This window comes from Capricornis sumatraensis, chromosome 19, assembly GCF_032405125.1.
Source record: "Capricornis sumatraensis isolate serow.1 chromosome 19, serow.2, whole genome shotgun sequence".
In the NCBI taxonomy this organism is placed as follows: domain Eukaryota; kingdom Metazoa; phylum Chordata; class Mammalia; order Artiodactyla; family Bovidae; genus Capricornis; species Capricornis sumatraensis.
Genome location: NC_091087.1, coordinates 34756849 through 34813660, shown reverse-complemented (window position 1 = coordinate 34813660; position 56812 = coordinate 34756849). Strand labels below are relative to the sequence as shown.

The 56812-nt window shown below is 43.9% G+C and overlaps 3 protein-coding genes across 3 annotated transcripts; 1 reads left to right on the top strand and 2 right to left on the bottom strand.

Moving 5' to 3' along the window:
• Positions 1-978: 978 nt before the first annotated feature.
• FAN1 (FANCD2 and FANCI associated nuclease 1) lies at positions 979-22821 on the bottom strand. Its single transcript, XM_068991163.1, has 14 exons — positions 22710-22821; positions 20689-22240; positions 18301-18441; positions 17702-17903; positions 14580-14813; positions 12638-12769; positions 9964-10072; positions 8899-9018; positions 6944-7108; positions 6351-6498; positions 5336-5439; positions 4388-4582; positions 3633-3761; positions 979-1197 (listed from the first exon to the last, which is right to left on the bottom strand). The coding sequence occupies exons 2-14, from the start codon at positions 21941-21943 to the stop codon at positions 1060-1062; spliced, it is 3072 nt and encodes a 1023-aa protein (XP_068847264.1). The 5' UTR covers positions 21944-22240; positions 22710-22821; the 3' UTR covers positions 979-1059.
• A 3346-nt stretch (positions 22822-26167) lies between these two features.
• MPHOSPH10 (M-phase phosphoprotein 10) lies at positions 26168-38048 on the bottom strand. The gene is made up of 11 exons (XM_068991346.1): positions 37941-38048; positions 34952-35651; positions 34238-34392; positions 33602-33773; positions 31226-31367; positions 30374-30441; positions 29410-29547; positions 28564-28674; positions 27957-28064; positions 26697-26927; positions 26168-26317 (listed from the first exon to the last, which is right to left on the bottom strand). The coding sequence occupies exons 1-11, from the start codon at positions 38027-38029 to the stop codon at positions 26168-26170; spliced, it is 2064 nt and encodes a 687-aa protein (XP_068847447.1). The 5' UTR covers positions 38030-38048.
• A 635-nt stretch (positions 38049-38683) lies between these two features.
• MCEE (methylmalonyl-CoA epimerase) lies at positions 38684-45727 on the top strand. Its single transcript, XM_068991415.1, has 3 exons — positions 38684-38758; positions 42727-43061; positions 45323-45727. The coding sequence occupies exons 1-3, from the start codon at positions 38707-38709 to the stop codon at positions 45473-45475; spliced, it is 540 nt and encodes a 179-aa protein (XP_068847516.1). The 5' UTR covers positions 38684-38706; the 3' UTR covers positions 45476-45727.
• Positions 45728-56812: the final 11085 nt, after the last annotated feature.

Below are 56812 nucleotides of genomic sequence, written 5' to 3'. Positions count from 1 at the left end.
GAGCTGCCCAGGCCTCCCAATCCTGATCAGTCCCCTCCTGTGTCCAAACCCTCCCCACCCTGCCCAGGGCTCTGCACACCTTGGAGACACTGCAGGTTGGTTCCACATAACCACAGTAAAGTGAGTGTCATCACAGTCTGCAAGTCATGTGAATTTTCTGGTTTCTGAGTACATGTAGAAGTGATGCTTCTGGTACACTATAGTCTATTAAATGTGCATTATATCTAAAAGAAGTGTACACACCTTTTAAGTATTTTAAAATACTTTCCTGCTGAAATATACTAACCATCATCTGAACCTTCTGCAAGTCAAACCATAACAAATATAACAACAGAGAAGTCTGAAATCTGTGAGAATCACTGGAATGTGACCAAGACCCAAAGTGAGCACTGCTGGAAGGATGGTGCTGACAGACCTGCCCGACCCAGGGCTTGGATCTACACAGTAGTGCTAAAGCGAGTTCTGCCAGTGTGTTCTTGCACTAAAGCGAGTTCTGCCAGTGTGGGAGACTGCCTCAGTCATCGGGGACATCCCCAAGGGTCAAGACGGAAAGGGACAGCTAAATGCCTTTGGTAGAGAGTGTCCCTCCCCATGGTGATACAGGCCCAACTGGAGCAAGTGTTGACAGAAATAACAAGGCACTTGATGACAATGTGTTTCTTAATTCCTAAAGAAATCAGAGAAATCAGAAAACAAATTCAAGAACCTGTTTCTATTTTTTAGAAAGAAACATTGTGTATGCTACTTTCATAAAAGACTGAAAGCTGTGAATCATCTCGTTCTGCAGTATTCCAGTTTTCTGTAAATATAACTTAATAACATAATGCATCCAGCTCCTGAAATAGCCACCAAGGTTCTGATCTTTTTGGAAGTTCTTTACTAATGTGTGGGATCAGTAAGTGTCCTGAAGCCAATCACTGAGGTTCGTGATACAGACACTGTAAGATGATGAGTTCTTAAGGTGCCAGGTTTATTGTGACAACAACAAGACCAAAATTAAATAGGACGTAGTGACATTCTATGCTCTGATGGTCTTAGATGCTTCCGAGCCCTCAGCTCTCAGTCGGGACCCTTGCTCCTGGCCCCGACTGCAGCCACATGGCAAACCTCCACGTCCGCCCCCAGCTGGCGCAGCTCGTCCAGCCAGATCATCTGCTTCTGCGACAGCCGGTCGTGGGGTCCCTTCACTTCCACCAGCTGGGAGACAGAAGGGCTATTCAGGTGGGCTGTGGCAGTTCCCAATAACGACCATTTATTTAGAAGTCTTGTCCAGCTGCACTGCTGTACTTAGATGTCTATAACAACTAAACATGTACATATGAATTCAGTGAGAAAGTCCCCTATTCTGTAGAAATCAGACTGTCCTCCACAGAGAATTAGGAAATGGATTCATACGTAATATGGCAGCTGAAATAGTTTTCCACCACACATAGCACTGTTACTCTCCTGCTCAACACCCCTCAATCACTTTTTTGTTGTGTCTGCAATTCAACCCAAGCTCCTTGCCAGGACCCACAAAACTGTGTGGCCTGGTGTCTTCCCTGCGCAAGCAGGGCCCTTGCCCATGCTTGCCAGTCCCACTGCCTAGGACATGTCTCCCTGCTTTTCACATGTCTGATACCTTCCTCCTCAAAGCTCAGCTCAGATTCATTTCTAGGAGGGTCCTTCTCCTGCCTGTGTACTTGTTTACGGTATGTATCGTAAGATAAAACTGCTCATCACACATCAGCTCCATGGAACCAGAACTGTGTCAGTGTTGTCTACTACAGAGCACCAAAATTCAAAACACAGCAATGGAGACTACCAACATGAACTACAAAAGTTTTTTTTTTTAATTAATAAAGCATTTACACAGCCTAACAGGAGTTAGAGAGATCTTAACAGAGATCCCAAAAGGCAGAACAGAGAGAAAAAAATATTTGGATAATGGCTAAAAAAATTTTCAAAGTTGATGGAAATTATAAACCCAAAGATCCAAGAAGCTTGGTGAACTCCAAAAGAAGTTGGTGAACCAAAAGAAGCTTGGTGAACCCCTAAAGAACACGACTCTAAGAAACAAATTACGTATAAGTTTGAGAAAAAAAAAAAAAAAGGCAGGGCGGGGGGGAATCTGCCAGAATTGTCAAAAGCCAGAGGGGAGACACTACAGACTTTGACCAGAAACAATACAAGCTAGATGACAGTGGACAAATATTTTAAGGCATTGAAAAAAAGTTCTTTGCTTAGGAAAAGCTATCTTTCAAAAAAGAAGATTGAAAGTCTTAAAATATATAAAACCTAAATAATTCATTATTAGCACACTGCCATTGCAAGAAATGTGAAAGGAAGTTCTGTCAGGAAGAGAATGATAGTACATGGAAATCTGAATCTATATATAGGACTAACCATTAGAATTTGTATCTATATGAATAACTATAAAGGCTCATTAGTCCACTGTAGAAAGCAAAATAATGTGTTACAGGGTTTATAACATGTTGAGGCATAATGTATGAACACAGCACAAGGGCTGAGAGAGGAGATATACTGTTGTAGGGTTCTTTATATTCTATGTGGACTGGTACAACATCACTTGAAAGTAGATAAGTTTAAGTACACACTGTAAACACCACTCCAACCACTTAAAACACATGAAGAGTGAGAGCTAACAAGCCAACAGAGGATAAAATGCGACCTCAGACAAAATGAAGAACTGAGAAAGAAAAGAAATAGAAGGTGTAAAGCCAAACATGAATAAAATCACATTAAATGTAATATTCCAAATACTAGAGCACACGTTGTCAGATTAGATTAAAAGTAAGACCTATATATATGCTGCCTACAGAATGTAAGAAACTCAAATATAAAAACAAAAGCAAGTTTAGAGACATGAAAATCCTAAGTTTATATGTTGAATAATAAAGCTTCACAATATATATAAAGCAGACATTGATAAAACTGAAAGGAAAAATACCCAAATCCACAACTGTAGTCAGAGGTGTCACATGACACCAGAAGCATGACCCAGAGAGAAGAGATGAGCTGGACTTTATCAAAACTTAATACTTCAACGGTTCAATACAATATTTAGACAATGAAAAGTCAAGTCACACACTCAATGAAATGTATCTGATAAAGAACCTGTACCATAATTTTTCATCTCAAAATTCAGTAGTTTAAGAAAACCACCAGCCTGTGACAGGCAGGATGAGATCAGGTGAGGAAAGGGTGGTGGCCAGCCTACAGCACGTGAGCAGGCGCTCACTCTCAGAGCTTAGAAAAATCACCCCCGGCCATCCCAGGCTCTTGGTGCTCACACCTGCTGAGTCCCTGCCCTTGACCTGCTTCCAATAGTGGACACAGCACAAGCAATGGTTTGTCGCTGCCAAGCTATAAAAAGAGACTGACTTCCGTCCTGCTTACAGCCTGGCCCTTCTCCCTCACTTGCTCGGATGAAATAGGCTGCCACGTGGGGAGAGGCCCAGGTGTCAGCACCGTGGATGCCTCTACCAGCAGCCACCGAACAATCCTAGCCCTCAGTCCAGCAACTCCTGAGGGATTCAATCTTGTCAATCACCAAGCAAGAAATGCCTGGATTGTGGCCTTCAGTTGATCATAAAATTACAAACATGACTTTCCGCTCTAGCTCAACTGACCTTGACATGATGACTCTGGGAGCTCCACACAACCAGGTCAGGGAGGCCCCCTCGGCAGTGCCGGAAGTCCACGGCCAGGCGCCGGCACACGCCACTGAGGATGGAACCCCCCAGGCAGGACACAAGATCCTGGACAGGAGACAGAGATGGTCAACCCTCCCCTGGGATGGAGACCCTGGAGCACCCAGTAATGGTGAGACGGGGGAGATCCCAAGTGTCACTCAGCAAAGATGGGGTCCTAGGACACCAAGCACCCTTCTGCCCCTGGTGCTGGCACCCTGGCCTCTGGGGATGCGTTCTCCTTGGTCAGTTACTAAGCTTTCACCCGTTCGGGAACATCCAGGGAGCAGCTAAGAAGAGAGGATTTGGGGTGAGCACTTAGGATGCGACAGTGGACCATGGAGGCCACTGGTCACAGGACAGGGAGAGTGTCTTCCCTCCAGGGGCCACAGGCCAGGCCAAGGAGGCTGCCAACCAAATGGGCAGAAGGCATAACTGGGGCTTGTTCACACTTGGGACTGTCCCTTCAGGAACAGAGGCCTGTGGGCAGGGGTACGACAAGCACATGCACATGCACATGTGTATGTGTGTGCTTGCATATATACATGAACAGGTACACACAGGCACATGGGTGCGTGCATACACACATGCACACATATATGTGAATGTGTGCACACGTGTCTTCTGTTACAATTGCCAAAAGGAAACCCACATTGGAGGCACTTCCTGAGCAAACCCCGCCTGCAGACTCTCACCTGGGCTTGCTGCAGAGAAGAGAAGCGATCCCAGCTGACCAGGGAGGACACCCTGCCTTCCTGGGCCTGCCACGCGGCCGCCACCCAGGCCCGCAGGCTCTCCTCGGGGGCGCTGTGGATCTGCTGCAGCCGGGCTTCCATGGCTGGTGCCCTGCTCTCGAAGAAACTGTCTGTGCAGAGGTCCAGCGGGGCCGCCTGTGTGCAGGGAGAACCAGCTCACACTAAGCCTGGGAGGCTGGGGTCATCAGAGGAGCCAATGCCCATCAAATCTGGAAACTGGCCACTCTGATGAAGTGGACTCAGGCTTTTTCTCAAAAGATATATAAAAATCACCCAGGTAATCTGATATAAAAGCAATTTATGACACTGGTTTTTTAGAGAACTAATTTGCAAAGACAAGCACAATTTGCTAAAAGAGTTCTTAGGTTAAACTGGTGGAGCTCTTGGACTTTCCAGGTGGTGCCGTAGTAAAGAATCCACCTGCCAATGTAGGAAACAGGTTCGATCCCTGGGTCAGGAAGATCCCCTGAAGGAAAGAATGGCAACAGACGCCAGTATTCTTGCCTGGAAAATTCCATGGCAGGCTACCGTCCATGGGGACACAGAGAGTTGGACAGGACTGAGCGACTGAACATGCACCACACAGTGGAGCTGTTAGCAGACATGTATGACTAAGCACAGGAATGTACATGGGCCCCACCAGGGTGAAGCCGTTTTAGACACTGACACTAAAGGTTTCAAGAGGAATGATTCCAGTAAAGTAGCTTACATTTTAAATTCTATGAATCAGATTTAAAAATTAAAAGCCATTCTTACAGTGAAATTAGCACTAGGATCCAGAAGAGTATAACTGGGGGCAGGTTTCTGGGGCAGCAACCTCAGGGTCCTAGGGTGGAAGTGACTCACGTGTGTGTGCAATCTCTGCAGCCTGAACGCGGCCAGGGTTACCTGATAGGCATTTCTGAAGGCGTCCGGCACCCCGTCCATGAAGATGATGTCCCACAGCAGAAGGCCAAACAGGGTACTGAAGGTGGACCCCTCCCCATGGATCCCTGAGACAAGGCACACACGAGAAAAATCCATCTCTTCTGTTCTCCAAAGACACCACCATATCCTACTGCCAGCTCAAATGGAAGAAACTAGCAAAAATATTTTAGATTCAAAGGCAAAGGCTGTTTTCGTGCCATCCCCTGCTCATTTTCTTAACATTAGATTGCTTATATACAGAAGCCTTGCTTAAGGATGAAAGTCTTAGTAATTATGACAAAATTCAAATGCATATTTCAGAGTGGAAAAACCTAAGGGACATGTTTAAAAACAAATAGGAGGTCTGACGGAGGAGGGTGAACGCCCAGGAGCCTTTGCCTTCTGACCCCATTCGCTTCCTTCCACAGCACTCCTCTGCCTCGACCTGGACACCACATAGTGCCGGGGTTTTTAAGACTTGGGGTTTTACAGAAAACTTCCACATCAGAGACCACCCAGTGCAGACCCCCTATCCCCACCCCACATCCAGACCACAAGATGGGGTGGTGACCTCAGAGAGGCCCAGCCCAGTTCCAGGCCGTGTAAACAGTGAAGCAGGGTCCCCAGGGCTGGGGCCTCTCTGAGTGGGCCCCTCCTGGCCCTTTGGCACACCTGATGCCCCGACCCGAGACCCCGGCGCTCCTCCACACACTGCAGTACCTCTGAGCAGCTGGCTATGGGCAGCATCTTGTGGTCCTCTCCAATCCTGTCCACCTGCCTGACCCAAGATCTCCAAGAGCAATACAGCCACCCTTGCTCCTCATGTCCCTACCAGAACACGCCACTCTCACGGTGGCAGGTGTGAACACTGGCCACGAGGAAGCACATGGCCCTGATGAACTGGAGTGATAAAATTCTCTCCTGTGCCCTCTAGGGCCTCCCACAGGGACAGGATAGAGTGACAACACCCCCTAGTGTGGCCACATGGCCAAGTTACCCTGGTCAAAGCCACAGTGTCTATAATGGGCCAGCGCCAGCTCCTCCACAGAGCACAGGACAGTGGTGGGGGTGGCCCCCCCAGCCTCCAGCACGAAGACAGACTTCCCTGATCCACGCTGCGGGCACAGCCGGCCTGTGACGGTCACCTGGGTGGGTGGGTGGGAAGAGGAACAGCCCATTAGCCCTACTCCTGCTCTAGCCCTGAAGCCCCAGACAAACTCTCCTCTGCCCTCGAAAGGCCACCTGTCCTTAGCGTAGCACTGGGCTGGTCTGTGAGAATGTGGGCAGGTCATCGCCTGGTCCCCAGGAGCGCTATTCCGAGCTGCTCTCCAGGGTCCTGACTGGGCTGCGGGCAGGAGGCCTGGCAGGGTTGTGAGCTGCTGACTCAGGGGTAGAGTCACAGCCCCTGCTGACCAGGTCTCTTTGACACCTCGATGCCAGGCTGAGGTCGGAGCAGAGGTGGGTCACTGCCCACAGCAAACCAGAGGGCTTTCTGAGTCTATGAGAAATGTGTGCGGGAAACTGCTCTTAGGCTGCGTTCAGGAAAAACCCTTGAAATGCACCCACAGTGCCCCCAGAATATTCACGCACATGTCTGACGTCCTCCACGGTGAACTCTGGGAGCTGGCGGAGGACGTGCATGTACTTCTGGCCGCTGGGAGAGGCCCGCAGGCGCGCGGCTCTTTGGTACAGTGCCAAGCGGTGGCCTGTCCGGACGTGAGGATCCGCCAGCCCTGCAGCGATGCACTGGACAGCCTGTGGAGAGCATGGCACTGTCAGTGTCAGTAAGGCCCAGACAGCGGCACCCCCATTTCATGGGATGGGAAACCCCATCATTAATTAATCATTCCTTTGGCTAATCAGCGGTGGGCAAAGCTGCCCTCCAGGGACAAGGACATTATTCCTGTACATCTCACGCAGACACATTCAACGCATAGATGAAGCACAGACCCTGAGGCAAAGGTGTGGGGCAGAAGCAGTCATGTTCCCAACACCACGTCCTGGTCACACGTGTGGACACACTGCCTCAGGAGACAGAGGAGACTGGGGATAGGGACCTGGGGTAGGGTGCTCGGGGCCCCAAGGGGTGCTCAGGCCAACTGCAAAATTATATGTGGATTTTTGACCATGTCGGGGTGAGGGGATGGTCAGAACCCCTAACCTCTGAGTTAGTCTAGGGTCAGCTATATAATTAATGCCACTGAACTAGAGATGGTTAAAATGGCAAAGTTTTTTTTTGTTGTTATATATAATTACTACAATAAATAAAAAGTAACAACAACAACAAAAGAGCCCAGAAGTCAGTGAAGATCAGACCATCAGAGTGTAGCGGCCCAGAGGAATCCAGCAGAGAGATGAGGCCCTGCTGGCCACTCTGCAGCCCTAACGGAGCCAGGCTGGCTGTAGGGAGGGGTAGCCCTGGGCTCGGCCTGGCCAGACTGGCTGCTGGGCAACTGTGGACATGAGCCTCTGCTAGGCTGGCCGTTGCCTGCTCTAGAAACTGACATACAGAGGGAAGGAATGTTGACAAAGTCACAGATTATGAGCGGCCAGGAAGACCTCTAGGAAAAGGCTAAAAAAAACCAGGACGCTCCATTAACGTCAAAAATAACCTCTGAGCATTAAAGAACACTCCTCTCAGCAGACCCAAATGATGGGTAAGTCTATAAACTCCTCTGAAGTTTTATTTCAGGGAGAGAGAGAGGCAGTGTGCACACGCCCTCTGTCCACACTGGGTGGGGGCCAGCGGGGGCCTCTCCTGATGCTGGGCAGGGAGCACCATGCTCACCTCCAGGAGAAGGACAGTTTTCCCTGGCTCGAAACACTTGAGGTGACAAGGTGCCTTTTAGTTTCTGGCAGTAAATGGAGTGTGTCATTGTCCAGGCCCAGAGTCAACTTTTCCAACCCTCCATCACCGGATTCATGTGACCTGCCACTGGAAGAATAAAAGCTCCCAGGGCACCAGTGCCCTCTGCTGGACGCAGACATGGGGTTGGCAGGGATGGGGACCACAGGCAGCCACACAGAGGGCCACTGTCGCTGCCTTGCGAGGCCCTGCCCTGCTGGCCACAGTGGCTGGCAGCTGACAGTGTTCTCAGACTCAAAGTCCCTGACAGAGAGGGCAGTGCCCAGATGGAATGGTGGCCACCCTGTGGAGCCAGGCGCCACGTCTTCACCCATCTTCCTACCAGGAGGCCCTGGGCAGTGAGTGAATAAAATCACCGTTTCCCAACCAGAGAGCGCACCTGTGTGAAGGTGGGGGACACCTAACCCTCCAGCTCCCGACATGATCCACCTGCTGACCCACAGTCACCCTGTGCTCATACCCCTCCTATTTGTGTGGTTGGCAGAACACAGAGAAAGAGGGATGTTTAAGAAATCAATGCTTTAAATCAACTATAGTCCAATATAAAATATAAACTTAAAAAGACAGAAAGAAATCAACATCCTAATGACAGTTAGACTCTTAAGGTATTAACAGTTTGCTTTACTGTTTAAATGTACGTGAAGCTGAAGAAAGATTGGTGGCCCTAGAAGCTACGTACTGGCTCCAGGCGCTTCAGGTGCTGGTGTAAGTTAAGGGCCAGCCGGTCCCACCACCGGCCCCTGCTGTCGGGACAGTACACGTCCTGGGACAAGAGGTTTTCAAGCTCCTTCACAGCTTCCTGCAGCAGCAACAAGAAAGAACATGCATTAGACTCTTGCACACTAAGGCTGCTGTTACACTGAGTTGTCAGGAAAACTGACGAAGGGTATCAACATCCTTGCTACTCAAAAATAAGTCCCAGGACCCGGGAATGCCAGGAGGGGGCCCTGGGACATCCCCCAAGAGTGGCCTGAGCTCCAGAGGCACCTCCACTTCTCAGCAGGGCCCCTGCCACCTCATGTGGATGCAGCTGTGACACCGCATGGCACTCTCTGTGCACCAGGTCAGCAGCACTGGCTACACGGGGCCAGGCTCTGGGCAGGAGCAGCAGCTGGGCTGCAGGTCCACATGCTTCTGGGAACCCAGCTGGCCACACGGCCAAGGGTGCGAGGAACTGGGGAGGGGGCTGGACAGGTATAAGGCAGTGTCTCCACTCAAAGGCCCCACCTCAACAGGCGGACTTTGTGGTCCACGTTCATGGCTCATGTCTCATGCTCATCTTTTGTGGTCCCTGAATCTTTTTGAAGAATCTAATGATTCTCCTGAGAAAAATGCACAAATCCCAGAGATGCACTTGCAGGCCCACAGACTCTGTTGAAGCCAGTGCCACGGAGCTGCCCAGGGTCCATGGACCCAGGTGAGGAAGCCCTGCTCTAGCATAGCCTCTTTGTAAGATGCCGAGTTTCAATCCAGAACTGTCTGCACAGCAGAAGCTGAGCCTGGCAACCTCACAGCTCTGAGTATGAGCAGGAGCATGACCAGAGCCCTCACTCCTGATTGTAGGTTACTTCCAGACTGTCCGTGACTGCTGTCCTGGGAACTTGAGCAGAGGCGAGGCTTCCACCTCAGGGATGTGGGGAGACGCTCCCCATTACACGGGGTCTCTGAGAGAAGCTCAGGTCTGGCTACAGACCAGGTTGGTAGGAGAAGTCAAGAACCAGGGGCAGAGGGCTGGTGCACTCACCTCGTATAGGTGAAGTCTCTGCAGTATTTCAACGTTTCGGGACAAAATCCTCGTGTAAACCCACCCAACGGTAAAACACCGGAGGAAGAGTGGTAAATTCTCGTGGTACCTAAAATGAAGACATCCACCAGCAGTTTACTGGTTCGGTGTGTTTACTATAAGACAATCCTAAGAGGTGGTTTAGAAAAGGCAGAGGAACCAGAGATCAAATTGCCAACATCCGTTGGACCATAGAAAAAGCAAGAGAATTCCAGAAAAACATCTACTTTTGCTTCATTGACTACACTAAAGCCTTTGACTGTGTAGATCACAACAAACTGTGGAAAATTCTTAAGAGATGGGAATACCAGACTACCTTACCTGCCTCTTGAGAAATCTGTATGCAGGTCAAGAAGTAACATTTAGAACCAGATGTGGAACAACAGACTGGTTCCAAATTGTGAAAGGTGTACGTCAAGCCTGTACATTGTCACCCTGCTTATTTAACTTATATGCAGAGTACATCACACAAAATGCAGGGCTGGATGAAGCACAAGTTGGAATCAAGATTGCCAGGAGAAATATCAATAACCTCAGATACACAGATGACATTACCCTTATGGCAGAAAGTGAAAAAGAACTAAAGAACCTCTTGATGAAACTGAAAGAGGAGAGTGAAAAAGTTGGCTTAAAGCTCAACATTCAAAGAACGAAGATCATGGCATCTGGTTCCATCACTTCATGGCAAATAGATGGGGAAACAATGAAAAACATCGAGAGACTATTTTCTTGGATTCCGAAACCACTGCAGATGGTGACTGCAGCCATGAAATTAAAGGACACCTGCTCTTTGGAAGAAAAGCTATGACCAACCTAGGCAGCATATTAAAAAGCGGAGACAATACTTTCCCAACAAAGGTCTGTCTAGTCAAAGCTATGGTTTTCCTACCAGTCATGTGTGGGTGTGAGAGTTGGATCATAAAGAAAGCTGAGCGCTGAAGATTCAATGCTTTTGAACTGTGGTGTTGGAGAAGACTCTTGAGAGTCCCTTGGACTGCAAGGAGATCCAACCAGTCAATCTTAAAGGAAATAAGTCCTGAATATTCATTGGAAGGACTGATGCTGAAGCTGAAGCTCCAATACTTTGGCCACCTGATAGGAAGAACTGACTCAGTGGAAAAGACCCTGATGCTGGGCAAGATTGAAGGCAGAAGGAGAAAGGGACAACAGAGAATGAGATGGTTGGATGGCATCGCCGACTCAATGGACATGAGTTTGAGCAAGCTCCTGGAGTTGGTGATGGACAGGGAAGCCCGGAATGCTGCAGTCCATGGGGTTGCAAAGAGTCAGACATGGCTGAGTGACTGAACTGAACTGAAGAGGTGACAAAGCAGACTGAATTTCTTTCTCCTAAGAAGATACATTCTGAACACTGCCTCTCATGTGCAGTTTTTTATACCACAAATCTATGTTCTCATGGCCACCTGCTTAAAGTCACCAGAAGGCAATGTGAAATGAGAGCCAGAGGTCAGCAGATGCCAGCCCCCAGGCCGGACTCAGGACCTCCACCTGATTTTAATACGAGTCCAGTGTGTTTTCCATGTTTATAAATGGCTAAAAGAAGTCAAAAGGAGAAAAACTGTGTGGCATGTGAAAATTACAAGAAACACACATTTTGGTGTCAGAGAACACGCCTGCACTGGGACAGTCCCACCCATTCGCTGGCAGAGCCTGACTGCTGCCCCAGTGGGCCTCCACCCAAGAGGCCACTGATCTCTGTCCTATAGGAACCCAACTTCCCGGCCATGAAGTCTTATCTTTTTTTTTTAACCAAGAAAATTATCCATTAACTTGTTTTAACCATTTGTTTTCCTGTTTAGTCTGAGAAATGTTTACAAATTTGCCCAATTACTTAAGACAATCCCCCAGGGTCCATGCACATCATGGGCTAACACTCATTGTAAACACTGGTTGTCTCCTTCCTACAAAGGCCTGTAAGTAAATGCCTCACTCTGTCTACTCCCAAACAAAACACGGAGAAAATATTCAGTTGTTTTTCTTAACAGTAAAGGCTATTTTTCTGGCTATGGTTTTTAAGTTTGTATTATTTCTGTGTAGACTTTTGTCCTAAATGTTTTTCTGAAAGAGATATCCAATACTACTAATTTTTTTCATCACTTTGTACTAAGGAAGGAAAAAGTTTCTTAACCCTATGGAACACGCTGAACATTTATTAAACCAAAAATAATGAAGGATCATGTGCTGTGTACTTGAACTCTTGAAGTAAATGTTCAATTTAATTTTCTTTTTTTTTTTAAGGTATGATTCATTTTCTTGTTCAAAACAACAGCTCCTAGAATTTCCACCAGAAGACAGCTTCTGTCCTGCGGCCAGGCTTCCCCCATGGTTGTAATTCAGCTGACCAAACCCCAGAGGGGCCAGTCCCCCTGCAGGTGGCAAGCCACTGTCTGCCACAGACGGACCAGGGGTATAAAAATCACTCCAAACTTTCAGATACTCCCTGCTACTCACCCGGTACTTTTGACTCCATGCAAAGCGAGGAGGAATTTCAGCTACACACGATGACCTCACCACAGAACCAAAGGAGCATGTTCCTCATGAAAAAGATGATCTTAAGCAGTTAAAACAACTAGGTCAGTCGGTAACCCTCACAGGCACCAGAGAACCACCTCACCTCAAGGACGGGTGGTCTTTCAGTCCATCCCAGTCCTGCTTTGCACACCGAGCAAGCTCCCTAGCCTGCTCCCAGGCCCCACTGGCCATCGCCGTGGAGATGTCATTCAGCGTGTGCGCGGCCACCGCGTACCTGGAGGGGGGGACAGGCGGGAAGCCACAACATTCAGGTTTCAGTGGGGGATGAGCACTGACGTACAGAACCTCACATCCTCACATCCCACCCAACACATTCAGATCTGCTTTTGAAAACACAAGGGTTACGTTTTATCTCAGTAATCATTTGACTATTACTCCATGAATGGCCTAGAAGTAAGTATTCATACAGGTCTCCCAGCCAGAAAGATGAAGATACACACACCTTACCATCATATCACACGTCACATTACATGATGCAACACTGACCAACTCTTCCTCCCTGACCTCCGGTGCCCAGTCACTCATTCATCCATTCAACAATCTTGGAGCAACTATGACAACATGTAACCAATCTCAGGATTATATGGAAGTGTAGGTTTGGTCATTTAATCACTAAGTCAGAGATGGCCAGAGGGATACTGCCCAAGGGAGGGGAGGGGGGTTCATGTTTGGGAACACATGTAAGAATTAAAGATTTTAAAATTTAAAAAATAATTAAAAAATTAAAAAAAAAATAAATTAATTAATTAAACACTTAAAAAAAAAAAAAAAGGGATACTGCCCAAGGTAAGAGAATTATTTGGGATTTTCAAAAACAACTTCAGGGACAGTATCTGGGAGATGGCGATGCTAAAATGTTCTGAACCCATGTAACTGAAGAGAGACAGCTTCTCAGCATGTCTTTAGATACCAAAACAAAGACATGCGCCCATAGTTCTGTAACACTGAGTGCTGTAAGTGTTCTGTAACACTGTGCTCTGGACTCACCCTTGAGAGAAGAGCACACACTGGCACTGTGTGCAGAAACTGTCAAATAAGCGAAAAACAGAGTCCCCTAAGTGTAAAAATTTTCTCATACACGCTTCCATCTAGCTCTCTTTTAATACTCAACTGGACAGCTCTAAGGCAATGAAAAATGGAATTGGAGAAAACATTCTAATTAGAAGATCTGACTGAAAACGTTATTCCTACTGAATACAAATAAGATATTGACCTTCCTAATAACTAAGGCTGCTGCTACTGCTGCTAAGTCGCTTCAGTTGTGTCTGACTCTGTGCGACCCCATAGACGACAGCCCACCGGTCTCTGCCATCCCTGGGATTCTCTAGGCTAGAGTACTGGAGTGGGTTGCCATTGGCAAAATGGGCTAAAATCAGTTTATACTGACTCTGTTTTGATCCAATCATTTCAATAGCTTATTTTTTAAAGCACATACTAGACAACACTTAAACATCTTTTCTAAAATCAAATATCAGGAGCCATTTCAGCTAACTTTGAAACATAAACCTGCAACATCTATGCAATTTTTTAAAAATCAAAATCCACTTTTGCTAAACACTGGCTAAATCCATGCATCAATATAGATTCATGAAAACTTCTATTGGCTGCATGATTCTGGTATATGGTCCACAAATTAGTTACTAGCTTTATTTAAAGCATCATTACCAGGAAGATATTCAGCCTTGTTCATGCCAACAACATACTCACAAGGCAGGTTTGCTCAAATGTCTATATTTTAAAAATGCTCCCCCTGCCAAAGCTATTTGGGAATATAAACCAGGGGAAAACTGTGTAGCTCTAACTCAAAACTAGTGGGTTTTGGCAACCTTCATCAAACTGCATTTCTACATTCTCCTCACAGTCCTGGAAAAGTATACAAGTGAGCAAAAAACTAAACAGGAAGCAAAAACTTAAAAAATGGTTTTGAGCAGATGTTTCTCTTGTGGATGGCAAAAAACAATAATAGATCCTTCTGCATAAATTTAAAAATACACAGATGTTATAGTGAGCAATCACTCTCTTACCTAATGAGATCATCCCTGTCCTGGAAGATCGGGGTCTTTCGATTGATGGTGTACCTGGGGAACTCCAAGCGGCCCAGGTTGACCAGCAGCACAGTGGAGAGCTGACCCTGGCCCCCACAGGCGGCCTCCTCATCTTCCACCATGTCGCTCAATGAGAAGAGCAGCAGGGCCCGGGAAAATACTGCCCGAGGGCCTCGAGAGACCCTCAGGGAACGTCCCGCCACGTCTTTAGCTCTGAAAAATACACACTATGGATGAGACTTGCTGGTCTGTAAGCCTTTGGACATCAGATTTCATAGATTATTTCAAGCTAAACAGCATTCATTATTCCAAGCCTGAAGCAAACCTCTGGCCTCTAGCTGTGTGATGTTAAAGCATTTGTTAACCTCTCTGGAGCTCAGAGCCCCACTTTGGAACACTGTGAAGATTCGATGAAATTAAACCTGCAGACGATTTCACATAGTGTTTGCCTCAGTAAAAGAGCAGGATAAGGTTTATGCTGGTCCCGAACACGTGAAATAACAGAGAAACTCAAAGTGTTATCTGTTTGACATTAGCAACTCTCAATTCTTGACTCCAGTGACAATTTAGATTAACTAACAGATATTTATTTATTTAAAATAACTTTATTTATTTATTTATTTATGGCGGTGCTGGGTCTTTGTTGCTGTGTGCAGGCTTTTCTCTAGTTGCAGCAAGTGGGTGCTATTCTCTAGATGTGGTGCACAGGCTTCTCATTACAGTGGCTTCTCTTGTTGGGGGGCACAGGCTCTAGGGTGAGTGGACTCAGTAGTTGCAGCTCCTGGGCTCTAGAGCACAGGCTCCACAGTTGTGGCACACGGGCTTAGTTGCCGGCAGCATGTGGGATCCTCCCAGAGCAGGGATTGAAACCACATCTCCTACATTGGCAGATGGATTCTTTACCACTGAGCCACCAGGGAAGCCCCACAGGTATTTATTTAGAATGTCATTATCAAAGGCTCTTGGTCAGGCAGCAGGTCACAACCAGGGCTTTCTGGCTCTAACAACCTGGGCACCATGCACGACAGGGTTTCTCTATTGATATCTGGGCCGTGATTTCTTTTCTGGGGGCTGGGGTAGGGGCAAGGTGCCCATTCTGTGCATTAGATGATGCTCAGCTGTGTCCCTAGCCTCCACTCACTAAATGTCAGTGGCACCCACTACCCACCTCAGTCACAACAAGAATGCCTCCAGATGATGCCAGGCATGCCTGGAGGTCAAGGTCCCCCAGGGAGAGCTGGAGTCCAGTGGAGGACCTCACCCTTCCTACCAGCCCAGAAGCTATGAAACCAAAAGCAGAGCTGGCTCCCTGGGGAGTCCAGAGATCAATGCCCCCAGTACAGTCTCGAAGACACAGGGGTAGGGTTCCCACCTCACCACCATCTACATGAGGACCACTTTTCACTTTCATGCATTGGAGAAGAAAATGGCAACCCACTCCAGTGTCCTTGCCTGGAGAATCCCAGGGACGGCAGAGCCTGGTGGGCTGCCGTCTTATGGGGTCGCACAGAGTTGGACACGACTGAAGCAACTGAGCAGCAGCAGCAGCAGCTCACCACAACTGGAGAGAAGTCTGCACAGCAACAAAGACCCAGCACAGCCAAAAATAAATAAATAAATAAAATTATATATATATATATAAATAGTCTTAAGATTCTCAGTTTTCTATAATTCTCATGTCAGTGATAAAAAAATGTTCATCTTAATTCTTCCATTTCTGTTCCTACATGCTCAGTGCTTACACTAAGAAACAGCTAATTTAGTGTTCACTAACTTTTAAAATATTACACACATGAATACCATGAAATAGTTAAGAAATAAAATTAACGACTTAGAAGACATTTAACCACAGCGATGAGGATCTTATACCCCTAAATCAATTAACTATAAATACATAATCTAGTTAAATACTTTTGGAAAATCTACAGTATAAACTTTTTGAAGTGTTGACAGTGACATTTTTCTTAATAATGTATGCCTTATTTATTCCTGTGTTTTACTAAGATTAATATTTGTAGTATCTTCTCAATGAGGATGGGCTCTTGGCACATTAACAGCTCAAAGTTACACACACACACACACACACACACACACACACACACACAAACACACACATTATATAAAATAACAATGATGTTGCTTTAAACCGTTTGCCAAAAGCATTATCTCATCTCATTTTCAATAACTCTGGAAAGTAGATTCCCAGACTAAGGCTGATATAGTTATACTTTAGACATAACATAGGCAGAAGAAATAAATTCTGAGATTTTTATGATCTTTCCCAACCTGAAACTGTTCAGGAACTTTTATAAGGACAAAAGAAACTATCCACAGCTTTTGGTAAATTTTTATGTTTCAGCTCAAGAGAAATTGCATATTATTGGTGACAGATTATGTTTCAATAAAAAGTCTACTGAAATAAAAATTTGGCTGGATAGTTCATGTTTAACTCTTGTTAAGGAGAGTAGTTAAAACTGCATTTTTCTTGAGTAATAAAATACTAGAATATGCCAAGGGCCCAGTGCCCCTATCCTCTTGCCTCTTGGTTTTTCTTGTCCTAGAAATCAGTGTGGTATGACAAGAATTATGAAAGCTAACCCAAGAAAGAATCCAGACCTGATCATTAAGGTTCTCTGCCTTTTCAGTCTGGCAGCAATTGCAAAAACAATCACAATCTGGAAACACGTACCATTCGTTTTAAGACCTTAGTATGTGCTGTGTGTGTGTGTGTGTGTGTGTGTGTGTGTTAGTCCTTCAGTCATGTCCAGCTCTTTGTGACCCCCACGGACTGTAGCCTGCCAGGCTTCTCTATCCATGGAATTCTCCAGGTATGAATACTGGAGTGATTTGCCATTTCCTTCTCCAGAGGATCTTCCTGACCCAGGGATGGAACCCAGGTCTCTTGCATTGTAGGCAGATTCTTTACCACTGAGCCACCACGGAAGCCCAACCAACAACTCAAATGTTCTTACTGTAACAAGTTCCTTCTCTGTTCACCTGAAACTACCATAACATTGTTAACTGACCACACCCCAATGCAAAATGTTTTTGGTGTTGATAAATACATAAATAAAATGATTGAAAAAAAAGATCCACAAAACCTTTTCAGGATCACCGCGCCAATGCCAGGCTGGTTCCGGCCCCAAGTACAGACTGAAGGCTGCTTGGCCAATCTGAGGAACGCATCCACCAGCTGCTGCTTCTGCCCATGGGCACTCGCCAGGTGGAAGGTCTTTGCCAGGGCTTTCAGTTCCGGAGCAGAAAGGAGATCCAGCACCTCAGGGAGCTCCTGCAACTCAGATTCTGAAATATTAAAAAATAAAAAAAAAGTACTTTAAATAAGTTTATTATTTTCCAGTTTGATTGATACTTTAAGAAGAAAGTTTATTTGTTGTCCTAAGATTAAGAACTCAATTTAGGGATTTTCCTGGTGGTTCAGTGGTTAACTCTGAGCTCCCAGTGCAGGTGGCCTGGGTTTGATTCATCAGGGAACAAAGACCTTACATGCCACAATAAAGACCCAACACAGCCAAATAAATTTAAAAAAAACAAAAACAAAAACAAAACAATTTAAAAGATGCACACACAATCACTATTTCTCAGGCACCAATCAGGAGATGACACGAAACCAGCACCACCCTCATTTTGCAGAAACTCCCTTCAACCTGTTTCCACTTTGGTTCTCCTGGATGAACCGTACCTGTCTGCAAGAAGCCTGCCTGTGTCAGCTCTCCAACCACGGGGGTTAAGTCAGCAGAGATCTCTTCATAGTCCAGCTTGTTCACCTTAATCCAGCTGAATTTACGTTGAAAAAGTCTTACATACAACTTTTGACCATTGGCTGTGACAAAATTAAGATATCAGTGAAAAACATTCTATTTCTTCTCGAAAACCACATACGCTATCACTTCCTTTGTAAACCAAAGGGAGTAAAACATGCTGTGTTACAAATACACACAGGCTGACTCAACTGATCTTCCAAGAACATCATTTTCTTCCTTTGGAAGACAGAACTTATTTCAAATACAAAGTCCCATAGGAATGTCTCCTTGGCCTGTGTGCAGGACAGGAGGAGCAAGAGGACACAAAGCCTTTGTGACAGGCTTTGGAACTAAGCTTCCCTCTTCTCTTCTGTGATGAAAAGTGGGAGTGGGGGCCAGTAACACCATCCTCCCAAAGCCTGTGAAAAGATTAAATGACATGAGTGTATAAACCGTTCCAAAATTGGTAATGATTATTAGCCATTTAAAAACCTAAAGGACTTCCTTGGTGGTCCAGTTGTTATGAATCTGCCCATCCACTGCAGGGTCCCTAGTCAGGGAACTAAGATCCCACATGCTTGTGTGGTGCAGCCAAAATTAAATAAATAAACAGAGAAATAACACCATCTATTTAAATATATATGTGTGTATATATATATATATACATCTTTAAAAAATAATAAAAAATAAAAGTGTAAGATCCAGGTTCCCCACTTTCTAACCAACATTTCTAGTCCCTCAATAGAGACACATCCCGCCCCCTCACCGAGAGTTCCAGTTATTCTGTTCTCTGCTTTTGGTTTCATATGCAATATTCTATTTTAGGCTGAAAATCATCTGAAAAGGATTTTTCAAAAAAAGTCTGGCTTTGGTAGAATGGCCATCTCTAACTCAGTGATCTCCACCAAGCTATTTAATTAACCTGGTCTCAAGTTTTCCTATTACCCAAATTATCTTTCAATTTCCAATTCTAGAGTGGTCTCGGGACTTCCCTGGCCATCCAGTGGTTAGGACTCTGCTCTCCCAATGCAGGAGGCACTGATTCCATCTTTAGTCAGGGATCTAAGATCTTGTATGCTGCATGGTATGGCCAAAAATTTAGAAAAATAAAATGATATGACCTTATTTATTAAATTTTCTACAGTTATTTCCCTTTTCTCTTGAAAGAGGCAAGATCGATTCACAGTAGCTATTTTCACAACAGACACTAAAGATGATTCTCTGTGGAGGGCAGCCCGCAAGAATCTGCAGAGCTTACACTAGGAGACTGTTCCTACTTCTCAATCACACCACAGCTTAGGGTTACTAACTCCTTTAATAAACGCTCATACACCAACCAAAGATCTGGGACCACCCTGGATACAAGAGTCAATGGGGTGTCACTCACACAGGCAGGGCCACAGTTACACTGTGTGAACGTAAAACTGAATTCCTTCTCTTACCCATTATTGGTAATGTTCAGGATTTCTTTTTTGTAACTGGACCAGGAGTCAGACCTGCTACTATTACTAGTGGTCAGCATGGCTCCCAAGGAAGCTTTTCGTGCTTGAGAGGGACTTGTGCACATAGCCATCAGGGTCCTTTGGGTGAGCAGCTGATGGCAGGTGGAGATGGGGTTGGGGCGGGGGCGGGGGCAGTGCGCAGCTCTTGCTCTAAACCTGTGCTATTTGCTTTGGGCCACACAGCTGGCTGCCAAGAAATTTAGGTATGCTTTTAAATGTACCAATTCACAAACTTAAAAAAGAAAAAAATTAATGTACCCATTTAGCTTGAAAGCTTCCATTTCCTGCACACCTTTACTTTAAAAGGCAGAGCTCAGGCAACTAAAATGTTATTGGAGAAAAAAAAATATGCCTCAGTACCCCTTGGTTTGTTTATTTGCTTGTATTTTATTTTCATTTTTGAGGAAATGGCCCGTAAAAACAACAAATCCACCAAATACAACAGCAAGATTGATTACATGCCTGAAATGCAAGGTACACTTTTCTAAGTCACAGTTTTTTTCCCCTAATCTGGGAAAGGCTGTTTTACAACCATCAAATAAACATAAAAAGGACAAACAACTGCTTTCATTACAAGCAAAGTACAGTTTATAAGGATGACAGTGCAGAAGCAGGCATCACTTGGCCCCAAATTTTATCTCTTTTTAAAGGCACATCATTGTTCAGCTGAACACCATCACTGGCTCTGATTCCCCTGAGTACTCCCAGGGGGCTCCCCAAACCACTGACTCCTCGGGGTCATCAGGTTTCTGCCCATCACATCCCAGACCAACTCAGGGCAGCAAATGGCAAATAAAGCCTCGAAAGCAAACAGGCTCAAAATACCTGATAACTGATGAAACTTAGTTACAATGCCCTTCTCGTGTTCATCAAAGAGCATCCTGTCTTCTTCATTCTCGAACACAGCTTTCAGCACCACCAGGAAACTCCGAAGGTAGTAAGGATGGTCCAACAGTTCTGGACTTGTGGCCCAGGACACATCACAGCTTGACCTCTTCTCCAAAGGCGTCTGATGAGTGATTTCATCCTCTAAGCCACTGTCAGGTTCTGGAGGAAGTGTTTGGCTGTTGGTCTGTATAGAAGCACCAAGTGTAGAACTTGAAGGTTTTGCCTCCCCATGTGAGCCCTGATTTGTCGCTTTTGAAACAATAGTCATCTTCACTTCTTCACAATGACTTGTCTCACATTTTTCAGTAACTTCACCATCTACTCCTTTGACACTCTCCTGCTTTGTAACATGGTCCCCAGAAGCAGACTTTCTATGCCCGAGAATTAAATCTGATGAAAACAACATAGGTGCATCACCTATGAAGGCAGGGGTTAGGGTTGATTGCTCACATTCCTGGGCAGCTGTCTGGCCTTCAGCTTCTTCCACCTTAGTGCCTTCCACTGTATGTGCTGGGGTGCTCAGCTCCTCCTGAGAATCACCAGTAAACACATTCTCCTTTTGAGAGCTGTTCTCCAAAAGTGGATCCTGGCCCTCCACCTCCAAATGCTGATCAACCAGGCTCTTAACCCTTGTGTATGAGGACCTCTGTAGACTCTGGTAAGTGAACCCCTCATTCTGATTCAAGGATCTTTTAGCCTTTATGTATCTTCTGGACAATTTAGAGGACAGGCTTCCCAGAGAAATGACTTTTACATTATGATGTCTCAGCTCGTCTTGATTTCTGCACACCGAGTCACCTTTACTTTTAAAGTAGGGGCTGGTCTGCTTTTTTTTGCCCATTTTTGTTGAATCACTTTGGCCAGGGGTTAAATTTATCGTTGATGGTGATGACCTCTCTGGCGTTATATCTTCTAAGGCAATACTGGTCAAATCTATGGTGGGCACGTTTGAACTTAAGCCAACGTGCCTGGGGCCACCTGGAGTCATGTCATCATGGTCAGCACACATTTCATCAAGATGCCGGTTCAGGTTATATCTTGGCACCATCTTACTACAAATTGGGCAGGCAAGTTTAGCAGGGGGTGCATTGTTAAAAAACGAAATAATAGAGTTAGATTCATTTTTTTTAGTTTTGCTACTTGATAAACTTGTACGAGGCCTTTTTTTTGAGGATTTGCCTACAGACATCATGAGTATTATTAGGAAAGCTGGGTGGGGACTTCCCTGGTGTCCAGTGGTTGAGATTCTGTACTTCCACTGCAAGGGGCCCAAGTTTGATCCCTGGTCTGGGAACTGCGAGCCCCTGCATGCCCCAATGGGCAGCCAAGAAGAGAAAAAAAAAAAAGCAAAATTGGGTGTTGTTTTAAGTAGTAAAACACAGGGTAAGACCTGGGAAAGATACCAGTGGTTTACTTTTACTTCCCTGGTTCGAAATCATAAAAAATGGGATCCTATTGGACTTCATGTTATTCATTTAGTTTCTTCTTCCTATGAAACAAAACGTGGATTAATTACATCTTTATGAATTCAACAACAGAGGCGGGAAACGATCAACGATAGTATCTCACGGGATGGGGCCCTGAATAGACCCTGGCCTTGGAAAGAAAAGCCCAAGGCCATCCTCCGGCTGTCCACGCGACACCAGGGTGTCCCTCAGCCGCGGGGATAAGTTCTAAGACTCTTCTGTAAGATCTGAATCAGCCACCCTAAAAAGGGACATCTGACTACGCGAGGTCTTCGTTTAAAACCGCTGCACGAGGAACTTCTCCCGGGCAGAGAACGCCCATCCCGCCCGCACAGGCCTTTACTGAGAAGCGCCTCCGGGAGTCGCGGACATCTGTCCACCCCCGGCCCCGCCTCCCGGCGATCCCGCAGCTCTGGCCGCCGAACCTCCTGAGGCTAAAGCTCTGCCAGGCCAGCCCTCCCCTGGGATCGTGTGCACACCTGGGATACGCACCTGGGAGGTGCACCTGGGGCTGCGCCGCCACCCAGGCCGCCCTTCTCCCTCCCTTCCTTCTGTCCCCCCCAACTCGCTCTTCTGGCCCTGCAGGCGCCAGCAGCCAGCTCTCCTCTCAGAGCCCACAACCCCGGCCCGACAGCTCCGCGCCTCCTACGGGCTACGCGCGCCAGGCATTCCCAGACGATTCCCGAGGGCTCGGCCGTCACAGACTAGGCCAGAGGAGGTTCGAGCAATCAATCGGTCTTCCCTCTCACCTTAAAGGCATCCAGCGGTTCTGAGGGGCTGAGCCAGAGGAGGTCTGCCCAGATTCCCCACCTCCTGCCTTTCACAACCTGGTGGAGGCGGCGGGCGGGAAGGTGGGCAAGTTGCTGTTCTCGGAGCATTCGTTGACCAAGGAAGCCGCCTCCTGGGAGGAGACGGGCGAAGACTCCACTTGGCCAGCAAGCGTGTGCTGAGGTTCCTGGAAGAGATGCTGTTTGCTGCCGGATGCAAGAGATGCCAAAACCTCAGGGGCACAGGAGTCCAGGGCCATACCACCTTGAACTGAACGCACCCCATCTCATCAAGAGCAAAAGAATAGTAGATCAACAAGGACCTACTTTGTAGCACAGGGAACTATATTCAATATCTTGAGATACCCTACGCACACACATATATCTATCTATAAATCACTTTGCTGTTCACCTGAAATATTGTAAATCAACTATACTTCAATTAAAAAAGGTAAAAGAATAAATGTATTGATAGGTAATAGGGAATGGTGAGTTTGCATATTTTTTACATTAAAATGTAGTTTGTAAATGTAGTTTTTGTGCTAATAGTTTAATATAATGAGATTACATAATTTAACATAATGGCTATATGTAACAACAACACAATTACTGAAAGTTTATCAGCCAGCCCTTGAGTGCAGATATCCTTATAGCAGAAAGTGAAGAACTAAAGAGCCTCTTGATGAAAGTGAAAGAGGAGAGTGAAAAAGTTGGCTTAAAGCTCAACATTCAGAAAGCTAAGATCATGGCATCCGGTCCCATCAATTCATGGCAAATAGATGGGGAAACAGTAGCTGACTTTATTTTTGGGGGCTCCAAAATCACTACAGATGGTGATTGCAGCCATGAAATTAAAAGATGCTTACTCCTTAGAAGGAAAGTTATGACCAACCTAGATAGCATATGCAAAAGCAGAGACAGTACTTTGCCAACAAAGGTCTGTCTAGTCAAGGTTATGGTTTTTTCAGTAGTCATGTATGGATGTGAGAGTTGGACTATAAAGAAAACTAAGCGCTGAAGAATTGATGTTTTTGAACTGTGGTGTTGGAGAAGACTCTTGAGAGTCCCTTGGACTGCAAGGAGATCCAACCAGTCCATCCTAAAGGAGATCAGTCTTGGGTGTTCATTGGAAGGACTGATGTTGAAGCTGAAGCTCCAGTATTTTAGCCATCTGATGCAAAGAGCTGACTGATTTGAAAAGACCCTGATGCTGGCAAAGATCGAGGGCAGGAAGAGAAGGGGATGACAGAGGATAAGATGGTTGGATGAGGTCACTGATTCAACTGACATGGGTTTGGGTAGACTGGCAGTTGGTGATGGACAGGGAGGCCTGGCGTGCTGCGATTCATGGATTCAATGAGTTGGACACGACTGAGCAACTGAACTGAACTGAACTGAGTGCTGATTTCAGCTGGTTCTAACACCCCAAGGGACCCAAATGGAAACTTTCTGAGAATGGGGCGCCTGTCTGTGGTCCCTTACCATTGCCTACAGCAGCAGCCAGCACTGTGTGATTACTCCATAAATGTGTGCAGAATTAATGCATGAATAAATAAAGAGAAAAGGGACGTGAACAGGGAATTCACCGACAAATTGAATGGCATTGAGTGCCAACCTCATGCCTGGTAAAGCCCTTGATGCTGTGAACAGAACAAATGCAGAAATGAGGGGGAAAAAATCCTGCTTTTGTGGTGAATACATTCTGATGAAGGAAGATAGAGAAAAAACAAAAATATACATAAATTATAGAGAGTTTAAAAGGCAAGTACAGATTAAATGAAATTCCTGTTTTATGGCAAGATGAGAAAAATTTAAACATGTCTTTCCCAGTTTGGGCTTCTGCATTAGTGTTGTGTGTTCTGTATCAGCATTAATCAGACCTCCTTTTTTCACAAGTCCTTAGGAGATAAGCTTCCTTCTCAATCATGATGGTCCATGACCCACTTCCCTCTCATGCATAAATCTAGATGTGTAAACTGTCAATAATACAGCATTTAATGTACAGATCTGTGTCTCAAAACCATATGTAATTGTGCCTTGACCTCTAACAGGCGACAGTTTTCAGAGGGGAAGAAGGCTGCCAGGAATTCCCTCTTTGGGGCAGCTTTTCCTACCAGGAAGGAGACCAAGAGTAAACCTCCCATAAATTCCCTCTCTGGGGGCATTTTATGGCTACGAAGATGGAAAGACCCCTGGCACCTGAATTTGCAAACATTATCACAAACTTATCTCCCATTTGTTCTTCTAGACCCCTACCTGCTTTTCTTTTCCCTGACGAGTTAGGTGTATAAATCTCTAACCATTTACCCAGCTGCTTCTTTTGTAATACTACAATACATGAATACTTTCTCCTGTTAATCTGTCTTCTATTGTCAGTTTAATTCACAGCCCTCAGGGACTAAACCTAAAAATCTAGACGGCTCTTTCAAGAGGTTTAGTTGTGAAGAGCAGAGAGGTGAGGCAGAACTGAGGGGGTAAGTGGGGTTAAGAGTGTTGTTACTAAACAAATGCTGGAAAGGGTATGGAGAAAAAGGAACCCTCCTACACTGCTCATTGCTGCTTCAGTGTCAGCTTTGTTCTCATTCTCTACTCCCAAAAGGGTAATGTGAGGCCCTAACAGATGAAAGACTGTCTTCCTTGGATGGGAGGTCAAGACAGGGAGCGCCATAGTGGTCATGGAAGGCTCTGAGGGCCACCAGTCTGCCCTCCCGACACACTCACTTCTCTCCTAGCCATATCACCCGCCTCCTCCCACCTGAATGGGGATGGGACTCCCCAGCCTTCATAAGCCTCTGCTCACGCAACACGAGATCACTTCCCAAGGAGAAGGATGTAAGATACATCCATGGAAACCCCACTGTCCTGTGGAAGGATGGCAGGGCTGTGGGAGAAGAAAACTAAGGCCCTCTGAAGACAAGCGAGGACCTCTGCTGTGGGTAGCTGGCTGTGACAGGGAATGGGGGACGGGTCCAAGCCTGCAGACTGGCCCCTTCCCTGGCCAGGCCTACTGTGCGGGGTCGCTGGGAAGAGAGGTCCCCTCACACACCCAGAGGAAGGCTTGCTATTCTCAAACATCTGTAGTCTGTGTGAAGAAAAGTTCTCAAACATTTTATTACAAAACTGAACCATGACAGAATATAAGCTTACACATGTAAATAGTATTTACATTATATGCAAAATATATTACAGCTTTAATTTATGAACCGATATATCCTGGTTTTTCTTCTTTTTCTTGTCTGTTTTCTTTGCATTGCTGATTTGCATTTTCACTTGATCTTGTAGTTTAGAAAAGAATGCCTGAGATGATTTTAAGGCTTTGTCTTTACCTTCATCCTGCAATTAGAAATAACACAAAGTCATGCTGTAAGGTATTATGCTTAAAGATGAACAAAACCAAATGACTACAACAGGGCATCACAGTGTAAATGTGGAAAAGAACTAGACAGAATTATGACAGCTTGCACCAATTAGAGCAGAAGTATTATACACATTTTATACGACTACAGTGGTCTCACAATGTCAGGTGACCATGAGCCCCTGCACTTGAAACCCAAGGTTTAGGCTGTAACACAGCCAGTGCCCACGGCCTCTCCCCTCCCCTCCCTTCCCTTTCCCTTTGTGGGTGAGCTTGGTCACTAGACACCCAGGTCACCTAAAGTGTGCCATGGGCCCTGTATTCAAGCCCCCTGACAGCTCTCCTCCCCATCCTCACCTTTAGCAGAGAGGCTTTGCCCGTCTTGGTCAGCTGTTTCAGCTTCTCAGAGGCTGCTGCTTTGGTGTATCTCCCTGCCTGGTCTGGGTTATTCTTTTCAAGAAGTCTTCTCCGCTTTTCTTTCTCCTTTATTTTCAAATGCTTTTGATATTTCTTTTTCCTCCTTTCTCGTTTCTTGTCTGTAGCTGTTTTCTCAGCAGCTGTTTTTATATCTCCAGCTTTATTTTTCTCCTATTAAAAAACCACCAACACCACACTCATTAATCTAACCTAATGACTTCGGAAACTGTAAGAGAAGCAACTGCACGGACTGTGGCCCAAGTGTGAGAAGCAGCCCGAGCGCACGCGGGCTCTGAGGGGCTCTGGCCACTCAGCAATGGAAGACCTGGGAAGCGGTATAAGACCCGGGATACACTGTAAGACCTGTGACGTGTGCTCTGACGGTAACAGTTTGGTCTGCATACTCCTTCACAAAGGTGGCCTGGAGAGCACGGGTGTGAGGCTTCCCCTCTTGGAGAAGCAGGCAGACCCCATCCTAGGCTCCAGGGACCTGCCTACGGCTGCCCAGCTCTGAGCCGCTGAGGGCAGGAAATCTAGCTGGTGAAGGTCCACTTTCTCTCTTTTCTCCTTCACTCCAGCCCAGCCTAGGGTAGGAGGCAGAGGCTCTGAAGGTGGGGTATGGGTGGAGCAAAGCAAGTGAGCACAAAAACGGAGGGCTCTGCTGCCAGGCTGCCGGGGGGATGAGGCCCTGGCAGAAACCACCACCCCTGTGCCAGGCGAGGGTTCCCAAGTACACAAGGCAGGGGTGTCCTGTGTGTGGTATGCCCAGCTCTTCCTAGACCCACACTCTGTTCTAGACCATGGTTCCAGGACTGATAAGCCTCATGTGGACACAGCAAAAGGGGAAAATGCTAATATCAAAGCACTGCTAAATAACATGCAATTTGTTTCAAGTCTAACATCTTAGCAAACATCTAACAACCTCAAACTTCTAATATTCAACCTGAATTATAACAAGATACTGATGCTAGATATTTATAATCAGCATTTACAATATTTCTCAAACCTACATCTCATAATAATATCTGATTATAGCAAACTTGTATTTGAATATTCTATAATATTATTAATTTGATTATAGGTGGGAACTGCTCAGATATGTTAGAATAAACACTATAAGCTCAAAGAAAATGATGTTAAATAGAGATCTGACTATAAACGACCAATTTATAAACAGACACTTTGACACTGTCTTCTCACCTTGACCTCCTCTGGGGCCAGGAGGGCTGCGTCACTGACACTCACGGGGGCAACCTCCTCCATGGTGACAGCGGGCAGATTTGATACCACTTTAATCTCTGGAACAGGCTAGGAAAGAGACAACACATTTGATAGGAAGTCAGAAGTGGTCCTCATGTAAAACACTTAAATTGTGAACCTAAAGAAGTATAACATACTTCATGGAGATTATTTAAGATGTGAGATGCGAAGTCTGTTGGCTGAGCTAGTGCACATGAAGGATCTAACCCGAAAGGTAGCAGGCAGTGATGCATGCCAGGAAGAGACACCATCCACACCCCCAAGTCCATCACACAGTGAAAACACAACCAGAGACCAGACAGAGAGAAGGGTGGGAAAGGAGGAGAGCCTGTGGCTAAGACTGAGGGTCTGGCAGGGACCGCCAAGGAGATCGAAGTCAGGCTGGACCAGCTGGGGGGTCCAGATCCGTCCTGGGACCAGACACGAGCCTTCCCCATGGGAGGCCCAACGTGTGGTTCATGGTAAACCTTGCAGGAGTGCATTCTGAACCCAAACAAACAGTGAGTCTCTCATCTGTCATCTACTCCCCGAGATGTCACACACTTACTGGCTTGGGGATAAAGTGGAAGTTTGAGAGCGCATCCAACTTTAAGAAGAGGGAGTCCATCATCTTCTGGATTTCTACATGCTCTGGATTTTCTTCCTCTGCTGTTTTTTGCTGAGAAAATCAGTTCAACATCATCAGACTAAAGCGGCGACACAGGACTAAACACTCAAGGCCCATGAGGGCATCACCAGTTTCTCGTCCTCAGGCTTCAGCTAAAAGACACTTCCCAAGGTAAGGTCACTGTCACAACCAAACTGCTAACATTTAGAACTTACAATTTAGTGCCCTTAATAGTTAGGCATTGTTGGCGGGAATGTAAAATGGTGCAGTCACAGCAGGAACACGTCTGCCTGTGCCTCCAGAAGTTAAACAGAGTATCACCACAGGACCTGGCAGCTCCACTTTTACGTATATGCCCAAGAGAATTAAAGGAGGTACTCACTCATACACTTATTTAAATACATATACATGTATGTCCACGGACACACTATTCACAAAAGGCAGAAACAGCCCAAATATTCATCAACTGTTGAAACTGGATCCATAAATTGTGGCACACATACAACAGAGTATTATTCAGCTGTAATAATTGCTGGAAAGTTAATAATTAGTTGTGAGAGTACCAGGGGACCAAGAGTGACTGCAAACCACCCCTAGCCAGTGATACTCCGTGGGAGCACTACAGCCCCTCTGCTCCTATAGCCACGCTGCCTCACACTACACAATGTGACCCCAGCTCAGGACTTCTGTCTCTCTCACCTCTCAAGCAGTAGGTAGAACCCACAGAACTCGTTCTCTTCATCTCCTCCCTGAATGGCAATGGCTTTGCCATACTGGCCTCCTCACCTGGTTGAGTTTGATGTACTCCTGTTCGTAAATTTCAGCAAGGCTCAGTTTACTTTTTTCGTGGTCCAGTGTTAAACGCTTTTTATACTCAAATGCATCCTCTTTAGGCTTTTCTTTGCGTACGACATCATCCCAAGCCTGAAACAGGAAAGGCACATGGAACATAAATTGACAGACAAAATCTGTAACTTCTTTCTAGGGTCCCTTAGGCCTCTTCCTCTGGAATACCGATTATCATCACAGAGTAAGCAAACTGCAGCCAAAAGGAAGGCATTTTCTCAAAGCAGAGAAGGCATCACTCAAGTGTCCTTTTTTGTTTTAAATGCTGGTTACCAATTTGAATTCCACAGCTCCCCATGGTGGTTTGTCCAATAGTCAAGACAAGAGTTTGCTTCATTTCAAAGGAAAAGATCCTCTGTGTATCATACCCATCCCTCAAACCCTTCCTATTTTAAACATACATATCTTACAAAGTCCTCTCTTGCTATACATGCCCCATACCCAAGTTTTACTCTAAGTTTACAAAATAAGATCAGTTTTTAAACAAAAACTCTTTGGTAGGTTTTACACACTTGAAAACTAGACCCTTCATATGTCACACTAGACACGGTGCCTAGACCAAGGGTCCTGGGTGTGAGCATGTCAAACCAGACCCCAGTCGCCCTCCAGAGCTTCATCCCACACCACATGAAAGGTTAGCAAGGCTGGGGGTTGCGGGGGATGGCAGGGGCTCTGGCTACTTTGCTCTCCCCAGGAAGGACACCCTTCTTTCTGGGGTGCTAGCAAGGACAGTACCTCACACAACAAAGGTCAAGGATACCTTTGGGGTAGACTTAGGGCTTTTAAACAAAAAGTTGATAGGAACAAATATTCTAGGAAAACAGTGTTATTCCTACTCCCAAAATATTCTATTTCTAAAAATGCCAGTGAACTCTTAATTAAGTTAAATTTCATTCTTACTGACCTGATCTCTTATTCTCTGCTTAATGATATCCTCTAGTTGGAGAGTGGTTTCCTCTGTGATCACAGGTGCTAAAGGATACAGAACGTATATTGTTAGGTAGATAGAAATGAACCCGTGGTTTTGTGAATTCTTGGGCCACCCCATACCTCCCATATCAGAAATGGGGGGAAAGGGACACTAATGTGTGTGTTAGCTAACTTTTCTGATGTTCCCTGCAATTTGAGAACCACAAAGCTACAAAGTACACACAGTGATAAATGCTAACACTTTTAACCTGTGCACCTGGGGATGCACTCCTTTTTGCACTAAATACAATGAAAATTCATTCTGATGTAATGGGTACAAGAAAGAATTCAATGAGATGGTCAGGGATTTTGGCTAGAGTCACAATTTAATCACTGGACAGTAACAGCAGGCACTGTAAACACATCAGCAGCAGGACTCTAATTATGGGTGACACATTAGGCATCACCAGTACAGTAGTAACTCTCTGATGGATCAGTGGCATTGTGGCTGTACGGGAGAATGTTCTAGTTCTCAAAAAATAGTACAAGTACTCGAGACCAAAGTGTCATGATCCTGGGTACTTACTTTCAAATGATTCAGGGGGAAAAAAGCACACACACACAGCCACACGTGAACAGGGGGAGAAAGCAAACATGGCCAAAGGTTAACAATCGGCAAACCCAGGAGAATGGCACACATTTGTCCACTGTATTAGTTTTCAACTTTTCTGTATGTTTGCAAGTTTTTAAAATAAAAAGTTTGGGGGAAAGAAATATTATTCCAAATGTATGAAGACCACTGAAAAGGGTACGTGAACACCCATGGAAGCCCAGTGGGCACACGCACCCATGCGCACGGCGTGGTCAAAGTGCAGGGTCTCTTCCAGGAGGCTGTTCTCGGGCCGCTTCTGCGCTGTCACTTCTCCTTGAAGCTGCCAAGGTTTCTTCTCCAACAACTCTTTTTCCAAAGATGCAATTTTTTCATTCATCTGAGAAAGAGACAGGAAGAGTTACCACACATTTGGAAACAGAATTAGACATACAGGTGAGTAAAAGCAACTAATATTTTTACTAGCGGGAGAGCAAGAAATGCATTGTTTCTGAAAAAATCCCGCTTTGTCTTTGCATTTTTTAAGGATGGCAATAGTGACTTCTACACCTATCTGGAGGTAGGATAAGGAGCTGTAAATGACCTCTTTTCCGCACTCATTTGAAATGTTATGTTTACTATTTACTCACTTCTCCCAGAAGCATCTGGGGGCTCTATTCTAGTGAAACTGACCTATTTTATTTATTCACAAGCCACTATCAACTTAATTATTAGGGCATTCCAAGACTAAGTAATTTTTTATTAGAGCATCAGTATCTGATGGAGCCTGAACCTTCTGACTCCAGGCTTTCCAGGTGGCTCAGTGGTAAAGAATCCACCTGTCAGTTTCTGGTTTGAGAAGATCCCCTGGAGGAGGAAATGGTAACCCACTCCAGCATTCTTGCCTGGGAAATGCCATGAACAGAGGAGCCTTGCGGGCTGCAGTCCAGGGGGTGGCAAAAGAGTCACACACGACTGAGCACGTATATACTACCCCCTTGATCCACACCCACAATCCAAATTATCTCTAATGTCTAAAGAGGTGGCATCTATAATGACTTAATGGTGTACAAGAAGACAGCATTTTCAGTAACCATACCAAATTATTTTTCCTAATAGCTTTCTAGTTCACCTGCTCGGTTTTTCTAGTTCTCTCTCCAAATATGAAAGCTTTCATTTCGGTTTTCTCATCTCTTATTAGTGTTTTCTTTCATAGTTGCCCTGGCTGAGTAACACTTCTATAAGAATCTTAAGTAACAGTGGAAATAGTAACAGTGGTAATGGAAATAAGTCTTACTCTTGATTTTAAACCAACGTTTCTAGAATTCTACCAGTAAGCAGGATGGCAGATTTTGGCTAGATACGCTTATGTTTCACTAAAAGTAAAAAAAAAATTAGGAATGAATATTGAATTTTACTAAATGTCTTTTTTTGACACATATGGAGGTGACTATATGATTTTTCTCCTTAACCCACTGTAACAAGTATTAAGTTACATTAATAGATTTCCTAATCCTGAATCAAGAGGATGAGGCCCACATAGCTGTGGTAACGTTACTCTTTCATTGCACTATTTTGCATTTCTACATCACTATTCACAAATGAGACTGTGCGTGTTACAAGGTTACCTGTCAGGTTTGGGTATTCATGTAATCATAGCTTCACAAGAAGACAATTTGGAAGCTTCACTCTTCATATGAGGGAAATGATCAAACAGTACTAAATTATCCACTTCTTGAAGGCCAGATACAATTCCCCAGTAAACTAAAGCCACTTTATTTTTTTTGTGGCAGTGTAAGAAGGGAAGGTCACTAATTCAAGGACAAGTTTCTCATTTTCTTTCACTTTTTTCCCCTTAAAGACTTTCTCTTCAGGGAACAATCTGATAATCATAGGTTTAACTCAGATTCTCTTTTTAAAATAATGCTCTTGATATCCTTGATATCTTTGGTTATTTACTTATTCTCATTTCAAGCTGTGTGATATGATTTTAAGACAGTTAAGTGATAAAGCACAATGTCTGGAGCCAGGCTATATCTATTATTTTCAAACAACATTTTGTTTGTCTGACAGTATGTCATAAGGAAATAATTTTTATCAACTTTGGAAAACGTGTTTGAGATGTTATTAATTAGAATTCTGGCTGCACGGCACCTCACTGCTGCTGCTAAGTCCCGTCAGTCATGTCCAACTCTGTGCGACCACATGGACTGCAGCCTACCAGGCTCCTCCATCCATGGGATTTTCCAGGCAAGAGTACTGGAGTGGGTTGCCATTGCCTTCTCCGACGGCACCTCACAGATACAAGCAATTGAAGCGGTTTCCAGGAGAGGCTCATAGGACAGCCAGTTAGGAAAAAACCTGTCTCAGGTATAAAGACAGCACACATGGGCTCCATACTGAAAGCGACAGGTGGGGAAAGGCAGCACTGAATTTTGTAAATTGGCTGCGTCCCACGTGGAAGCACTGACACAGAGAGCAATAAGATTTTTTTTTTAAAGGATAATTAGGTGTACCATCAAAAAAAACAAGCCCCCTGCCATACACACACACACAGAAAACCAGGGCAGATTAGTTGGTAGTCAGTCACTGTTAAACATAATCTAAAAATCCCTTAAATTTGCTAATTATTACCTTTTCTTGTCTTTTTTCAAAAGAGGATTTGACTTCATCATAGTCTTTCTGTACATTTAAGACATTTGTATCTTCAGTGTCCTCATCATTGGGCAGAGCAAAGGTCACTCTTTTCGAGGTTTCTTTATGTTGTTTACTGTCTCCACTTTCTTCAAGGTCATCATCTTCATCCCTATGAGACCAAAACACTTATGAAAGGAAGCATACCAGTTTTCATCAGAATATCAAAAAGAAACAAACTTAGCAGTCAAATTTCTTTTGTAGACAATGCAATTAAATACTAAGAACTTCCAGTATTTAGGTAAAACAGAACAAAGTGTACAATATATAGAAAACAAATTATTTATCAATCTATAATACAGACTTATCTCATCTAAGTAACAACAGGGTATTTTTATTGGCACAGAAAACATATCAGAGCTCCTGGTAAGGAAGGTCTGCCTGCTATTGCCAGTCACACTGATTTGCACTAGGTCGTCTCTGACGTCCCTTCAAATTTGGAGACTTCCTGTGGCTATTCTGAGACTGTCTGACCTTAGAGAATCCCACTTCTAAGGACAGTCACATCTGATGACTAGTAGTACACAGATGACTGGGCAGCTCCAGCTTACAGTGTAAAGGACTCAAAATACTCACGTCTCAGAAATGCTTTCTTCTCCTTCTTCAGCAATCTCTTCCTCTTTATTTGAAGCCAGTTCATTCCCATCATCGTGGACACTTGCTACATCTTCATCACTTTCAACTGGATCAAAGAAATCTTTGTATTTCAGGTTTCTGGAACTTTTACCTGACTAAAACAAAAATACTTTTAAAACCTTTAATCAAGGATAGAAAAATACATTAAATCACGCATAAATGTGTATGCATACTGTATAGGGGAAGTCGGCAACAATAACACTACTACAAAACCCTAAGAACTATTAGACCACAGCAAACTGAACAGAAGCACAGATTCAGTTATAACTGGTAAGACAGAGCACCACAATCTTCTCTCAAAATCTTCTAACTACAAGTATTTCCAAAACATCTGTGACTACATAAAGTATACAAATATCTTCTTTCATTCTTATTCTTAGTGCTTGGTGAAAATCCATGTTTGAGGGAAAATTCTGAATCTCCGTAACATGTATGACTGTGATTCTGAAGCTACAAAGGAGTGTTTCATGATAAGGAAATGATAGCTTTGCTTTAATTTCTCCAGTCCCTTTCTTTTTTTAAAAAAAAACTGATCTAAATATCTCACTGATCCTCTGGTGAATTCTGAAGTCTTTTAACCCTCTTTTGGAGAAACAGAACCCCATCTCATGTGATGAAGCAGAAAGAACACTCTGTCCTCTCCCCAAACTTTACCTTAAGATCCTGGCCTCCAAACAGTCCTCTTTCATCTTCATCGGAATCCACATCTTCAAAAAAATCAATATCATCTTCCTCTTGGTCATCTCTGTGTTCCTCTTCCTTTTCCATGTTTTCTAAAAAGGTCTCCATCTCAGAGAGCTTGAAGAATTTATCATCTACGATGGACTTTTCTGTTGGTTTCCTAGGCACTCTGCTTTGCACCTTGCTCTGACGTTCCAGTTTGATGATATCAAAATCAAGATCAGAGTCCTCATCGCTGAAATCTGGGCTTTTCCTCAGATCCAATTTGCTTGAGTTTTTGGCTCTCTCATCTGCTTCAGGATCATCAGCACTCAGGTCTGACACTTCCTCTTCCTCTGCTTCCTCCACCTCCTCCTCCTCTAAATCTTGTTTCAGGTCCTCCTGGCCAGCAGCCTCCAGCTCCATCACATCTTCTTCACACTCCTGCCCTTCACTCTCTGGGAGAAGACTGATGTCTTCATCTTCAATGGTTTCACTAACTGTACTCTGGAAGTGCTGTAAAATTGGTTCATTTTGTAGTTCCAATTGTTGCCAAATCTGCTCATCATCGAAATTATTTATCATCAATTTTTCTAAAGGACTCCCATGTTTCCTGTCATTCTCTAGTACTTTATTAAAATCATAAAGTACTTTTGTTAAAGAAGTAAACTTTGATGCCAGTTCACCTTGAATGCTGTTAAGAGGCAGGGAGAAGGAGTTAAATGAGATTTAGGAGATTTATAGTTATAGTTAACAAGTTCACAGCACTCAGAAATGAAAGGAAAAAAAAGGCCCAACTCTTGTGCAAAATCAAAATTTTTAAAAGTTGAAGTACTGCTTTAAATATATTAATTTCAGTGATTCAGTATTTTTGATTATACTCCATTAAGTTATTAGAAGCTAATGGCCAAGAATGTTCCATTGCCGTACAATATATCCTTGTTGCTCATCTAGTTTACACATGGTAGTTGGTATCTCTTAATCCCACAGTCCTATTTCCTCCTCTGCCCTGGCTCCCCACCCCCAGCAACACTTTTTTGGTTCTGTATATTTGTGAGTCTGTTTCTGTTCTACTATATACATTCATCTATATTTCTTTTAAAATTCCACACGTAAATGATAACATACAGCAATTGTCTTTCTATGACTGACTGCAACAGGCATAATATTCTCTAGGTCCTTCCAGGCTGCGGCACATGGCACGATGAAATCTCCATTTTAAGTATAGATTCTGGCCCCCAAGAGTGTACTGTCTTGCCCAAGAGTTACATTAGTATATAAAAGGTGACAACCCAGTATCTCTGAATCTGCTAGATTTCAGGCAGGGAACCCACTACAAACCTCTTTGCCTAAAGATAAAGAATGAATCTTCTGGATGAGGAAATGGCAACCTACTCCAGTATTCTTGCCTGGAGTCCCATGGACAGAGAAGCCTGGCGGGTTACAGTCCATAGCGTTACAAAAGAGTCAGGCATGACTGAGCATGGATGGAGTGTATCTTAGCCTTAAATTCTCAACTCTGCTATATCACAGGCCTCTCCATTTAGTCAGTCCACCTGCTGTGGCAAAAGTGGTCATAGAATAGCTGTGATACCTGAGCTGATACCTAGCTATAAGATCACAGTCTGACAAAAAATCTGGAGACACATATTTCAGGCAGAAGAAAGAGCAAGAACAAACTTCCTAAGACAGAAATGAGGCTGGTGATTCTGAGGAGCAGAAAGGCCCGCTTGGCTTGAGTGTGGTGAAGGAGGCAGAAGAGAAGGTTAGAGAGCTGGGTGGGAGCCAGATCATGCAGGCCTCAGAGATAAGAGGCTGTCATTTTCATAAGCAAAGGTTTTGGGTACTTCCCTGGTGGTCCACTTGCTAAGACTCCACACTTCCAATGTACAGGGCCTGGGTTTGATCCCTGGTCAGGGAATTGATCCCACATGCCGCAACTAGGAATTCACATGTAGCAACTAAAGATCCCGAGTGCTGCAACTAAGACCTGGTGCAGCCAAATAAATCAGTAAATATTAAAAGTAAATAAATGAAACAGTACAAATATTTTAAAATCTTAAAAAAAAATTAAGGCTTTAAAGCAGAGAAGCAAAATGACCTGACTTATGCTTGGAGAGATGGCCTGCCAAGAAGAAGGAATGAAATGAAAGTGATCAGGAGGCTGAAGCAGACAAAGGATGCACAACTGTGCTGGGATCAGAGCTGCAGAAATGGTGACAAATAATCAAATTCAGAATACGGTTTGGAGATGTAACTGACAAGATCTGCTAATGAACTGGATGTAGAATGGAGAAAAAGGAAGACACTGAGGAAGTGGCTTGGTTTGCGTCTGAAAAACTGTAAAGATACAATGTGATATGGAAGGCAGGTGGAAAGGATGGGGAAAGGATCTCAGGGAGGGCAGAGGATAGGAAGCAAACACAGCAACAGTTTATTTTGGACAGACTGAATCTAAGATGCTGAGTGTACGGCTTTAGTTGACTGTGAGCCTGGAGTTCAAGGGAAAGGTCGGGCGTGAAATACAAGATCTCTATACGTCTTCGAACAAAAACACCAAGAGCTTGTGCTGGGAAGAGATTAAAGACAATTCAAATTTTCAAGAGGCTCAGTCGTGGGGTGGATAGATAAGCAAGTTAGTACTTTCAATAAAGTCTGATGATGAGTAAGTAAGCACTGGGTGCTGTGGGAACAGATGTGAGAAAGGGCACGCCACCCGGTGCGTCTGTGCGAAGGATGAGGGCATGAAGACCTCGAGACAGTAATAACCCAGGTTAGTTTGAGTTCAGCAGCACAGAACTGGGAGACCCACAGAACATAGCTCTTAACTATCTAAAGAAGTGTGACAGGCCAGGACAGCGCAAACTACCTGAAACGTAAGGGAAAGAGCTCCCCTTCTCCTAATCTGGAACTTGCCGGGAGCCCGCAGCCCGCGCCCACGCGAGTCCTGCGCCACACCAGAGCCCGAGATCTGGGCACTTACGTGAGGAAGCACTCTGGGCTGTCGATGGCTTTACCGACCTCCCTCAGGCACCGCTCCAGGGTCCGCCGACGCCAGGCTGGCCGGGCCATGGCTGACTACCGCTCGGGACAGTGCCGCATGCAAAGGAAGTGAGCCACCGCCCGGAAACCAGGCCTCAAAGATTCGCCCCCGCGCGACTGAAGCCAGGAAACGAAGGTTCCGCGGCGCACAGGTTCTGGACCCACCTCCAGCCTCAGCCAATGACGGCCCGAGAACTTTAACTCGTTTTGCGCATGGGGGCGGGGCTGGAAACTGAAAGTTGCCTTTGGTCAGCTCGATGAAACGTCTCCAAACTTTTTGTTTTGTATTCCCGAGGGGCCCACAGGAGGTGTCGAGTCCTCCTAAAGTTTCTGCTTTAGATGCACTCTAGGTGACTTCAGTACGTTGTGCTGTAAAACAGAGGGCCTGCTCCCCCTCACACACACAAATGCTGCACACTCGCCAGACCCCAGCCTCTTCTCCCCCGCCCCTCGGAGCTTTTGTTCGGCTCTTAGCCTCGTCTGTCCCGCCCCTCCGGGCTGTTGCCCCGCCCCTAGTCTCGTCTGCTCCGCCCTTTCAGTCTCCCGCCCCGCCCCTAGCCAGGTTGTCCCGCCCCTCCGGGCTCTCACCCCGCCCCTAGCCTCGTTTGCTCCGCCCTTTCGGCCTCTCGCACCGCCCCTAGCACGATTGTCCCGCCCCGTGCCGCACAGTCGCCCCTCCCACGGAACTGCAAGTCTGGAAATAGCAGATGCTTCCCAAAATGGCACGAGTGCTGAAGGTGGCGGCCGCGAGCGCCGCAGGTGAATACTCCGGGATCGGGGCTGTCCGAGGGGTGAGACCCGCGGGAAGGGAGGCCGGGGCGTGAAGAGGCCGCGTGTGGTCAGCACACTTGGGTCTGCTGCGGTCTGCTCCCGAGGCGCGTTCCTTGGCTGCTGTCAGAGCCTTTAGAGCTTCCCAGGGACTCCTCGGGTTAGTCTGGGGATTTCCTTCTGTGTTTGCGTCTGACGGTCAGCAATTCTCTGTGTGGCCCTGGAGGCGGGGTCGTCCGGCTAAGGGGCAGCCAGGCCGAGCCAGACCCAAATATGGTAAATGGCAGAGGGACAAGTGAGAGACGGGGGAGGAACCAGAAGAAGCAGTGAAAACGCAGGCTGAACTCCCGGCCCACTCTGGAAGGTCAGTTGTGTAAAGAATATGGAAGGTGTGTGTCTTCTTCCCACGTACCCTAAGATATTCATGATCTTGTATAAAGCCAGGGAAGAAAGCAGCAGACGGATGTGGAAGGTTTCTTGAGTTCTCTACACCACCATTAAAAAAGAAGCAAAACCCCTCAAGTTCTCTGACATCCCAGTTCATCTACTTTCTCCTTTTTTTTCTTTTTTTCATCCTTCATCAGGGATAACTATTTCTCTTAATCTGAAATTCCCTGATAGGAACGAGTTGCCAAGTGGTGATATCTCAGAGTTACTCCTGAACATTCGTGACAAATACTTAAGCTGAGCACCTTCAAAAAGTGTTCAAAGGCATGAACCCTAAATAATGTTAGGTTTTTCTCCTAGAAAATGCTGTCTTGAAACTTACAGTTGAAGTCCTTTAAAGTCGTCTCTCTAACTGAACAAGTACTTTATTGATCACTGTTTTTGGCTCCCAGGTGGCTCAGTGGTGAAGAATCTGCCTGCCAAGCAGGAGACACAGGTTCCATCCCTGGGTTCGGAAGATCCCTTGGAGAAGGAAAGGGCAACCCACTCCAGTATTCTTGCCTGGAGAATTCCATGGACAGAGGAGCCTGGCGGGCTACAGTCTATGGGGTTGCAAAGAGTCAGACATGACTTACTTAGCGTCTAAACAACAACAACATAGTCTTTCTTACAGTCAGAAAATGTCTTACACATCTACCATTGCAAGTCACCAAATCTAAGTGATGAGCCCTATACAAAGTGCACCATAATAGTTGTAACTGTCTCAACCCTGGATCAGTTTAAAGAGGTGATATATACATGAAAAAATACTCACAAAACAGTCATCTCATCTCGTAGAAAGCTATTTCTTAGAAAATAGATATTATTCGTAGGATTTACCCTAAAGATATTAAAAACTGAGAATCAAAGAATGGTAAAGAAGGACTTCCCTGGTGGTCCAGTGGTTAAGTCTTCATGCTCCCAATGCAGGGGTCATGAGTTTGATTCCTAGTTGGGGAACTAGCATCCCACATGCCACACAGCTCAGCTAAAAAAAAATGGTACATAATGTTAGTAGAATGGGAAAATTAAACATCATGGTTGAACAACATCAACTTTGTTGTCAGACAGACCTGGACTTGAGACCCAGCTTTGCCACTCATTGTGACCTGGAAGAAAATCAGACCAGTTTTTTTTCCCCCCTCTAAGTGGGAAGATTATTAAAGTACTCCCTTGAACTATGACTATTCCCTCTAATTTATGGCCATCAAAACTAATAGGCAGAGCTGGACCACCTCACGGTGCACTCCCGTTTCAGAATTTGTGATCACAGTTTGCGTAAGCAAGATTGTGTGGTAGTATTGTTGCATAACTCTAATGTTAAGATAACTTGTAGGTCTTTATTGGGAGAAAGGTCAAATCAGTGAGGTGTTACACCATGGGATCTGTCCTCCACGGGTGAAAGATCCCAGCGGTGTGGAGAAGGTGTAGAGACTGGGCCGTTTCTGCAGTCTGACCGATGATTTTCTTGGTTGTTAGCATTTTTAAAATTCACTATGCCCTTCATATGGCTTCTTGGTCTCCACAGAACCCTGCTTGCCACTGAACCAGCAGTCACTGTGTGTCATTAACAGTAAGAATGGCCAAATTTATTGTTTGCCAGTTATATATGTCTTGCACTGTAGTAGTATATTTTTTTACATCAAATGCCTAATTTTTACAAGAAACTAGCAAGGCAGATATTTAGCGGGTAGGACCAGTATTTTTTTTTAATTAAAATAAAATAGAAGAGAAAACATTAGAACTCATCCCATCTAGTAAGGATTAGGTATTCTTTTTATGAAATTTGCTTTAAATGGTATATTTATGTGTGTACTGGCTTGGAGCACAATTAAATTTCATGGTGATACACTGAGTCCAAAGAACTGGAGTCGCCAAGGAGAACACAAGCACCAGTTGGGACAGTGTGTGGAGAAGACACAGCAAGATGACATCAATAGTGGATGTCTGTCCCCCACGGCCAGCAGGTCTATCTCCCTATGGCTAGGGCAGGACACTTTGCCTGTACACGCTCCCCTTTGCCACAGTGCCACAGTGCAAGGAACCTTGTCCCCTCCCTGCAGAGGACAGGTGTGACAGTCACGCTTTAAGCAGGTACAAAGGAGCAGTCATTGATCCTGAGTGAGGGAGAGGCCCCACAAGGTGATAAGAGTGACTCAGGCTGTGGGCTCTGTGTCACTTGGTGAAGCGTTCCAGGCCCAGGCCCCTCCCCCTGTGGCTGAGGAGACTGCCTTCCCGACTAGGAAGACCATACTGTCCTCAATCAAATCAAATGGTGCCACTTTAATTTCCCTGTCAATCAAAAATTTTAGTAAAGGGAAATTATTAATAATTTTAGGTTAGCCAAAGCTCTGTGATACTAGGTGCTATTTAAAGTGTTTTTCATTAAAAACTAACAACCCTTTGTTTAAGTTATGTGTTCTTGGGATTTCCCTGGTGGTCCAGTGGCTAAGACTCCAAGCTTCTAATGCAAAGAGCCCAGGTTTGAACCCTGGTCTGAGAACTAGATCCCACATGCTGCAACTACGAAAGGTCCCACATGCTATAACTAAGACCTGGCTCAGCCTAATAAATAAAAATAAAATATGTGTTCTTCAATTTGCTATTTCATACTTGTTTATTAAGTGATGTAGTTTTGCAAGATTATATTTAGACCTCATACTTATATGTGATTTTCATTCTTGGGGGGAGTCCAGTTCTTAAAGTCCAGTGTTTTGGGAAGAACACATTGCAGGCTGCTTCCATTTCCAGTTGCAAAGTTGCTTCACATTTAGAGGCATTTCTGCTTCTAGTCTTTCAAAATTATAAAAAGAACAATTAAACTCACTCAGAGAAAGTTCTCATAGGTTTAAGTACCCTCTTGATCTTCGCCTGTTTTTTCCCCTAATGAGATATTTTCTTTAGTTGATAATCATCCAAATAAAGTACACATTAAAAGGTACTTATAGTTATGACTTTCATTAACTTACTACAGAATATAATACAAAAAAATTGGTTGTAGGTAGAGAAGAAAATTCCTTGCTCGCATCATTAAATGCATGTCATTTCACTGTCACATTCAAACTTATGCTTTATGAAATACAGAGAGTAATGAGTGATTCTTTGTGATATGCAACTTTCCTTTAAGTGTTATTGATAAATATAAATTAGTATGAAAAATGTCATCCTTTGTCCTGAATCTAAAAAGCACAGAAGGGAATTCCCCAGTGGTCCAGTGGTTAGGACTCTCTGCTTTCACTGCCAAGAGTGTGAGTTCAGTCCCCAGTCAGGAAACTAAGATCCCAAAAGCCGCATGGTGCAGCCAAAAACAAAGCAACAGCAAATAAAAAGTTCAGAATTAGCCTTTTAATTCCAGACAGTTATTTCAGAGCAGGATGAATAATTCTGATGTATGTTTTTCATTTATCTCCTCTGATTTAATTTCCCTAATTAAAAAGAATGAGTAAATAATTTTTACATGTATTTTTAAAAATTAATTTTAGAAAGACATCAGTTCTCAAAAGAGGGATGTCAATGGCAGTTCAATTTTTCAGGGCTTTTCCCCAGACTTCGGACTCCAGTTTCAACAGTAAGAACTTCTGCATCGCTGTCCTCGTATCCAGGGGCTGTCCCTGTATGGAACCTGGGTCGACTCAACCATGTTGCAATCGCAGTGCCAGACTTGGAAAAGGCCAGAGCATTTTATAAAAATGTTCTGGGGGCCGAGGTGGGTGAGCCAGTCCCTCTTCCAGAGCATGGAGTGTCCGTCGTTTTTGTCAACCTAGGAAACACCAAGATGGAGCTGTTGCACCCACTGGGAAGTGACAGTCCAATTGCAGGATTCCTAAAGAAAAACAAGGCTGGAGGGATGCACCATGTCTGCATTGAGGTATTTAGTTACTTTAATCCTTGGTGTTGTAAATTTCTCTTTTAAAATATCTTTTATGTTTTTTAAATTTCTTCAATTTGGTTTGATTTCCTTGCAGTCCATGGGACTCTCAAGAGTCTTTTCCAGCATCCAAGTTCGAAAGCATCAATTCTTCAGCATTCAGCCTTCTTTATGGCCCAGCTCTCATGTCTGTACATGACTACTGGAAAAAATCATAGTAATATTGGTCCTCTTCAAAGATGGATCTATAGATATAGTCTCTTTCCCTCTAGAAAACTGCAAATCATAATGAAAGTATGTCTCACTGAAGTTTGGATTTAACTGTCAGTATCCGCTGAAGTTGGCCAAAGCAGATTTGCGTTTTTGCTATGGTATTTACTGATCATGTGCACCTTCTGTGCAGTAGGAATACACTGTTTTCCTTGTCACAAGGCAATTAGAAGAAGCAAGTGACAAGACTTTATAAAGTAAGAATTTCCATATAGATGCTAAGTATTATAATTATTTTCTGTCTTTAAAGTTTTAATAACTTGACCCTTATTACAAAGGCAATACATTTTCAGTTACCGACTGTGATTTCTCACATCTTCTCAGTTGCATCTGCTAACAATTTCTGGGAAAAAAAAATGTTAGACAAGAACAGTCTCTTTAGAGAGGCTTTATCCATAAATGTTCATGTTTTGAAAACTTGCTTTTGGAATATCAGCAGTATTAATTATGCTTTGATTTACATTATTTTGGTAGGATAGGTCTCTTGATTTAAAAAAATGACATAATTAATAGCTAGGCTCCACTCTCAGTCCAGGAAAGAGGGGGTTTGGATTCCAGCGTGAACACAAGTATTTATTCAGTTCACATTGCAAACATATTAGAGAACCTACTGCGTATCCTCTACTGAGCGCTTGTGTTCAGAAAGAATGTAATCTGTTTAAAGAAATTATAGTTTATTTTTAGTAACATTTGGTACCCTCATCCATGTTCAACCAGTTAAAGGCAGTATGTAATCCTTGGCTCTTTGAAAATAAGTCTGTATAAATGTGAACATTTGTTAAGTCTATATTTGGATACATGGATGTTATCCTCTCTGGGGTTTTGTATTTTTTTTAATTGTTTGTGAAGCTATTAGATCATTAAACTCCAGGGTGATAGGACTGCCTCAGAATGAAGGGGTTCTTACTATCCCTTTCTATCCACTTACTGGATTCCCAGTCTAGGAGGATGACTTTCTAAGACAGGTACGTGTTAAGTCGCTCTATTGTGTCTGACTCTTTGTGACCCTATGAACTGTAGTCCTCCAGGACCCTCTGTCCATGACCTTCTCCAGGCAAGAATGCTGGAGTAGGTTGTCATGTCCTCCTCCAGGGGATCTTCCTGATGCAAGGATCAAACCTGTGTCTCTTATGTCTCCTGCATTGGCAGGTGGGTTCTTTTTACTAAAACCACCTGAAAAACCCTCAGAAATGAGAAAAATCACTCTTGCATCAAGTATTTAGAGACATATTTGCTCCTTTCTAGACTACCAATAAATATGAAGAAAATAGAAATGGCTTAGAAGAGAGTTGCAGAATTATACATGTCTGGATTTTTCAAGAATGGTGAAAGATATTTTGGTGACAGTTTAATAGTGATTTTCATGTATATGAAGTTCTGATCTCAAAAGTAATAACCAGTGATTTCCTTAGTAGTCCAATGGTTAAGAATCCCTCTTCCAGTGCAAGGGGCGCAGGTTTGATCCCTGGTCGTGGGACTAAGATCCCACATGTCATACTGCATGGCCAAAATAAAAGTAATAACCAGTTAGGCAGATGAGAGGTTTGGAGATCAGGGAGGCACTCATATCTGTTGAGTACCTTTTACAAACTGTGCTCAAAGCTTCTCATCTGTTATCTCATTTTGAATTCTTAGCTATATATATGGTGGACCTCATCTCTCTCTTGTAAATGAGGAAGCCAAGACTCTTAGGAAAAATAGCTTGTGAAGAATCATCAATAGTGCTGCAACAAGAACATGCTATGAAGTGAAGCAGACATCATTTAGGTCCTAAGGAGAAATGTTTACTAATGGAGAAAATGCTTAAGCACTGTGGTTGCTCACCTAGGAAAATTTAGCAAACTCTTATTTTTGTGATGGTTAAAGAATGGTTCTGCCCAACGGCAGAGGAGTTAGACACACGTTTGCAAAGTTTCTTCTATGTCTTAAGATACTATAGTTTGGTATTTTTATGATCTCAAATGTGTTCTTGTTTATTTCCTTTTCTCAAGGTGGATAATATAAATGTGGCTGTGATGGATTTGAAAGAAAAGAAGATTCGTATTTTAAGTGAAGAGGCCAAAATAGGAGCACATGGAAAACCAGTGATCTTTCTCCATCCTAGTGACTGTGGTGGAGTCCTTGTGGAATTGGAGCAAGCCTGATGAATAATTCACAAGAAACTGATCATCCTGAAAAAGCCTTATCACAGGGTTCTTCAACATCGAGTCCTTCACTGCTTCTGTCACTTAGAAGTCAGAACTAAATTACGGAAAGAGATTTTTAAAATTATATGTGTGTATATACATGTATACACACACAAAATATTTGCTGATTATGTTGGATTCTTTTTTCTTGATTTGCAGAAAACTTTGACTACTGAATACTTATGGAATACTATTAAAGTCATATTCATAGAAATAAATTATTCCTGTTCTGAAATGGGGTTGAGTACAGTGTCTGCTGTGTGGAAAGGGGGGCAGGATAGAGGCAGAGAGGACACCTGACAGCCACATGGCTATATATCTGGGACAAAGAGCTTCCTAAGGATGCTATAGAGAATTTTTTTAGAGCAAACTGTTTAAGGAAAAAAGAGTATTGAGCTCAGAATTTTTGTTCTTCTGTAGCAGTGCATGTTCACAAGCTCTTTATTTTGGGGGCTAGTGCTAGATTATAAACAGGAAGTTTTGTGGCAAACTTGGTGCCTAATCTAGTGGGTACATAGATAGGTGATTTTTTTTTAGTCAGTAGACGTGGAAAATTGGAAATATCAAAGAAATATTTCATCCAAAGATGGGCACAGTAAAGGACAGAAGTGATAATGACCTAATAGAAGCAGAAGAGATCAAGAAGAGATAGAAAGAATACCCTGAAGAACTGTACAAAAAAGATCTTAATGACCCCCGATAACCACAATGGTGTAGTCTATCACTCAGAGCCAGTCATCCTGGATTGTGAAGTCAACAAATGGGCCTTAGGAAGCACTAAGCACTTTATTTTTAGCCAATAAAGCTTAGTGGAGGGGATGAAATTCCAGCAGAGTTATTTAGAATCCTAAAAGATGCTATTAAAGTACTGCACTCAAAATGTTACCAAGTTTGGAAAACCCAGCAGTGGCCACAGGATTGGAAAAGGTCAATCCTCATCCCAGTCCCCAAGAAGGTCAGTACTAAAGAATGTTCAAAAATCACCCGACAATTGTACTCATCTCCCGGCTTCCCTGGTGGCTCAGAGGATAAAGCATCTGCCTGCAATGCAGGAGACCTGGGTTCGATCCCTGGGTTGGAAAGATCACCTGGATAAGGAAATGGCCACCCACTCCAGTATTCTTGCCTGGAGAATCCCATGGACACAGGAGCCTGGTGGGCTACAGTCCACAGGGTCGCAAAGAGTTGGACACGACTGAACAACTTCACACACGCCCATGCTAGTAAGGTTATGCTCAAAACCCTCCAAACTAGGCTTCAGCATTATGTGAAGAACTTCCAGATATTCAAGCTGGGTTTAGAAAAGGCAGAGAAACCAGAGATCAAATTGCCAACATTCGCTGGATCATAGAGAAAGTAAGGGAATTCCAGAAAAACGTCTACTTATGTTTCATTGACTATGCTAAAGCCTTTGACTATGTGGATCACAACATACTGTGGAAAACTCTTATTTAAAGAGATGGGAATACCAGAGTATCTAACCTGTCTCCACATACAGAGAAACCTGTATGCGGGTCAAGAGCCAACAGTTAAAACCTTGTATGAAACAACTGACTGGTTCAGGACTGAGAAAGGAGTACGGCAAGGCTATTTTTGTTGTCACCCTGTTTATTTAACTTATATGCAGAGCACATCATGAGAAATGCCAGGTTGGATGAGTTATAAGCTGAAATAAAGATTGCCAGGAGAAATTTCAACAACTTCAGATATGTGGATGATACCACTCTAATGGCAGGAAGTGAAGAAGAACTCAAGACCCTCCTGATGAGGGCAAAGGAGGACAGTGAAAAAGCCGGCTTAAAATTTAACATTAAAACCACTAAGACCATGGTATCCAGTCCCATCATGTCATGGCAAGTAGAAGGGGAAAAGGTGGAAGCAGTGACAGATTTCCTCTTGTTGGGCTCTGAAATCTCTGTGGATGGTGACTGCAGCCATGAAATTAGAAGACTGTTGCTTCTTGGCAGGAAAGCGATGACAAACCTAGACAGTGTGTTAAAAAACAAAAACATCACTTTGCCGGCAAAGATCTGTATAGTTAAGGCTATGGTCTTTCCAGTAGTCATGTACAGATGTGAGAACTAGATGATAAAGAAGGCAGACCACTGAAGAACTGATGTTTTTGAATTGTGGTTCTGGAGAAGACTCTTGAGAGTCCTTTGGACAGCAAGAAGATCAAACCTGGAAGGACTGTCGCTGAAGCTGAAGCTCCATTACTTTGGCCACCTGATGCGAAGAGCGACTCATTGGAAAAGACCCTGATGCTGGGAAATATCAAAGGTGAAAGGAGAAGGGGCAACTGTAGAAGAGATGGTTAGATAGCATCACCGACTCAGTGGACATGTGTCTGAACAAACTCAATGTACTTGAAAATTACATTATTTCATTTTCTTCTGGCAGAGTCATGTTTCATTGTGTACATGGGTCTCTTTTTCTTTATCCATTTATCTCCCCGTTGACAATATGTTTATTTCCATTTTTTTTGGCTATTGTAAAGTGTAGTCCAGTGCAAACTCGGTTGCATGTGCATTTCAAAATGTTGTCTTCTTCTCAAATATTCCTTGGAGTGCTTCTGCAGGATCTTATAGTAGCTTTATTTTTATTTTTTTAAGGCAGTTCCATTTTCATCTCTATGCTGTTTTTATCTTTTACCTGCTACAAGCACCATAAATGGGTTCCATAGTCTCTGCCTTTTCACTGTTTCTTCTCTGCAGAATGTTCACAATGGCCTTTCACACTGGTGCAGAGTGATCCCTCATTATGCTCTTGGCTCACACATCTCTCATAGGTCACGATGTTCAGCAACTTAGGTATTTTTTAAGACAGTATGACGAGAGTTTACAGTTGAAAGTATTTTTCTTGAAAGTCTGCCAACTTTTAACTTGTTTTGATGGGATTCCCTTGAAAATTTTTTAAGGTCATGTATCATTTAGATCCCAGCACCGCTTGTGAATATGAAGTAACTTAGAGCAGTATTTTTAGGTTGCTGTTTTGAAAAATGGACACAAGGCAGAGGAACACCTTCATGCCCAAGTTTTATTACTATGGGATCCAAGGCCTGAGTTGTAGTCTTAGAGCGCATTTGTAAACTAGAGTGGAATATGTGAGAAGAAGCCACCCAAAGCTTTAATACTTTTGTTTCCCCTAATAATATGTATTTTTAATTGGACTAAAAATGATTTACAAGGTTATGTTATAGGTGTACAAAATCTTGTTCAGTTATACTTATTTCTGTATATATTCATCTTTTGGGTTTTTTTTAATCATGTAGGTTATTACAGTGTGTTTAGTCCAACACACTTTCTCAAGTAGGCCCATGTTGATCACTTATTTTTTATGTATTTGTGGGTATGAATTATTTCCTCCCTCCTAATTTATGCCTTTTTTCCCACCATTCCCCATGGGTGACCATAAGTTTATTGCCTAAGACTGTTTATTTCACATGTCAATAAGCTCATAGTACTGAAGCACGTTAGCATGCACGCATGCAGTGAGTACCTATTTCCTGTACATGATATCATATAATAATTGCCTCTCTCCATCTAACTGACTTTACCCAATGATATTACCTCTAGATTTATCTGTGTCCCTGCAGTTGACATTATCTCATTTTTTTAAGTCAGAACCATATTTCTTTGCATGCGTATATTCCTTTTTCTTTATCCATTCGTCTGTCCATGTACATTTGCTTACTTCCATATCTGGGCTATTTTGTGAACTGCCGCAGTGTGTGCTTGTGTGCACAAGTTTTCTAAAATCTGGTTTTCTCCACATACGCTCTCAGCAGTTGGGCTGCCAGATTATAGGGTCTGTCTGTCTCAGCTGTTAAAAATGCACATCTACATATGTCCTCCAATGAACATTACCAATAAACATTCACCAGCACTATCTAAGGGTCTTTTTTCTTCACCTGACTCTCACGTTCTTTGTCTCTAGAATTTTTGAGAGTGATCTTTTGGACTTCTCCACGGCCATACATTGTTGTCATTTTGATTGTCCTGTGTCTAATTATTCACCTGAAAACCTTTTTCTGTGCTTTCTTAAGAAAAACTTATAGACTGTATTTATCTCTTGGTATTTTCTTCTGATAGTTTGACCTTTTTTGCATCTTTTATTCTTTAGCTCTGGAGACTTCTTGATATCAAGTGTCATTTAGAGCCCAGCAATTTTTGTGAATATTAAGTATTCAGAAGCAAAACCTTTAAGGTTGCTGCTGTGGGGAATTTCCAGAAGACTGCAGGACATCCTTATCCCCAAAGGTGGTGACCCTGTCAGTGAGAATTTTAGACAGTTTTAATTGGGGTCTGTACAATATTCTGGGCTTCTCTGGTGGCTCAGATGGTAAAGAATATGCCTGGAATGCAGGAGACCTGGGCTTAATCTCTGAGTCTGGAAGATCCCCTGGAGAAGGGAATGGCTACCCACTCCAAGATTCCTGCTTGGAGAATCCCATGGACAGATGAGCCTGGAGGGCTACAGTCCATGGGGGTCACAAAGAGTTGGACACCACTAAGTGACTAACATTTCAGACAATATTCTGGTATGTACTTGAACCAACACCCAAAAGTTTATTTTAACGATGTGGTTTGCTTACCAGTAGTGTAGGAGCGTTCCATTTTCTCCAGTCCCTGTTACTCTGGTATGACATCTCAAAACTGAAAAACTCTTAATTGTTGATAGGTATATCAATTTCATTTTAGCTCAGTTTGAACAGAGAAGCAAAAATATCAGGGGTGAGATGTATGAAGAGAGTAACATGGAACCTTGCAATACCATATGTAAAACAGATAGCCAATGGGAATTTGCTGTATGATTCAGGGAACTCAAACAGGGTCTTTGTAACAACCTAGAAAGGTAGGGGAGGGGGGTAGGAGGGAGGTTCAAGAGGGAGGGGACATATGAATACCTATGGCTGATTCATGTTGATAGTTGACAGAAAACAACGAAATTCTGTAAAGCAATTATCCTTCAATTAAAAAATAAATAAATTTTAACAAAATCAGGAGGGCTATTTGTTCAGGTTTCTTCAGGGAGGAAAATGAAACTATTAGAAGGCAAAGTACATGCAGCTTATGGGCTCTTTGAGTCAGTACTTTTTGCATAAAAATTCTAATTTTTTTTTTCAAATTTGACCTTTCATTCATATAACAACAAATAACAGAATAAGAAGAAACTAATTTGAAATGATGGCTTGTTTCTACCCAGAAAATCTGAATACAAAGGAACCAGTGAGAACTGCAATGATTAGGGTGCCAAGCTCTTAACAATATTTTAGGTTTGCAAATAATAATTAGTATGCTTGCAATTTCAACAATATATTTTTATTCTGATAAAGAATATACTGTTTCAGAGGCTTCTAGTGTGGTCGCCTCCTGCTGGAAGCCTGGGATGCTGGAATCAGGTCACTTCCTGTCTGTCTTTACAGGACACTGGGCTGCACTCTAAGAAATTCCTGGATCTCCCCTGGATCCTGACCATCATGTGGCTAGAGAAATTGGTAATGTTGTTTTGCCTGTTGAGATGTTTAATGACAAGATTCTTTCTTTCCTGGTGTGGGTGAAGTGTGGAGCCGAGTGATGATTTCTTCTTCAAGAAATGTAGATCCTAGTTCCCACAAGAAGGTAAGCCCCCTGTCCAATGATGAGAGACCCTGCATGTGTGTGACCTGTGCCTCCTGGGAGACCAGCCCTAAACTAGTTTGAACCTGACCAAGTTCCATCTACATGGTAGGTTTGCTACTGCTAAGCCGCTTCAGTCGTGTCCGACTCTGTGTGACCCCATAGATGGCGGCCCACCAGGCTCACCCATCCCTGGGATTCTCCAGGCAAGAATACTGGAGTGGGTTGCCATTTCCTTCTCCATGGTAGGTTTAGACCTCTCTAAGTCTACACTGATGATGTTGAGACTTGACCATGCACTTTTTACAATGAGAACATTTAGGCCTGACTGTTCTGTGTGCGCTGGGTCGTGGAGACCCGGGTGCAGGCCTAGCCTCTGTCTGGGAAACTCCGTGCCTGCGTCTGAGCGTCAGTGCTCAGATGTCTGGGCTCTGGGGCTGGGTGGGCTTCTCTGGGAACCGTGCCCTCCTTAGTGGGCTTCCCTGGCCCTCCCGAGGGTCAGTGCTGCAGTCAGGCTCCTAGTCTGTCCCCTGCAGGGTTCACCTTCCTGGGGCTCCTGGAGACCCCTCAGGTGGGCTACCTGGTAATCATTCCAATGTTCCAGCACATTCAGGTTGAGTAGGGAGGCAGGTTCATCTGGTGAATTGATTCCAGGGCACAGGGATCAGGCAAAAAGCCAATGGGCAGCACGTGAGTTTGCTGCTGTGATCTCCTTCCAGTCGACTCTCTCCTCTGAAGAGAACAGAGCTGCCCCTTGTCTTTCAGCCCAGTTTTCCTGTGTTTTCTCAGCACTCAGAGGGACAAGAAAGAGCCTGCCAGAACCGAGGTACTGTGTTCACCTCTAGCATGAGCATTCAAACCAGCAAAAAATCACACAGAACCAAAGTGAAAACAGGAGGTGCCTGACTTCTCAGGGACAATTGAGGGGAGAGGAGATGGTCCCTACACTTCTTTCTAGGGTCCTAGGAGGCCCCAGAGACCTGGCTTGTTTACACATTAGGGGCCTGCTGACCAAAGCCATGGTGTCCCGACCAAGGGGATGTGTGACCCCAGGTTGGGAGACTAGGCACTGTGTGAGCCTCATTCTATCTGCATCGGTCAGGATTATATGTATGGGGAGACCACACACACACACAACCAAGAAAAAGGAAGAATACATGAGAGCTTCACTGGTGTTTAGGAATTCATGCTTTACAGTATTCACTTTATACAGGCCTGTGCCTGTTTGCCTCTTTACCCCTGCAAGGTTCACCCTCCTTGGGGCTCCTGGAGCTTCCTCAGATGTCTACCTGGTAATCACTCCAATTCACCAGGATGAGCATGGTGGGGAGGGAGGTAGGTTTACCTGGTAAGTTGATTGCAGGGCACACGGATCAGGCAAAAAGCCAATGGGCAGCAGGTGAGGTTGCTGCTGTGATCTCCTTCCAATCGGCCATCCCTATTCAGCAGAGACCAGACTTACCCCTCGTCTTCCAGCCCTGCACCTCATGTTTGTCTTCTCAACACCTCAGTAGAACAAGAAAGGACTGAGCCTGCCAGAAACAAAGTAGTGTGTTCAACGTTATCATGACAGCCCTAAAAACAGTGAATATCATATAGCACCAAAAGGAAAAGAGGAGGTCTTCCCTGGGACAAGCGTGGGGAGAGGAGATTGACTCTACACTACTTTACTTCTTCCCAGGAGGTTACAGGAGCCCACTTGTTTTCACCTTAGGGGCCCAACCAGCAGAGACCTGGTGTCCTAACCAAGGGTCGTGGGACACCAGGTGCAGAGTCTGGGGATTGTGTGGTCTCACCCCCTCCACATGGGACAAGATCCTGTACCTGAGACCACATATCTGGTCTTTATCTGCAGTGTGTCCTGTCCCCTCTGAGATTCCCAACATCTGAATTGAGGGTGTTGCCCTGATTAACCTGTGGTCCTTTTTCTTCATCTTGTTGCATTCATATGAGAGCAGGCACCTTAGTGTGTTGCTGCTGTGTGTTCTGCTGAGTGAAAACCTTTGGAGGTGTCGTATTAATATCATAGCATATCACATGTCTAATTCATAGTGTCACTACTATCTGATTTCCCCTTCACCAAACTCAGATAATTTCTTTGTAATTTAATTTTTATTTTATAGTGGACTAGAGTTGATTTCCATTGTTTCATTGGTTTTATGTGTATAGGAACTTGATTCGATTTTATATAGAAGTATATCTATTCTTTTTTCCATTTTTTTCCTCATATAGGCCATTACAGTTTTTTCAATAGAGTTCCCTTCTCTATTCAGTAGGTCCTATTAGATTCTCAATTTGATAAATATTAGTGTTTATATATTAATCAAAACTCTTCATTTATCCCTCCCTTTTAACTTTCTTTTGATAATCAGAATTTGGTTTTCATAATCTGTGAATCCATTTCTGTTTTGTACATTAGTTCATTGGTATGAATTTATAGATTCCACCTGTACATAATAGGATATTTATCCTTTTCTCTGACTTACCCCACTTGGTATGAAAATTTCTCAGTCCCTCCATGCGGCTGCCAATATCATTATTTCATCCTGTTTCATGACTGAGTAGTATTCCAGTGTATAGATATACCACATGGTCTTCATTTTTCTGTCAGTGGACATTTCGGTGGATTCTATGTCTTGGCTATTGTAAATAGCGCTAGCCTGAAAATTGGGGTGCACATGTCATTTTGAGTGATGAACTTCTCCAGAACTAAACCTGGGAGTGGGATTGCAGGATCATATGATACCTGTATGTTTAGCGTTCAAGGAAATTCTTGCTGTTTTCAATAGTGTCTTCATTCACCATTTACATTCCCACCAAGATGGTGGGAGGATTCCCTTTTTGTACTTTCTCTGCAGTATTTATTCTTTGCAGATCTTTTCCATCATGGCCATTGTGACCAGTGTGAGGTGATACTTCATTGTAGTTTTGATTGACATTGATTTAATAATTGCTGATGTGAAGTATGTTTCCATGTACTTTTGTTATTTTACACCTTGTGAGTACAGTTTACTTCTTGAATCTGCTTTCCTGAAAGTTGGCCCTGTTTGGAATTCTTTTCCGATGATTTACCCCAAGACATTTCTTGAGTGTGGGTACCCGTTTACAGCTCTGTCAGACTTGTGACTATTAAGATCCTGTCAGCACATTTTTTATGGTATATATATTTATCTGAACCAGCTAATTTCTCTCTGCCCCCTTCAACTTTCTTCTTTGGTAACCATAAGTTTCTATTTTAAATCTCTGAGGCTGATTCTCTTGTAAAAAGTTCATTTGTATCCATTTTTCAGTTCAGTGGAGTCTCTCAGTCATGTCCAACTCTTTGCAACCCTGTGAATCGCAGCATGCCAGGCCTCCCTGTCCATCACCAACTCCCGGAGTTCACTCAGATTCACGTCCATCGAGTCCGTGATGTCATCCAGCCATCTCATCCTCTGTCGTCCCCTTCTCCTCCTGCCCCCAATCCCTCTCAGGATCAAAGTCTTTCCAGTGAGTCAACTCTTCACATGAGGTGGCCAAAGTACTGGAGTTTCAGCTTTAGCATCATTCCTCCCAAAGAAATCCCAGGGCTAATTCCTTTCAGAATCGACTGGTTGGATCTCCTTGCAGTCCAAGGGACTCTCAAGAGTCTTCTCCAACACCACAGTTCAAAAGCATCAGTTCTTCGGCATTCAGCCTTCTTCACAGTCCAACTCTCACATCCATACATGACTACTGGAAAAACCATAGCCTTGACTAGATGGACCTTAGTTGGCAAAGTAATGTCTCTGCTTTTGCATATGCTATCTAGGTTGGTCATAACTTTTCTTCCAAGGAGGAAGCGTCTTTTAATTTCATGGCTGCAGTCACCATCTGCAGTGATTTTGGAGCCCCCAAAAATAAAGTCTGACACTGTTTCCACTCTTTCCCCATCTATTTCCCATTAAGTAATGGGACTGAATGCCATGATCTTCGTTTTCTGAATGTTGAGCTTTAAGCCAACTTTTTCACTCTCCTCTTTCACTTTCATCAAGAGGTTTTTAGTTCCTCTTCACTTTCTGCCATAAGGGTGGTGTCATCTGCATATCTGAGGTTATTGATATTTCTCCCGACAATCTTGATTCCAGCTTGTGTTTCTTCCAGCCCAGCATTTCTCATGATGTACTCTGCATATAAGTTAAATAAGCAGGGTGACAATATACAGCCTTGACGTATCCATTTTTAGGTTCCACCAGAAACGATATCCTATGATACCTGTCTTTCCCTGTCTCAGTTCACTTAGTAGGCTCATCTCTAGTTTCTTCCCTGTAACTGAAAATGGCGCCATCTCATCCATCCCTCTTTATTTCTGAGTAATATTGCATTGTGTGTATCCTCATCTTCTGTATCCATTCATCTGTCCTTGTACATTTAAGTTGCTTCCTGGTCTTTGCTATTGTACCTAGTGTTGCTGTAATCGTTGGGGGGCAGGTATCTTTTGAAACTTTGGTCTTCTCTGGTCTATGCCTAGGTATGAATTGCTGGGTTACTTGGTACTTTTGTGCTTAGGTTTTTTTATGTTTAGTTTTTTAGAGAACTTCCATAGTGTTTTCCCTAGTGGATGTATCCATTTATATTCCCACCCATGGTGGGAGGGTTTTCTTCTCTCTGCAGAATTTATTGTTGTAGAGTTTTTGAAACAATCATTCTGATTCATTGGACAATTGATTTGCCTTTCTCTAAGAACTAGTGATGCTGAAAATCTTTTCTTGTGCTTTATAGCTATCTCTATGCCTTCTGTGGAGAAATGTGCATTTAGATCTTGGGCCAATTTTTTTTACTGGATTTTATTGAGCTTTATGAGTTGTTTGTATGTGTAGAGATAATTTTCCTGTGGCTATTTTCTTTTGCATGAATTTTTTTTATTCTGATCATCTTTTTCTTTCACTGATAGTTTCCTTTGTTGTGAAAATGTTTTTAATATCTATTATGTCCCATTTGTTTATTTTTGTTTTATTTGTACTGATTCTTAGAGGTGGATCAAAAAAGATCTTGCTGCATTTTATGTCAACATGTGTTTTGTTTTTTTTACTCAAGGGTTCCATTGTATCTGTCCTTGTATTTAGACCTTTCATCTACTTGCTGTCTATTTTTATGTTTGGTGTTAGGGAGTAGTCTAATTTCATTCCCATTTTCATGCTAAGGAACCTGCCCAATGTCCTCCAAGTGGCTTCTCCCAATTTCCATTCCCAGCATCAGTGCAGGAAGGTTCCCTTTTCTGTATACCCTTTCCAGCATTTATTGTTTGTAGCATTTCTGTCTATGGCCTTTCTGACTGGTGTGAGGTGATACCTTGTTGAAGCTTTGATTTGCATTTCTCTCATATTTAGTGATGTTGACATCCTTGCATGTGATTTTTTAAAAGTGTGAGTTAAACTTACTTATTCAAATTGGCTTATTGAATGACTTCTCTGTTTTAATATTTTTCCGATGACCTCCCCTAGGACATTTCTTGAGAGCAGGTGTTTTTTCACTTAAGCCCCTCAGGCCTTGTGAATGTTAAGTGCCCAGGAGCATCTATTTTAAAGTTGTTGTTATGGGAAATAGCCACAAGGTGGCAGCATGTCCTTATGCCCAACTCCTTACTGAGGAAATAGAGCCTTGGGGAAAGTCGTATTCCTGGATTGTCAATTAGAGTGGAAAGTGCCAGAAGAAACAC

Coding starts and splice junctions, on each gene's coding strand:
- FAN1 (XM_068991163.1), bottom strand. CDS start 21,943: ATGATGTCTGTAGGCAAATCCTCAAAAAAAAGGCCTCGTACAAGTTTA. Junction 18,442..20,688: donor TAAGTTTCATCAGTTATCAG/GTATTTTGAGCC, acceptor ATTTTGTCACAG/CCAATGGTCAAAAGTTGTAT. Junction 5,440..6,350: donor ACACTGTGGCTTTGACCAGG/GTAACTTGGCCA, acceptor GCCTTGTCTCAG/GGATCCATGGGGAGGGGTCC.
- MPHOSPH10 (XM_068991346.1), bottom strand. CDS start 38,029: ATGGCCCGGCCAGCCTGGCGTCGGCGGACCCTGGAGCGGTGCCTGAGG. Junction 31,368..33,601: donor TTGAAAAAAGACAAGAAAAG/GTAATAATTAGC, acceptor TCTCTTTCTCAG/ATGAATGAAAAAATTGCATC. Junction 28,065..28,563: donor TCCACTTTATCCCCAAGCCA/GTAAGTGTGTGA, acceptor TCTCTTTCCTAG/CCTGTTCCAGAGATTAAAGT.
- MCEE (XM_068991415.1), top strand. CDS start 38,707: ATGCTTCCCAAAATGGCACGAGTGCTGAAGGTGGCGGCCGCGAGCGCC. Junction 38,759..42,726: donor GGCGGCCGCGAGCGCCGCAG/GTGAATACTCCG, acceptor TCAATTTTTCAG/GGCTTTTCCCCAGACTTCGG. Junction 43,062..45,322: donor TGCACCATGTCTGCATTGAG/GTATTTAGTTAC, acceptor CCTTTTCTCAAG/GTGGATAATATAAATGTGGC.